The sequence below is a fragment of the Aptenodytes patagonicus genome, chromosome 1 (assembly GCF_965638725.1).
Source record: "Aptenodytes patagonicus chromosome 1, bAptPat1.pri.cur, whole genome shotgun sequence".
Classification (NCBI taxonomy): Eukaryota; Metazoa; Chordata; class Aves; order Sphenisciformes; family Spheniscidae; genus Aptenodytes; species Aptenodytes patagonicus.
The window spans coordinates 67,251,369-67,312,316 of record NC_134949.1 but is presented as its reverse complement, the minus strand read 5'-3'; the positions used below and the strand labels follow the sequence as shown (position 1 = coordinate 67,312,316).

Sequence of the window (60,948 nt, the reverse complement as noted above, 5' to 3'; positions counted from 1 at the left end):
AAGACTCCAAGCAGACTTTATCCTGTGAAATCTCTATAGTGGATGCAGTTATCAGTCAGGTGCAAAGAACTAGGTACTGCACAGCACAGGTGTGAGAAAGCTGTTGTATCTCCTCCCCTGCAAATTACAAGGGTCAGAGCTATACAGGGAAGGGTTCACAGGTTTGAAGAAGTCATAGTGGGAAGAAGAAAATGGCAAGTGATGCAATATGGAGATGGTCTGCAAAATTCAGCTGTGGGTGAAAGCCAGTGACAGTTAAATGAGCTGGCATCAAGAGGGAACATGAGCATGCAGGGCTTTTAAATACCACTTTACACAGAACTGCTGGGATATTCCCACAAACCGTCACCTCAGACTTTATGGTATGTTTCTGAGAAGTATGTTTGGGGAAATACAGGACTCCAACAACTAGAACAATATTACTGAAGATGCTTCCCATCAAAGCTCTTCAGGGAGTATTAAATAGGCATAAGATGTTTGCCATGGCTCTCTTGTCCATTCAGAAATTATCTTGCATGTGAACAAAGTTTCAGTGAGCTAAGCTGCATCTCCTGATATATCCCTTTCCAGTGAAATGGCAGGTTGGAAAGCAATCCTGAGAGCCTCTGAAACCTCTTATCACCGACAATGAGCTATGCCTTATTTTAGGGGTATCCCTTACAGGACCCATGTTCTTAAATTCCCTCTCACCATCCTGGAGGATTCAGTTCTTCGTACATAGAGGTACTGCAAAACACCAGTGTGTGCGTCTGTGTGTATGCGCATGGGGATTTCCTGCACTGTTATAACCTTAACCCTCCCCACCTGGGGAGAGCTTGTAGACCCGTGAGTAACCATCGTACTAACACAACTACTGTTGTAAAGAAGAAGGACCCAAACAGATGTATCTCACTTTGTTTTGGCAAGAAAATCCTCAAGCCACACTTGCAACATCCTTTGTTTTGGGAACCTCCCTTCCCTCCACCCTGTCCTGACTTTTCTGTGTCTGGGAATGTATTTTGGGTTATATGGAGGTAAGCAATATGTTACCCTGACTTCACTGCTAAATCTACAGGAGGTGGAACTGACTTTGATGTGGGAGCGGAGATGGGACTGCTGGATTATTCCTGATCTCAACTTTGTCAGTGAGATGTCACCTTCAGAGATTGTCCGCTAAGCCAAAGCAAAAATGATTTGTACTTTATAGCATGTTTGCAGTTGTACATGCAAGCCTGTTGTACAAAGAGGTTCCCCCAGAAAATTAATTGATTTATCTTGGAGAGGGGTGGGGGAATAATAATATTTTGCTTAGTTTAGGAGGAGAGTTAATGTTATAGCCCAGAACGAGAAAAAATGTTGGGAAGATCTTCACAGAAACCCTTCTTTTCTTCCTCGCCTTCATCTTCTTACCCTGAAAAAACTATTGTTAAATGGCATGAATGCAACAATTACACTGTTCCCCTTCAATAAAGATGCCTCTGCTTAATGGACAGCAGCACAAGTCAGTGTAAACTATGAGTTATTTGCTGTCCTTTTTGTGAAGACAGCAGGTCATACTGGGGCTTCGCTTGCAGCCAGAGCTAAACATCCTGGGGACTGCCCAGGATGAAGGAAAGGAACCTTGCCAGTGATACTATTGGCAGTCAGGAGAGCGTCTTCTTGCCCAAACCTCAGGGTCATGAGCATTTAACAAGAATTTCATGTTTAACAAGAATTTTGTTAAAAGATTTCTCTGGCTTGAGATGTTACACTGATTTTTAATTTGTTTTTTAGCTACGTGTCTAAGAGAAAAAAATCCAAGGCCCTACAACCAGACTGCATGAGTGGGAACAGTGGCAGAGTAAAATATACAGTTGCTGCAGGTGGATGGTATAAACTCATGAGAGATCAGGGACCATTGTCCAGGGCTACACCTTATTTACCTTTGTTTTCTTTTCTGGCTGGGAATCAACCAACTGCTGTTTGCTGACTTTAATGGAGAACCTGAGAGTAGACATGCACTTTCCAAGGGTTTTGCCAATGGCAGTTAACATGACTGTTTGGTCGATGCTGCTAAGTGCATTTTCCCAAGGAGTGAGTGCCCACAGGACGGGTAGAAAGCAGCCGTTCGCCTTTGTGCTGCTCAACGCCCTCCCAGGCTGTGGTGTTGTGCCCACCCCAGATTTGTTCAAGCAATCCTTGCCAAAGCATCTGTCCCACAGGCCATGTGTCTGTTCCATAAAGCCCCTCCGTGGGCATCCCCGCTGCGTGGCATCCTGCCCTGCACTGTTACAGCAGGGGCTGGAGGGCAGCCAGCCCGACGTGCAGCATCTGGCTAGCTGAGAGCATCGCTTTTGCTGTGGCAGCAGGGGGAAAAAAGGCGCCGATTCACGACCATATGCAGATGGGTAGAGCCTCACAGGGCTCAGGGATGGGCCGGGGTGGTTGCCACGAGCTGGGCTGCTCTCTGGCCCTGCTCTGTGGTGACAGAGCAGACGACGTGCCTGACATTTTGTCGTTGAAGTCACACAGCGAAACTTGCACGTGGACCAGTAAATGTTCTTCCAAAGCTGCTCCAGTACTGTGCTGCGGTGGATCAGGCTGGGGGTGCTGGGCTTTTTTTTGTCTCTGTCTGAGTCAGAACAGTAGGATTTGAAAGCACTTTTCCATTGAAAAATACACAAAATGGCAACAGTGGGGCCCAACTTTTAAATCTACATATAAATACCTTCTTAGAACATGCCATCTCAGGTTCTTATGCTTTTTCTCTTTTTTTTAATGCCAATGTAACAAATCTACATCTGTAGCCACTGCGGTAGATGTGAAGAACACGAGGTTGCCTGTAAAACACAGGTCCATGTCTTTCAGGTGTACTAAATACCTCTTCTTTTATAGGTGAGCATATTATAGACTACAGAATTCATTGTGCCCTATTTACTATCCATAATTACCCCCACAATAACTTAATTATAACCCTAAGCCCAGCTAATGGTGAATCTGTCCGTCTTCATAACAGCAGAAAATAACTGATCTAATTAGGAAAAAAGTCCTTGGTGGATGGGTAATCCATGCTGTGTATTCAGAAGGCACAGCACTGGTCAGGCTGCCGGCCCGCAGATGTGGCTGTACAAGAGGTAAGCGCCAGACCAGTGCTGGCTTCCCCCAGCTCAGTGTGCAGGACTTCAGAAACCTGTGAAACAAAATCCCTTAGCAACGCCCAGCCCTTAAACCTTGGCAATATCCACTCCAGCTTCTTGTTTGCTCCACGTACAAGTTGGGAAGGGAGCTGTGTGCAACCCTGTCAGGGTTCCCAGTGAGGGTCTCCTGAGATAAGTCCTCCTTGCTGGAGGCACTGGAAGTGCCTCTGACCCAGCATCCAGATGGTCTTGCTTTCTGCCAAGTGAATTTCAGAGCTTCTGAAATTTATCCTTTCTTTTCCACACCGCTCGCTTGGCCCTTCTCACTTTCACAGTTTACCCACCTCATACTTTTTTGCCAAGGTAGCATTTGCTGCCTGACCCTGTCCAGAAACACTTCTCACCAGAGGTTTGGCATCCCTCCCCTCACACCACAGAGAAGCCAGCTCCCTTCCCTCCTCCCCACGCTCCGGCTTTCCTGCCCCTTCCTCGATGAACCGCTCTGGCACTCACACCTCTTTCAAACGCCTCTGCTCCAGTCTTCCACACCAGAAGACAATTTTTTCTCCATCTCTTTGTGTCATTTAAGCTGTGCCAAAACTTTTGTAGTAACACCTGCAGGAGCATTACTGCTATGCAAAGAATCAGTTATTGACTTCCAGGTTTTAAGTATTTTCAAGTTGAGTAGTAGCACCATTAAAAAAAAAAAAAGACTGCAACAGTGCTGCTTGCAAATATTACTTTGTAGATTCTCCTTTTCATCAGCATGTATATCATCAGGCCTGGGTTTCTCATCACAGCCTCCCTTTATTTTAAAAACTCTAATCTTTGTCCATATGCTTTTAAAACAACACATATGATCCTATTAATAAAATGTTATTTCAAGGCTATATGTCTTACACGTTTAGAGCAGCTTTTTTCCTAGCATCATGAACGAAGAAACTTCTTAAGGATCCTTATTTTAATTTTCAAAAAGACATGCTAAAATTCCTGTAATCCCAGCCTTCATTTTAAGCATGAAGCAGGAGCTGGATAACACACCTAATCCAATGTGCTAGCAGAGAGCTGACAGCCCCCATGGCCGCCCTGTCCCTCCTCAAGGATAAAGGTTGTCTTTGAAAGCCTCCATTGTTCTCTCTGCAGTATCTTGCAGGTTACCCTGTTGTAACTGCAATGCAAATGCAAAGGTAACCACAGCACAAACGCACCATACAGCCCGCCCCAACTATGTGGCCAAGCAACATTTTTATTACAAAGGGGAAGTTTTATGAAGGAAAAGCATATTTCCTCTTTACACTATTTCCTCACTTTTCGTTAATAGCATTTTTTCTACAAAGTCTGTTTTAATCTCAGTTACAGATCATTCATCCTGCATGCCACATCCACGGTTCTCCAGCCCTAAAAAGTTGCGTGGAGTTTAAGCTCGTGCACAGTTTTCAACTGGGCTATGCCCAAGGTCCAGTGTTTTGAGTTAAACTCAAGTGTGCTAATGTATCCTGAGGTGCAGTGTGCTTTCCAGGCAGAGTTCAACACTGATACTACAACATTACTGATTTATTTTGTTATTCCAAGCCAAACACAGCTATTCTGGCTGGGGCCCATTATCTTATGACCTTCATGGGCTTCAGAAAGTTTTTGAACTTTCTGAAATATATTACCCTCTTAGGCAGCAGCTAAAAAAGCCCCTTTCACTCTTCATTTTTCTGTGTTCACCCAGTGGCTCAGGCTTGGCTATTTCAATTCCTGGTGAACACATAGTGAGACATATTTTTGAGGGTCAAACAATGCCCTTAAATCTCTCTAGAACTGAGGGAGACCTGAAATCTCTTATTTAAGTTACAGGGGTTCCCCGATGTCTAAATACATTTGAGGCACTAGTGGTGTCCTTCTGAGCCCCAGAAAGCAAGAGCAGGCTGGAGACTTTTGAGGCCAACACCTGTCAAGGTGTGAGTGATGGCAGCTTGGCTCATAGTCCCACAGCTGATTACAGCTTAGAGACTGCAAAACGCAGGCATAGGTAAGAGAAGGCCTTGTGCAATTTCGGAGTGAATATGTGGTCATCATGGAAAAAAGAGCCTAACGACGAGCACTGTATTTGCAGCTGGTGTCCCCGTTCCTTTTCATGGTCACGGTGCTGCCTGCCCGGTGACCGAGGGCATGTGCATGTGCAGAAGGCCCTGATACCTTGGGGGGATTTGCAGTCTTGGCTCTAAACTGCAGCTGCTAAGGACGTGTAAAGCAAATGCCTGCTTCCCCTTTTTTATGTGTGTGGATATTTAGACTGGTCTGAGAGATCACAAAGAATAACAGGATACAAATAAGGGAATGGGAGCTTAGGCTGAATAATGGAAAAATTTGTAACAAATGTTAAGCTCCTAAACTTGAATTATTTACAGTTACACTGGACACAGCACTGGAAGATACAGCTGAAGAGAGGATGCAAGCAAACTCTAATTTCTGATCCTGAGCTGACAATACCTCTACTGTGTATAATAAAATGTTTTTGGCTCTGAACATGTGAAATAAGATAAAATGGGGCTTATTTCCTCATCATATGCAAACCTATTAAAATGTCCAAAGTATGACTGTAGAGAATGGCAAAACCCTGCTCTATGTATACTATCTGCTATAAACCCCTTTTTGTCTTTGGCATATTTGAGCGAATCTCCCTGCTGGGTTTTCAGTGGGCAGATGCTGTGCAACATCTGAAACAATATACTAGGTGTAGACTCACAGGGTTATATTAACACCTGATTCTTCAAGCCTTGTCCTTGACGCACTGTGACATTGAGCTCAAATGCGCATTTTCTCCAGTGTGGTTTCTGCTGCTATTTCCAGATCTTTGTCTCGTATCAGATGATGCCTTAAGGTCATGTTATCTTCTCCATGGGCTGGGTCTAGAGTGTAAGTCAGGAATGCAAACTGAGGTTTTAATCCGTAGCAATGACAGTAACAGAATGGAAGAGCAGCTGCTGGAGTTGAAATAACTTAGGAAACATCAGTCTTATCACTTTGCATAGCTTGTGAGTGATTCACACTGTGACTGTGCGCATTAGGCTACCTCCTGAACCACCCCTCCAAGAGGGCTGTGAAGTGATACTGTTGGGCTCTTTGGACCTGAACCCTAAAGACGGGAAAAGGTAACACTTCTGGCAAGCTGGAGCCTAAGGGCTAAACACGGTAACAAGCAAACGGGCAGCCTGAGATACAATCCCTCAGCTTTAATGAGTTGCCTTTTGAGGATGTACTGCCAGGCTAAGCAGTAGCTGGTGAAAGGGCTGGGATTCTTCTATCATGGCTCATGGTGGTGCCAGTTCATCTCACCTGCAGTTTTGTATGGGCCCGGAAGGGAGGATTGAACCTTTCTTAATATATAGCATGTTCCTACTCAAAAGACACCCCTCCTCCGCCCGCCAAAAAAAAGCCAAGTAACCTAAACGCCGTGTCTGTGCACAATATAATGCAATATTTTACATAGTTTAATTCTATTTAGCAAGGGAGGGAGGAGAAAAAGCATTAATATTTAGAAGCAAAGACAGTAGAAAAAAGGTAGGAGGATGAAATGGGGAAAGGAATGACTGATTCTCTGGCAATGAATTAACGTCTATATTCTGTGGTATCTACCACAAGATTATCCATACTAATTAAGAGTTTCTACTAAAACAATTCAGTGAAAGGTGGTTGTACTGGGTTGTGGTTAAGTCCTGTCTCAAGATAGGAGAACCTGGGGTCAGTTCCTGGTTCAGCCAAAGACTTTTTGGACACTACCCAGTATGTTTAAATTCAGGGTCTCAAATCTCCTCTGTAAAAAAGCAAGTGAGGAGGTTTTATTCCTCAAGTCCAAGACTATGGTGAGGATGATCCTAATTATGTTTGAGATCTCCAGTGGTGATATGGCCCATGGTAAAGTTTACTGGTAAAGACCAGTTAAAGAGGGGTGAAGAAAGAGGATGCCAGGTGCTTTGATAGGTCAGCAATACTGGACAGAGAGAGCTGTAACAGATGTTGTAAGTAAAAATAAATTATTTGCAGGAGCACTCTGATGCCAAGAGGAGCATGACACAGCTTGCCTTCAGTAACACTCTTCTGTTGTAGAAAACTCTAAGTCTCTGTACCTAGATTTAATTTAAAAATTAATTTGTCCTAATAAAGAAAGAAAGGGCTAAGGCTTGAAAATACATTTGCTGCATCCCAGCAAGTGGGTTCACTAATAACAACAAAGACCAAAGACAGATTTTTTGCATTAGAGAGAACACTTTATTATTTCTCTGACTAACATTCTTTGCTTTCTTTGGAGTCCTGCTGAAATGTTTTTGATTGCATACAAGCAGGAGATCAGTTGTAATAAGGTGTGTCATTGTTTCTCATCCCTGTTTATAGCTTTCAGTTGTTGCTAGGTCTGATACTCTTCTTCGTGACTTCTGAACACCGGTTTGATTTTAAAGGGACACTATCAATAGAAACAATCCAAAAAGTTTGCACCCCATTCTTAAGGACATCTTACTGGGAGTTAGATATACTAAGCAGGGCATTTGAAAATGCCCAGCATTGGTCTTTTTTTTTTTTTTAAATAGCGTGTGAGTTTCATAGAACTAAACCAATACTTGAGTATCTCTAAAAGCCCCCTTCCTAATGTTTAGACTGCAGTTCTTCATGCCCGTGCTACTCTGTATTTAGGTTTACCCTTTGTATATTAATTTTGCCTACCACTACTTTTTGGGCAGTAAAAGTGAACTTGTCCAGGTTTCCCGGTGTTTATTCATTCATGGCACGTGCAGTGTTACTTGGGTTAACAAGTTATAAGAAAAAATTAGATTTTAATTGTCTGTTTTCTATCATATTTAAAAAAAATTATAAAAACAATTTCCTCAACATGCAGTGCTGTAAGTTCCCTTCCCCTGTGTTGTTTTTGGACCTGGAGTATTTTGAAAATGACCTCTTAAAAAAACAATAGTATTTTTAAAACCTCTTACTGGAATGCATTTGAGTTGAGTTATTCAAAGCAAATGCGGAGGACTAACAGACCTATGAAAATGATCTGTAACGGGAAAGCAGGGTTGTTTGCTTAACTCCCCAGGACACGTTCTGTTCTGCATGCACGTGTGGGACTTCCTGGGAAGCCTATGAGAACTATGTGCACCTACCAGCAGAATTCAGCTCCCCAATATCCAGAAATATGTTTGGACACAGTGCAATGTCACAACCCGCTGGTTGCAAATTTCTGGTAGGAGCTAGACCTTTGGCCAGGAGTGTTGAAATGAAGAGGCCTGATGATCTCCTCTGTGAGGTTCCTACTCAAAGGATCACGCATCCCCTTCTGGATAAGAACAGCTGTAATAGCTCCTGTGCCAGCAGTTCAGCGTAGGGGTATAGGATGGGCTCCATTCGTGCAGGAAGGCTTGAAAATACATATGCCAAAGTCTTCGTTGCCATAAATGTAGCTTAGCTCCCCTGATTCCAGAAGAGTAATGCCAGATCATGTCAGCTGATAATCCAGTCCACAGAGTTTTATATATTTATATATGAATGTTCTATTGCTTTAATGGACAATTTAACTACTGGTTTGTTGAGATAAATCTTGCTTACTAAAGGTATCAGATGGGGTTTTTTAGTGCTTCTTTTCCCTCTCTGAGGATCATATCATGGGAACAGCCTTTAGGTGCTTAGGAATTTTTCTCCTCCTGTTACCTATTCCCACACGTGCAGACATAGTCCTTCAGTTATCACATTGCATGTAATTGCCGTAGGGAGGATGATGACTTCAAGTAAGAGAATATGAAGCAGGATCAGATGAATTCCTTAAGCAGCATGGAGCCTTATCTCTTGTGTGTGTGTATCTATTTCTTCAAAAATAAAGGCAAGACTCCACTCCCTTTACTATATATAGATTAAGAACAGAATCATTTTGAAAATGCAATTTTCTTAAAATAATCACTGCATCACCAGCAACTAACTCTTCCACCAATTAGCAAAGAATGATGGATCTAAGTTCAGCCCAAAGTGTCTGAAACATATTGGTTCTAGTTAAAACCCTTTCTGGACACAGTTATAAATTCCAACAGCCATGTGAGGGAGTATGAGAGGAGCAAGACATGATGAGACCTATGTAAAATCAGTTTTGTTGCTGTTGCTGATGAAATCTCAAAGGAAAGAGGCTTAAGAACCAGTGAGCACATGAATACAAGCAATACAAAACAATCATTTTAACTTCATTGGTGCTTTTATAATGCAGGTAGCGAAACAGCTTCTTGTGTGTACTCACAGAGTTTGGAGATTCTTATTTAGCATGTGGGAGGAAGCAAAAGGGTGAAAAATTACTGTGTCCCGAGCAGTGCACTTGATGCTTACCCACTGTAGAAAACTATCTGTATAAAACAGTCTGAAAAGAATTTGCTGCCAATCAGCATTTCAAACCTCTCTGTATAAATGCCTGTTAGACTAAAGGCAGTCATCTGAAGCTCTGACTAGTGGTAAACCTGGATGAAACTTCACCTCAGACATCCTGAAGAATCCATCTTTGGTTATTCTTATATTGATATATACAGTGACAACAAGGTGATTAGGATTAAAAACACAAAACAGCTATCCTCTGATCACTCAAGTTTTATATAAAATCAGCCTCTTTTTTCTGAGATACTTCCTGGTTCATGATGGCAACACCAACTGGGTGAAGTTACGTTAATTGACGTATGATCTCATTTGTCTTCAGTGGTGTTATGATGTGATTCAATCTTTTAGTGAGTTATAGGCTTTTGTGGTCCGGCTGTTGATGAAATCCGCCTTCTTAAAGTCAGCCTTTGGAATGAAAGAAACAGAATAATCGCTTATCTTCAGTACCAATTCTGCAAGGGAAGGGTGGGTTCAGCTGTCTAAAAGCTAGGTATGGAGCCATGGTAGGGGTACAGGCAGAGTCCTCTACAGTCAACAGAGATAGAACAGGCGTCTCCCAGGAGTGACTCCATTCAGTCTCAGATAGGTGAGATGAATCATTGGAGTTGCTTAACTCTCTCCACTGACTGTATGGGAAGCCTCTTCTAGCTCAGCTGTACAGACTCCTAACTCTTAGGTGACTAATGTCAGCTGAGATTAACCCTATCTGAACAAAGAGTACAGGGCAAAAACAAAATGACTCAGGATTTTATCAGTCTCATTTGATCAAGTGATTTCTGTTGCTTATTAGACTGACTTTTCAAAAATGTAATTAGAAAATGCATTAGAAGCCTGCAGTTTTCAGTGCTGTACCCGATATCGCTAGGGGACCCGATTTGCACAGGAACAGCAAGTAATCAGCATTTTTTGAAACTCGGATCCAACAATGTGTCCTATAGGCATACCCAAAGTACCAGTGACTTCGGAAAATTCATGCCATCAGGGATATTGCTGTACAGTAAAGTCAGGAATTTAGTTGCAAAAAATCAGACACAACAAAATCCAGTTAGAGTTTATATGGCTACAGCACCCTTGTTCTTGAACGCAGATTTCTGGTTGTGGGGCAGTATACTGCTGAGTGTGATGCCAGACTGTTAAAGGATACTACACTAAGAAACTTTTTTTGAGCAAATTTCAACAAAAAATCTACAAGAAGAAACAAGCTGACTAATAAATGCTAAAGGCTAGAGCTTGAAAAAATGGAATAGTTTCAGGTTATAGGGAATTTTAGGTGACAGAAATTCTGAACAGCAAGGAAACAAGGCATGAAAACAGTTTGAAATGCAGGTTGAAGGTAGGTAGGTTGAAGTCAGCCCAGCTGTGTGTTGAAAAGGCAGTCATAGAGCTTCAAAACACCTTTCCCGGGCCCTACCTTTTTGTCTGAATATAACAAACACCTGGGCTCGCAGACCATACGAACAACAAGGAGAACAAAACTGCTGTGGTTTTAAAGCAGGAAGCTGCCTCACTCTGCCTTTGCTTTTGCTGGCACGTTAGGCCCTCTGTGTCAGGTTGGTTCAGTCAGTGGTGGACGGACACCGACTGTGCATCACTTCTCACCATCTGAGACTTCTGGCAGGCAGCAGCAACGTTTTTCATAAACTTTGCCAGCAGATACAAAACCACAGAGGGAGAGAATATGAACACAGATGAGCAAAAATTAAGGGCTTGCACTACTTGTGCAGGATTACGTACAAGTAATATAAACACCAAATTCAGAGACCACTTGGAATCCTATCATAGGTTGTTTCTTAACAGTGCAGAAGTGCTAAGGGCCCCAGAGGACAAATGAGAGGGTTCTAGGTCTGGAAGGACAGATTACATATCTTTGCTCTAGCCCAGATCTTACCTTTTTGTAAGCACTGTGGAGATCGGTATGTGACCACAAGGCGTAGAGGAGGACTGAAGCAGCCCTACTAGCTTTGCTGAACATATTACTGCAATTTTGTGAAAAGAATGATAAAACATGTTTAAAGTCCCACTTCATAATCACAGTGCATATGCAGACTTCAGCAAACGTAATCTTGTAGCATTTTTTCTGTCTTTCCCTCTCTCTCTCCTCCTAAATGCTGGTTTACTGCTCTTTAGGTATTCTAGCACATTTCATGCTGTCCTGACTACTGAAACAAATGCAACATACCTCCCTGCTTCACTCATTCTTCAAAATTAGAGACAAATGAAGTACTCTATAGCCTTCATCTTAGAGCAGCTATCATACTGTTCATATTCCGTTGAGGAAAATACACCTCAACATAACAAGCATTCGAAAGGATCTTTCCAGCAGGTAAAATCTCTGGTTAGTTAGATAGGATTTAAACTATTCAGAGCCTCATGAGGCCTCCTTTACTGAGATGAATTTCCTCTTTCATTTTGTAAAAAGAGAGGAAGGCAAACAGAGTAATTACTGATATTCACAAAGCATTAATTATTCTCTTTTGAGTAAACATTGGTTGCATGTGATTACATATTAAATAATGATTTAAGGAAATTCAACATCTATTATCTAGAATGCCCCTTTATAAATATTTTTTAAGTTCTATCAGCTCTATAAAATGTATCTCTGCACTTTTCTCCTGACATTTATCAGGGCTGTGTTACAAAGAACAGGAAATACAGAAATTTTCCGGGCACAGATAAGATCTGATGGTCAGCCACTATATATATATTAGAATATAGACAATATTGTGCCATCACCTTCTGAGGAACCATTTAAAATGCTGGAACATCGCAAATTTAGCTGTGGATGGAACAGTTGTTGTAAGAGATTTTTCCATATTTCCCAATATGTGCAATTCTATTCACAACACAGTCACTTCTTTAAGCTGTCCTGGACCTTAAGACACAATGTTTCCCCCCGCCCAGGTGGCAGAGGTTGCAGTTTCTTTTTTCCCCAGGGAAAGGAAGAGTGGGAGGGAAGGCTTCTCAACCATCTTACCTGTCATTCATGCTGATGGTAATAATCTTTGGTAGGCCATCAGCACTCAGGAGAAGCCGTGCATTGTGAGAACTGCTCTGTGTCAAGTTGTACAAGGTGTAGCAGATGGACACTGTGGTTTCACAGACAATATCAGACCCCGGGACAGACTCGGGAAGTATCAAGACCAAATCAGGCAAAACTTCTCTAGCTACAAGTTGGAAGAGAGACAAGCAACTCCATTACTAACAGGTGCAGATTTATCTAGGGGTCCTACGAGACCTTACTCCTCCCATTATCACCAGTCAGGGTGCTGTGTGCTCCCACAACAGAGTTCATGGTTTCGAACCTGCATTACATCCCCACAATTTAGGTTAAGCTGCATCCGCACTAAATCGGACGGTATATATTTTGTCTCTTATACACAATACATTAATACCTAGTGTAGCGTAGTGAGGTGCCTAGGCATGTGCTAGCAGCAGGCTGCCGCTTCCTGAGGAACCCTGTGTGTCCTACAGGTAATCATGGGTACAGTGATATACAACAAACTGAGAAAGGGTGACTACAGCACAATTTTTACTGCTGAACTTGTCAATGGTTGGCTATAAGGGGATGCACACACTCAACCTTCTGAGCCGGTGTGTAAGCTATCTATTTAAGAAGAATGTCCTATTCTGAAGTCTGTCCCTACTCAAGACCACACTGGATGGGACCCTACCAGCCAACCAAACAGCAAACAGCAGCTCTGGACAGCAACTGAGTCCTACTGTGTACTGTGAGGTCTGTGCTGTGTGGACCAGAGTTGATGGAGAAAATTAAAGCTATAGGACGTAGCCAGCGGCTCCCACTGTAAGAAGGAGCACTGGGCAATAGTTTGGGGCATTTGGGGCCATTCTCCCCTCCGTAACCAGTGCCTTACTCGGACAGAGCGCTTTGCTCTCTGTGAGTTCTGTTCATTCCCCCAGATGGGTATGTGACAAGGTCATGTATATTGAGGTTAAATTACATGCAATTTAGAAAAGGACCTTTAAAACTGGATGAACCACCTGCTATGCTAAGTATCAGTCAAAGCGATTATGTCAGACATGATAGCCCATTTTTGCTCCCATTGGTAAATCAAGGAAGGTGATTTTTAGAAAGTATACATTTGGCAGTGTCTTGAAAACATCTGTTCAGAACACGTTATTTTTTCAAGTAAAATAGGAAATTTTCTTATGTTTTAAAATCATTTAACTTTTAGAGATGTTTTATATTAAATTAATCTCAATTTCATATCAAGGATTCATTTTGCTTGATAAATATAGACACTTTATCTAGGAAACAGTATGCCCTTCCAAATGTTTTCCTTTGGCCAAAATTATTTGGAGAATTTGACCTGAATTCACACATGCTTTTAGTCAACCAAAAAGAACACCTTTTCACAGAGAAAAGGTTCACCTGAAATTCCCCCAGTTCTTCCTACAGTTTTTCTTGCAGTAAAGCAAGAAAATGACTGTGAACATGCAAGATGAAGCACCTTTCTCCAAAGCTTCATGCTATTCTGTCTTTCCCACATTCTTTCATAAATTATTTTCCTAATGAAATCCCAATTTCTTCTTCTCAGGTTAATTCCTACTCTTTCTGGGGGATTCACCACTTGTAATTTTTAACACTATACAGATTATCCCTTTGAAATCAGCCCAGCAACATATTATAATATTTTCATTAATAGGGAATGTTCTCTAAGGATTAAACAGTGCCCAGGAGACTGTTCTGCAGAATTCTGGAGGTTAATCTGCCCCATAAACCAGCTGTATGCATCTAATTTCCCCTTCCCGCTCTGGTGCGAACACAGAAAAGGACAGCAAATGATGTGAATTTATTTTATCCTATCAGTAGGAAAAAAATTCGAATATACATTAAGTTGAAATAAAAATACTCAGAATAGAAATGGCTTCTGATGTGAAAATAATTATAACATTTTAGGAATAAGGTCCTCCAAAAAGTTTGAACTATTTTCTCTATAGCATCTTCTAGCTTCCAGTCTGAAGAAACTTATGCAGGAAAACTGTGTGAGCTGCAAGCTTTGTGTCTAAAAGAAGAAAATATTATTTTTGCCAGAAGAATTGGAGATGTTCTATGATTTCTCCCAAAGGATTACAAAGCTGTGGCAGCACAGAACTCAGCACTCACCTTCCTTTACCCTATTTTAAGCAGAAGAAAAACTCCCTCTCCAAATCTGTGTAGATACTACTTCCATTATGTATTTTCTGAAAGTAACATCAATGGAAGTATCTGATGAGGAATACACAATTTAGAGAAAACTTGAGGTTGCAGTCTTTCTTAGGCAAAACTCTTTATTTTCAACCCTATATAATGACTGCAAGTATTTGACCTGAAAACCCACTTTTTTTTTTTCACTTTTTTTATTTAAAGAAAGCAAGCTTAACATAAAGAGAACAGAGAAAGAAAGCCCAAGAGACAATGTTAGTCTTTGCTCACCTATATCACTTTGCAGAGAGGTGTTGCGAGACAAGTTCCTGAGCAGTGAGACTGCTGTCTTCTTTACTGTTGGGTGGCTTACATGCAGCATAGTTCGAATACTTGGAAGGCCATTTGCCTTCTGAACAACAGTCTGGGCCACCGCAAACGGCATCTGTTATAAGGCATGTGGCAATAGTGTGTCATTACCATGAATGTACAGGCTCATAAACAACCACAGCAGCTTCTCTATATCAATTTAAGCACGTTTAAAATAGTTTAAATCCAGAGCTACATGTGAGCTGCAACAGAAAAGGAAGGTAATATAAAAGAAGTTTCGAGCCCTCTTTCTCCCATGTGTTCTTTGGCCAGTTCCTCAGCCAAAACATGACAGAGGTCATTAGTTTCTTCACCATGAAAGTGATCTGTGGTTGTGTCAGAGCCTTCCTCTCCCCACAGGAATGATTATGTTCCACAAAACCACTTTTTTTTGTGTGCTTTTAACATCTACTTATCCCTCATTGTGCAATGAATAGGCAAAGTTCCACACGTGGAGATGTACAAAGACTGAGAAGAAGCAGTCCCCATATTTGCCACACAAGAAATAGCTGTACTGCCAGTTACGATTTTCCCTTCAATGTTCCTTGATTTCCTTGATCACATCTGTGAGACAGTGACTTGTCAGTGGTTACCTGATCTCAGTGCTGTGGGCGTGTTGCACTCCAGTCCTAAACTCTATGCATTCACATTAAGAACTGAATGACAAGAAAAAGAAAAAAGCTGACTTACTGGTCCAGTGCCAGCTGTGAGGTTCTGAAGAGCTCCCAGGGATGCCTCCTGGGTATAGTTTCTGGTACTCTTTGCTATTAAGGAGAGGTATATCCTAATCAGTGTGGAATGCCAGAGCGATTCAACACCTCTGGGATTGCTCTTTTCCTCAGGTAGCGGGGTGTCCTGCTGCTTCTAAACATGTAAACAGATCAAGCTTTTAGAAACAGGGACCTTACATGACTTAATGCATCACAAGCTAAACTAGCCATTTTGTAACTCTCTATGACTAGATTATTTGCAGATTATCAAGTTGTGAACTCAAAAGACAACGTGTAACATTTCAATATTTAATTATACTGGCCACTCTGTCCAAAACGAGGAGATAGGTATGGTGGAAGCTGCTTCTCACCTCTCAGCAACTGACACTAGGGGCTGAGGCCAAGGAGAAACAAACGGCCAGCTAGAATTGTACTGTGGATGGAATGGGAGAAGGCAGAATACACTCCAGCAAAACTAATAGATGGGGAAGGGTCATCAATCCTTTTCTTTCGCTTTCCTCCTCCCCTGATACCTGTTTTCTCTCCAATAATTCCAAGTTGCCAAAATATTTGTGATCTGTACCACATGGCATCAAAAGAAGAGGTCTTGACATAGCCTAAAAGCCAGCAAGTCATGGAATTGGCAAGTCACCTTGCGTTGGTTTCACCGATGAAACCATCACAACACCCACTCATTGGTAGGGCACTTGCACAATTGTTGTACATGGTACAGGTACCACTTAGATCCATCAAGAGGGGATGAAACTGAGTGGCAGTATTCCTCAACTAATGAAACAGTGAATTGCTATGTCATTTTTGCCATCAGCAGCTGAACAAGATAATGGGTGTTAGGAAAGGCTATCAATAAATTTGGGGCAAGTAAGTGTCACGCTACCAGATACATCAATAACAGATTGTTAAGTAGATTACAGCCTTATTCTCCAGAAGTTGCTAAAACTGATTAACAAAATGAGTTGTAACTAAACATGTGCTTTACCTCTTTCACTTTTCTGCTCCGTGTTCCAAAACAGCCCGCTGTTTTATCATTGCTAGAAATATTTCTTCTTTGCATATATATGCTCTGGGCATAGCTCTCAGGGAGCTCTATCTCTAGCTGGTAGGAAAGATTGTGAAGAATGCACACACAGTTCTCTGTGGCCTAAAATAACAAAAGAATAGAAATCTTGAAAGCTTTGGCATGAGTTGAAGGGACGTGTATAGACATGGGAAGAGCTTTCATTTTTGGATCTTCAACAACTAACTGCAGAGCTTCTAATGGCTTACAGAAGAGCTAGTCTTCGTGCCAGTGATCCACAAGACTGCATTTACCCTGATAAATTAAACATGCCCTGGGATGTTCCTGAGCACTGAGGCCAACTGGCACACAGGGCTTGCATTTGGAGCGGGGTGCATGCCTGTTGGAAATGGTCCTGGGACATTATAATTCCTGAATTGTGCCTGGGAATTGTTTGAGCGAGTGCTATTTGCTACAGACCAGAAGCGTGCCAAGGAATGTTTAAGAGCTTAAGAGTAAAGATGATCACGTACACACCTTGCCGTAGCGTCAGCAAAAAGGAAGCTTTGTATCTTTCCTAAGGAGGAAGCACTTTTCTGTGCTAGAATGCTTTTTTAAATTAGATGTGCCTTTCTGGGCATGGCTAAAGTCAGGTCTACAATTTCTGAGCGATGAGTCTAGTGGTAAATAGCTTTACTACCAGTTCCTCCTTTTTTGAAAGTAAAAAACGAATGAGTGATTTTAAGACAAAATGCAGCAGGGAGCTATTGGCACAAGTGTAATGTGTTGGATTCTCCCTGAAGCTAATGGCACTGAATACAGGGAGATGGAGAAGCTCAAGTAACTAATCCTAGGATAGAGCTATAAATGTGCAGTAATTACCACTACACAGCACAAGTTATAGCAGGCACGCTAGAAGTGCCTCACAGGCTACAGCTAACCTTCTCATAAGTGACAGCTGGTCTTCTCACCCAACTTCACCCAGCTAAAAGGCAAGCATCTAGTCTAAGCAATGTTCAGGGTTCATCTGCAGTCAATGGTGGGAGGAAGAGAATGAGAGGAACTGGCTTCTGGAGGTGTCCACGTCCTTGTAGTTACTGGCTTAGGCAGAATGTATAACTTCTAAAAAACTTAGGAAAAACAATCTCATTCTAAATGATGCAAGCTCCTTAATTACACTGCCACCCAAAGAGATTTATGTTCTTCTTTTCCTAAGGGGTATATAGCACTAAATATACAGGAAAGTAACCAGATTAATTTATTAAGCTTCTAGCTAGCTAGCTCCCTGAGACAACTAAAAAGGTAATATCCGACTCTTTAGGTGTTTCAGTATTTCTGAAAGCTGTGACTTTATGTCACATTTAAAAAAAAAACCAACAGACGTTTCTAGCTCTTTCTGGTGATTCTGAAAGTGTTTTCCCAAAGCTAAGGTATGTTATTATTTTAGATTGCAGGATAAAAAGACACTTCAGAAAGCTTCTTACTGGACTTTCATCTTTGGTGACAGTTCTAAAAGCCCTGGAAATAAGTTTGGCAATTAGATCACAACTGTTTCTGAACATTCGTTTCTAAACAAAAAAATGTTCTCCTAGCAATTTCCCCTAGGAAAAGACCTTTCATCTCAAAGAATACCTTGTCATTGGGCTCGTGGTCTGCAATAGCTCCTTGAATATAATACACAAGAGAATCAATCAAGCCGTCGCATTCTCTCATCTTCTTCCTTCCTTCTGGGCCGGCAGAGCTCATGTTTCTGTGCAGGAAGGAATATGTTGGTGAGAAGAGACTTAGTCAAAGATATTTCCTTGTGCTCCTCTGACAAACTTTTCCAGCTAAATCTTAAAGATACTGAAGTTAAGGTTTACTGCTTCCTTTCTTCAGAGCTGTAAGATAATCTGAGCCTCTGCTAAGTAAAACTTTCACTTCCGTGCACTCCCAGACAAAAACAAATACTCCAGAAAAAGAAACTGTTGTTTTTGGATGGATAAGGTAAGACCTGACTCAAATCTCCATCTCAAAGTTGAATTAATCCTTTTTAAACAGTCAAACAAACTGGACTTTTTTTCCATTATTCCATTTGTAGTTGTATTTTTAATATTTGGGACAGTAGCTATGTCAAAATATCAGAGGAAAGATACCTGTAAAAATTTCCATGCACACAAATGTCCTTTAGCATTTACCTACACCAAACCAGCTCTTGATCCAACATGACCTATCAACAGACACGTTCTGAGAGTTTTAGCAACATTTGTACATTAACACGTAAAGATAACCGATGTCAGTTACGGGGCCAAATTCAGGTGGCAGTTCATGTGCTCATGGAAATGCTCTGAGGGGTACTAGCAGGCAGGAGGGTACGTGAACGCAGACCAGCTGGTAGGTCGGAGCAGCAGCCCGGCCCCACCGCTGGGCAAGAGGCTGAGGGGATGAATCGTGACGTGGCTGCCACTGCCATCACTGCCAGACCAGCAGTGTGAGAATTATGAAATGTGCGGGGACAAGGAAGAGGAAAATATACACTGTGCTCAGCCGATTCCCAGCTTCCCAGAGAAACTGCTGGCATCTAAGCAGAAAAAAGCTGAAGCCACCAGAAGCTGCTCAGTCAGAGAAGGAAATGCCAGATGCCTTCTGCTGTTCTACCATGGTGGCTTGGACACAGCTCCGCACGCTTTCTGCTTCTTCCAGACCCAAAGGAAGCCACTGTTTGCCTGACTTTCAAGTAACTTTTTCTGTACTTTGTGGTAACCCAAGTACAACTTGAAAATGAATTATGAAAGTAACTTAAAAACTCTTGAAAAGCCAAACACACACTTGCTGCTTGAAGTTTGGCTCTAAATAAGCTACTGATTTCCAGGGAAGTAACAACACTTACAATTTTGGGGTACAATTATTTTTACAACTGAACAAACAACTATAAACCTAGGCCTCATTATTTTGGACTCCTGCAGCTCTGCTGGCCAAAAGGCTGCATGCAGTATCACATTCCAGCTTCTTTGTTTGAAATAACATTAAATATAAACCAATCTTAGCATCCCTCAAAAACAGAGAGGGACATGTTCCTTTAGATAGTTTCAGGGTGTTTATTTTGCATGCTTACTTTACCCACTGGAAATTACAATGGTTTAAAATTTTATTAACAACAAAGCCAGTAAGGTACAGCTTTAAACTTTCCTGTGGCTTTTGACTGTAAAATGAATGTAACGTTTTATATACTGTCAATGCAGTTCTTCTGTTTTTTTCCCCCGGGAAGTACATATTCAGATTAAATACTAATGCATTGTAATTATAGTTTTACTTTAGGTCATGCTGTTAACAATATCCCTATTTATGAGTTCATTTATCCTCTCATGGAATTATATATCACAGAATCAATATTCAGATTCCTCAATATGGCTTACTATAGACACCACTTTGAAATTTAATTTTACCTATGTATGTCACATTCGAGGCATGTCACCCTTTCATGTGTTTACGGTTATACTGACAGAAATGTACATGCTACAGCCCTTCTATTGCATAGCAAAAATAGTTTCTGAGGCACACAGACTAAAAATACTATTAAAAGATAAGTGTGGAATTTCCCTCACCAAAGACACTTCAGCTGATACAGTATTTCGTTTTGTCACAGTACGTTATTCTAAAAATCCCTGAACTTTTGACAACTAAGATCATGCTGAATGGCTGTGCAAGGAGGGGCCATCACCTGGCCTTGCTGCCTAGCATGAATATGGTGGGGCACATAGCTTTATAGCTCAGGAGGCAGAGAAGAGCCTGAATCAGAGGCACTGTCCTGTTCTGCAAAGGAAATGAATTACAGAACTCTGTTTCATTAAGAAGCTGATGCTCAACTGTTCATCCAGTCAGAGATATCAGTGTGTGTCTGTGTGCGCGTCTCTACACATATGGCCACTCCGTTCCCCACCTTTCCCTGTTTCCTTATCTGGGAAAGGGAAAGGGAAGAGCTCCTGCACTCCCACTCGCCCAATTACAGTTGTAACCACCTTGCTCTGCATAGGGTCAGAGTTGGTTTGAAGGCAGAGAAGAGCATTTCAGGCAAAACCTCAGTTGACAGTTTGAGTTTGTTTGCTAATTGAAGCTTGAGAAATTCCAGGAAACAAAAATATTATTTGACTGGGAAAAAATAAACATTTCTGATAAGTGTCACAGAAACATAAATAAATTAAAAAAAAATACTAGTTTTGAAAAAATGGCAACATTTTGCTTAGAAAATTGCAAAACTGACTTCATCTTGGCTTCCCAAGATTTGAGGTTCCTGACAGCTGGAACGCCTCCCTCTGAGCTCAGGAGTTGGACTCTCTTGTAGTGGAGCTCCTGGAGGCCTTGAAAGACTCAGTGTTTGGGCAATTGCCATGGTTGGGCTGGCCCAGTATTGTGGCTCGTGGCAACCCCCATGGTGAGACTTCAGGGCTACCTAGAAATCTTCAAGTCTGCCGTGCAAGTTTGTTTTGCTTGCATTTCATCAGAAGTACACTGAGACAAATACATCCGTGGAAAAAAGGATCAGCTTGAGTCAAGATCAAGAGTCTTCTCATAGAAAAACTCTTTTGCTACCCAATTTCTGATATCTCTACCCTGCGTCGGTATTGAATGGTTGGAAGAATGCAGCATGGGGAGAACGCAGCCTGAGGGAGATTGCTGCTTGTAGGGATGCTCTCCTTTGAATGACTCAGAACTTACTTACATTTTGGCATCATCTAACTATTAAAAATCTCTGACTTCTGGCATGCTTAAATATGGTAATCCTGGTGAGATGCCCAAACTATTCCACATGCTAATGTGGATGCATCGTATCGATCTATGTGCCTCATTTACCTCATCTCGTATTTGCTGCTTCTGTTTTCTCTTGCACATATGCATGGTGTAACTATATCTGTAACCGAAGCAGCCATTTGCCCATGTTCCTGTGGCATTTGTGGAGGATCAGCTAATTCCCTATTGGGAAATATTGTTTTGATCCAGAGATGTGAGGTAAATACAAAGAAATGTAACATAGTAAAATCAAGTGTGATTTTGAAAGAAACGGAATGATAATACATGTTCAGTTAGATTGCAAATGGCACCAAATGAAAGGGATACTCCCTTTAAGCCAGCACTGAGTCACACACTGGCCGACTATGTTGGAAAAGGTTTTTTGCACTGCTGTAAATGATCCACATGACTGATAAGAAGAGGGCTATTGCTCCTGGGACTCATTCTGCTAAAACTGGTAATTTAACTCAATTACGTGATAATAATTTCCTGAAGTAGTTCGGAAAATTCTATTCCCTTCATGCCCTACACAGTTCAAAAATGCAACAGGGCGGGAATGGTATCTGGGGATCTACTTAGTAATGACAGACACCAGGCTGCAAGCTGCTTGCTGGAAATAAAATCCCTTTCACGAATTGGGGGAGCAGATAAATTGAAGAGGAGGCAAGAGAAGATAAGAATGGATGGAAATAAACTTAAAGGAATGGCAATGCTATGCAAGAGGCCTTGGTTCAAAGACTTGCTATCATCAGTCATTTGTTTTACGTTCTCTCTTAGAAGCTTCCATTATGAAATTGAGCTGCCATTATGCTTTTCAACACACGGTGAGAGCTTTGGCTTCACTTCTCTCCAGAGCAAATGTAAGTAGATGTTTACGCAGCCTTCTGGTCTGAAGTGCAATGATACTACTTCCTCCAACTACAGCTTTCCACCGTCCTTGTGGGTCACTCTGTAATTCACAAAGAACTTAAAAGGAAGCTGGGACAGACAAAGCGTGAAAAATAATAATGAAAAAGGAAGCGTTACTTCTATTTTACTGGCTGGGGAACCAGGAACAGAGAGGTTAGCTGACTTTTCTGGAGATAGTTGTCTAGAAAGTTTTGAAGAATTAGGATAGATAGGGCCACGGGACGCTCCAGTTACAGAGCAATTAAAAAGGAGTATTCTGTAATGAAACACAACAGTTGTGATCACTAGCTCCAACACTTAACTGAAATGTTTTGCAAGAGGAAATGTGACAACTAAACATAAATTTTGGAAAGTTCAGCGTTGCAGAACTTTTGGGAACAGGTATTTCAAGGTAAAAATGGAACAAGATCATCAGCTTTCAAGGTATAACACAGACAGCCTTCTACTAAGCCTTCCTTTTAATCAGAGGAAGAGTCATGCCATAAATTCACTTATGTATATAAATAATATTCAAAACCGTATGTTCTGCATGCTGTTGGCATCTTACCCTTTCGGACTCAGAGAAGGAGTATGGAGGAGGAGGCTAAGTATCTTGAAGATTTCTACCCATTTGTATTGGAACTGGAGACAGAACTATTATGTGTAGGACTTTTAGGCCAAGAAAAAGTTACTTTACTTTTAAAATCCGACAAGACTTGTCTGCAAAAGTCTGCAGTACTCCTCTAGATAGTTTAATACACCAATTTTACTTGTTCAGCTTGTTGTCAGGCAACCAGTAAAGTCTTTTGATTTGGCTTACTCTGCCTATTCAGAGCACAGTGCTTTTTATCATATTTCAGGACTGAACAATACCATTGCTTATTCTAACTGCTAATGCAGAATCGTGTGGTGTACGCAGCTTCTTTTTATTGTGTTAAGTTTTGTGACCTGCAATTCCTGTAAAACTGCCAGAAGCAAAGCTTTAAGACAAATTACAGACCTAGAGAATGGGATTAACAAATCCTTCTAACGTCAGACTTCCTTATCAGTGACTGCATACACTGACACAGGCAGCCGAGATTCAGGACCCCACAATACTTCTGGCAATAACTGGTTAGCAGAACGGGGCGTGTTCTGGTCATTCACTCCTTCCAGTGTTAGTATCTGCAATATCATCTGCTAGGCGTGGATTCACTTCTCCTCCTGAAATTCTATCAAAGAGGATGAAGAGAGCTTTAATTTATTAGTTGGTAACTCTGTGGCACAGTGCATATGCCCATGTCAGATGATAGCGTTAGATTTGGACTGTGGGTGTCCCTTTCAGTCAATAGGTGCGTGTAAATTTTTGAAAAGATGTTTTGGCATTCTCCTATAAATAACTATTGTGCTATGCATAATGTATTGCACTTCAAAGTACTATTTTTGCCCTGTAATAGAAGCTGCAGGCTATAGACTTTATCAACATGCACAACAAACATATTACAAAAGGTTAGACTAATTACAGACTTATATTCTGGCAAATATATATACTCTTTAAACATCTTCATTAGTAACATCATTCCCTCAGTGCACAGTTTTTTTAGTTTGTGGTGTGCTCTTCTTTTAGTTTTCAGCATTTCTTTGTGCAGAGATTTTTTTTTTTTTAGATTAATACATAAGGAAGGAGTACTTCTAGTGACCTAATTTGGGAGGTGTGTTAATTTCCAATAAAGAGATGCAAACTGATTAATCTTAAAAATCTCGCATATTTGGTCTGTACAAGTATGGTAAGCCTCATTAAAAACTATTCTCTGCTAGAAAGTATGTTGGCAATCCTGCGGATCAACTTTACCTGTGAATTTTCAAGCCCTTCTTGTTCTAATCATAATTTTCAGTGTTCAAACTCTTCAAAATGAGGACTAGTATATGGACATCATATTTTTAAAATAGGTAATGTATCCTTGAGCATCTAGATAAGGGCAGTTTGAAAGACTTTTCATTAAGGCTTGCAGAGCTAACTGCAGCTCTGGAGCAGCCCCACTCACTGACTTTTTGTACAGAGTAAGGTACGTTCAGAATCTACTTTTATTTAATTTAAAACAACTCGGCTACTGTTATGTCTTATTGGTCACATATCAAGTTGTGTCAAGTTGCTGCAACAAGCTCAGAAAGGGTAATACCACACTAAAACTGAGAATGATCCTGTGCCCCCATCGGCTGGCTCACAGGGAAGAGACGGTTCCAGAGTCCAAACGCAGGAGAGGAGCAGGTCATGCCATCACAAAGCGGCACACCTAACAGCCAGACTGGTTTCTGTACAAATACAGCTTGGGCTAATTAATACAAAAAAAGACAACCTGCTTCATTTCATAGACACCACCACTAGCGTTAGCTAGAGAGATTTTATTATGGGTAGTTAATGTTTCTCTGTATTTGCTTTTGAGCCATCAGAGTAAATAAAAGTTAATTATTACTTAGAGATTAAATTAATTAGTGGTTAGTGGGCTGACAGTAGTTTCTGCAGAAAAAGGTGCTTTATTGTTGAGTATTTTGTATAGATAAGAACTCATTTGTCTTCTGAAACCACGAGTCAGATACAGAGCTGTTTACACAGTAAAAATTCATGCCATACAGTTACAACTACTCTGCTATAGGACATATTAGCAAAGCAGGTATGTGTAAGGCAAAACTGGGCAGCTTCCCAGCCTCTAAATTTCAAACTTAATTCCTTGTACTTTACTAAGAAGCGTTTAAAACTCAGGCCATGCCTTTGCGCTCATACATTACTCACTAAATATTTCAAACTATGTCCCTTCATGCATTTTTGAATGTGTAGCCAAAAGACGTGCATCTCTGATACTCGTATTTGCATTTACTTAACGTGCAATGACTTTGAACTCACAAACACAAAGGGCCACAGTTTTATGGACTGTTATTTTTAAAGTTGTTTTTATTAAAGATGTGATTTTTATACTTCAGTCATTTAGGGGTGTGTTTACTGAGGCCTTTGGTGTTTCTCTGTAGTAGCTGCTACTGTGTTCATGAGGCTATTAGCTGATGGGAGTAGTAAATCCACAACTGTAAATCTATTCATCCACCCCATGGCTACAGCCTGGCCTCAATTTACTTGAACTTGTGCAAGAAGTTGGACAGGGCTTACTTTGGTTTAAAAAATGGCTTTTTCCTAATTTAGGTTAAGTAATTTTCTAATCAGTTTAGCTATAGGTTATGATACATCAAAGTAAGTGTCTTTGGCAGCAGCTGAAAACTGAACACTTCTCTGTGCTTGTAGGTACCATGGCCCCTTTCCAAGTCATCTGTTTAGATGAGTAGTGATTATGGCTTGAGATTAACTCCATGTATTTATCCAAAGGGTCCTTGGAGATGCTACTGAATGTAACTATTAGTTGTGCTTTACACGCCGATTAGAAAAAAAAGAGTGACTTGGCCACTGCTGAGCATGTTCTACTTACTACCCAAAGGACTGCTCCCGTGCCTGGTAAAGCTGGTAGAACTCAGCAGGTATTACAGCAGGTGAGCAGAACTTACCCAGCACAAATGGCAGAAAACACTATGGTCCCATTAATACCTAATATTGCTGTAGATGAAGATGACTTGCTGTCTCTTGAAAGAAAATTCCAGGTACATGAGCACTTCAGTTGTCCCACTGATGGACCTATGACACCAGAACTAATCCTTCAAGTATGTTAGTCTTTCGGTAGCCCAAACGGCACTTACAGGGCTATACAACAGTAAAGTGCAAAGGGAAGAAATTGTAAGAGAAAGCTGCCAACTTTGTGGTTCTTATGGGAAATGCTAACACTCCTGGGTGTCTGAACCTGAGACTGCTCTAAGGAACTGCCCCTGATGAGTTATCCACTGTAAACAGCATTACCACTGCTTGAATAAAACAAACATGACAACAAATTTCTGTTGAGACTACCCTGAAACGAATTTTCTTTACTCTTCATAGAAGACTAGTTTCTTGTTTACATAAAATCAAATTCTCTAAATGGAGGCATGTGATGATGTCGTGGTTTAACCCCAGCCAGCAACTAAGCACCACACAGCCACTCGCTCACCCTCCCCCCAGGTGGGATGGGGGAGAGAATCAGAAGAGCAATATAAGAAAACTCGTGGGTTGAGATAAGAACAGTGTAATACTTGAAATAATAAAATAACAACAACAACAACAATAATAAATTGTAAGGGCGGGGTGGGGGGGAGAGAGAGAGGAACAAAACCCAGGAAGGGAAAAGGGAAAAAAAAAAAAACAACCAAGAGGTGATGCAACCGCTCACCGCCCGCCGACTGACACCCAGTCAGTCCCTAAGCAGTGATCGCTGCCCCTGGCCAACTCCCCCCAGCTTATATACTGAGCATGACATCATACAGTATGGAATATCCCTTTGGCCAGTTTGGGTCAGCTGTCCTGGCTGTGCTCCCTCCCAGCTTCTTGTGCACCTCCTTGCTGGCAGAGTATGGGGAGCTGAAAAGTCCTTGAGTTAGTATAAACACTGCTTAACAACAACTAAAACATCAGTGTGTTATCAACATTATTCTCATGCTAAATCCAACACACAGCACTATACTGGTTTTCTTCCAGCTACTAGGAAGAAAATTATCCCAGCTGAAACCAGGACAGATGATAAAAATCCTATTACTGCCTATGACTGTGTTTTGCTCCAGCACAACTAAGAAATTGTGTTTCAAAGAAATAAACCTCACTGCTTTACCTGCTACAGTCTAGGACTCTTCATGGGGTTTTGCGCTGTTACTTTTCAACAAACGCAATCGTAAATCTGTTCTGCCAGTCAGAATTACAGACATATACTCAAGCTATGTATAAGGGTCTTAATTATTTTGAGTTTGCATGCGACTCCAGTGGATAGTCACTTCTTGTGCTTCATAAATTTTAGAAATTAAAATGAAGCAGGAATTGTTTATGAAAAAGGTATTAACAAAGTGGTTATAAACGATACTATGTGCATCAAAGAACTTGACATCCTACAAAGGTGTCACTCTTGTATTTGTATCAATAGATCATACAACTTCAGACCTAGGCTTTAAAGGCCACCGTGCTATACATCCACTAGAGCACTGGTCTCCCCAGGGGGTGCACAAGACAGTCCATTGGGGTGTGGGAAGGAAATAGTTTTGTACCATTAATAAATAAAATTTAAAAAAATTAAAATAGTGTTTATTTCATCTTTATATAATCCTTTTTATTTTCTGTTTTTATGTACGTTTTATAATTTACATAATATATTAGTACAGTAGTACATGTATATAATTTATAAATAAATAACTATACATATACTGAGGGAGTGTTCTCAAAATTTTTTTACTGATAGGGGTGTATGATCAAAAAAGTTTGGAGACCACTGCACTAGAGTCTTAAAATAACTTTAAAAGGCTTGCACAGGTTTAAAGTTTCTTTTAAGTTACTGTTAGCTTTTCTCCAGTGCTAATTTGTAATACCACTCCTACAACCATTTAAAACAGCTTTGTTTTTACTACTATCATTATCAGTCAGGGGCTAATACTATACATCATACCAACAACTGTTATTCAGTGAAGGATCTCTTTGACTTCAATGCAACTATGCACTGCAACCAGGCCTCTGATTACTATCTTCTGTTATGGATGTATTTAGTCTGTGGAGCGCCCATCAAATGAACATATAGGAGCCTTATAAAGAAAGCTGTTTTCATTGCATTGAGCAGTAATTCTTCTGGTCTGATACACATGAGGCATTTCAAAATATGATCTGTATGCAAACTCTTCTCTTGGAGCCATCAAAGGTCAAAGCAAGAAAGAAAATAAGTGTGCAGGCCTGTTTTATCATCACTAATGTTTTGGGTACCTGTGGACTGAGTGCTCACCTCAAGCATCCTGTGGCATTGTAGAAGATATCAGGGTCAGGTAAAACACTTGACTTTGGGTAATCACGATCTGGCCAGCCCGAGTAAGGGATGAGAACAGCTTCGGTCAGTGTCTGCAGGGCTTCTATAATCAACAGGTGCTTCAGCTGGTCATTGGAGGACAAATTCCACAACAAACCTGCAATATCCCAAATAAAATCAGAGTGGCAAAAAGACTCCCCAACAGTTTGAAAGACCTAATCTCAAACTCCTTGAAGCTAATGAATGAAGGAGCCTACCTGGCACTTGATATCCTGAAGAGGAGCAAAAGAGGGTGATAAGAGTTCACCAGCCCTGATCTGAGGACATAGAAATGGGGCAAAAAAGGGGCACAATTATCCACGTAATTAAAGTCAGATCTCCATATAGTCAGTCTAATGCCTGACCAAGAAGCGCAGTTTTCCATGGCTCTGCATGTGCATTGCCCACCTGTAGCAATCATCTTCTCTGTCACCAAAGTAACACAAGCTAAACAGAGCTAACAACACCGACACCAGCGATCATTCTCCACACTTCCAGGGAGGAATTCGTCCCTTCCGATGCCTGGCAGGACTAGTTGCACTTCCAAGTACCAAGTAAAGACCAATGAACAGGAGAATAAACTCGCATGCAAAGGGGGTAGATGGGAGGTACAGAGAGTGAGTTTACAGGTCTTTGGAAATCTGCTGGACGACAGGAGATACCCATTACGAAGTTTCTCTAACACTTGATAGCAAAATTCCTCATAGGAGGGAAAGCTGTTAAACACGGGTTGGCCGTTACTGTCCAGACATTGGTCACTAAACAAATCATAAGTAACGCTACACACCTTGTCTACTCACAATCTCCAAACACCAAAACAAATCTCAAATATAATCTTGTATAATTGATTAGCTTTGCTTATGTTCTATTCCAACAGATGACAATTCTTTTTAAAGTACTCTTCCCCTGGAAAAAGACAAGTATTTCTGCTTTTCTCTACAAAGGCATTCATTGTTTCTCCAGCTTGCTGCTCTAAGTTTCACAGACCTCCTCCTCCAAACACTGGCAGAGTATTAGTGAATGTTCCTTTCATCAGTTCACAACAAAAAAATGTTTCTTTTGTATCTCCTTACGCTTTGAATTTAATTTCAGCTATTGTGAGCAATAGTAAAATCAAAACAAAGGCCAGCCAGAAGCAGCCCATTCCTTCTTCTGGGATCTGCTCTTCAACCTCTGAATTAGGAAATAAAAGGAAGAATGTACTTTCCTGAAGAATAAGTAAGGCTTATAGGAAATCAGACGTGCAGTCCAAAGGGCATTGGTAAGGGAAGCAGGTTAAGACAGAATGGCACAAATGCAAGGGCACAAAGACAGAATATAACCTTAAAAGGAACAAGTGCATTTTGAATTATAGACAGATACCTAGAATAGAATTGTCAGAACAGAATGAGATGTTGCTCACCCTGTAAATTTTCCAACAAAAATCCTACCTTTACCCACAGGCACTGTCTCACCCGGCTCAGAAGGATTCTCTCAGTGGCATTCTGGGTGTGGATGAATTTGTTCACATCAGAAAATGTCTTTAGGAGTGGGCTCTTTCCTTGCAGCTATACTATAATCTATTCATCGGGGCATAGTTTTCCCTTAGATGGTTATTTGGGAAAATGGGTGGGGTTTCCTTTTAAATTTATATTTCTTTTAATGACAGTTCTGTTTGTGCTGTAGTCTTCCCTGCAGGAAAAATTTTCTTTCATTTCTTAGATTTGTGCTGCATGATAACAAGATCAAGAGGTTAGATACTCCCTGGAGGCTCATCTGGCTTATCTTCAAAAGCTAATCTTTTTTGTTTTTTTTCACGCCACAGCCATTTTACTTTCTGTTCCTCAGTATGCTCTCCAAATACTACAAAATGCCGTTCCTGTCTTGGCTCCTGCATTGTCTCCAAGTGACATCCTCTCCTACTATTCAGGAGTAACCTCATTCCTTTCCTAAGAGATTTGCAAGGCGTTTGTTTGTATGTCAAACAAAGGACAAAGCCTATGGTTCCCTTACTTGTATCAATGATTTTATGAAGCTAGCAAATTCAGTCAATGTGATCTTGAGGAGGTCTCATTCCCCCTAAGAAGAGGTCATATAAGCACAGAAATTGCACAGAGAAACCGGGCAGCTATTTTCTGCACAGGGGCATTAGGTAAACTGGTCTACGGCAGCTTTCAAACCACTGTCATAAGCACAAAGCCACTTTGGTGGGAGTACTGGTTTGGTGCTTTTTGTGTGTTCTCCTGGGATGCACAGACTGTGTGGCAGGACACAGCACTTGCTATAATCAGCATTTACCTCCATACACTTTCATTGCTTTCAGTCTTTTCATAGGACAATACAAGGCACACTGCATGACTATACTCAGACTGTATTCCTCAGTCTAGGTCTTGAAGAAAATACAGGCCATCAAAACATTCTTTGAGAAGATATGATATGATATGATATGGCTTAATATTAGGCAAGTGTTTGTCTGTATTAACACTGCTGGTACTAATAAGCCAGCGACCTTAAAGATAAGCTTCTAAGGCTGAGATGTACTTATCTCATGTGCACAAGTATTAGATCATATTTCTGACAGGTAATGAAGTACAGTATGAGACAACTTCTGTGTCTCGGAGTTTTAACTTCCTTCTCTCCAAAAACTTCCTCATCTTCATGTATTTTTGTTAGGTGGAGTGCTTTCGTACCATGCTTCCTACACAGCAGTAGAAACAAAAAGCTTTCCTCTGCTGAGCTTAGGTGTCTTTATTAATGAGTATCACATGCTTTCGATCCTTGGCCAGGAGTCTTTCACCAGAGTTCAGTGTGGTATTATCAGGTACCAAGACTATTTTACTAATCTCTTAAAGGGGAAGACATTCAGCTAATTATCATATCACACATTTGGAAGTCTCTAATTTACAGTCAGAGTAGGCAAGTAATAAGTATGATGTGGAAAGTCAGATGGGCTTCTCATGCTGACCAGGTGGAAGCCCAAAGGTTCTGCATTAATCTTTTCCTGGAAGTGTTACAACACTGCAGTGCGATTGCATGCATAGCTATGGTATTCCACTATTCCTGTAGGAAGCCAAAGGCAATGCAAGAGGAGAAACAAAACTTGCAGGTGAGCCATCAGTCAGCCAGGGAAACTGTTGCTCAGCGGGGCAACCAACCATTTTGGTAGAAAGGCACTCAGAGGTTTGCACTGTGCTTGGAAAAGCCTTATGTTGCAGCCCTTCTTGGGCTACGTAGTCAATCTGTACAGGACAGTAATTCCAGTGTTTTCTAGATATCACTGTACATGCCAAGATCAACGGGAAGCACTGACCTTAACCTAAGCACTGTTAAGCACATGCTTAACAGTGACTGTCTACCTCCTGTCTGCAGCCCACTCCTTGCCTGCCTTTGAAGCGTGGGCTGGCAAAGAAAGTGGCTGGAAGCAAAGTTAAAATTCTCATAGAAATTCATTCAACCAGGCTGCCCTTTGCCCCGTAGGCTCCTTGCAGCTTGCTAGGGAGCTGGCAGAATTGCTCAAGTGATGGCAAAAAGTATGCCCTAGTGCCATTTTCACCAAGGGACCCAGTGTACTTCCTCCTGACTGCAATTTGGTCTTGAACAAAGCGAGAAATACTTCTCTTGGTGTATTTTTAAAGCCATCCCTTGCAACTGATAGGCATGAAGGTATATCAGAATATTTTGCTTTACGCAAACTACAACATCCTGCTTGATATCGCTTAAGTATTTTGTTGGTGTCTTGTATGTTTCATAAGTAAATATTCATGTTCAATGACAGCAGTAATTGCAGAAAGAAGGTGCGCCTTCATCCATTTTCACACTGGTGAAGAGGAAGACAGTAATATTCACAATATCCGTATGAGTTATCCTGCACAAACAGTCAAAGCTTTTGTCAGAAATGATAAAATTGCTAGCAAGAAAAGAGCATTAGCTTTCTGGCCACTGTACCACCATTTTCACTGCTTCCCTCACTGGTGTGTAACAGCACCGAAAGACAATACACTATACAATAAGTTACTAAGTGACCCAATTCTGCATCTGATGAATGTGAAAAACTTTAAAAAATTTTAATGTTGTAGAGCTGTAGAACCGAGCCAAAAGACAACAATACAAAGCTTTGTTCTCCAGCTTAGGGAGCACAGTATTTCAAATACATAAAAGAATGCAGAATTACAGAAGGTCTCAACATGCCTTTGCTTCAAGGCAGGGCTGCTTGACACCTTCTGTATCTTTTCAAGCACTGTTATTTTAATAGCTTGTATTCCTGGTATCTTTAAAGACCACTTGAAATAAATCTCTATTCATTTATTCATAATGTTTTCTTCCATTTATAAGATATAAGCCTGCTCTTCCTTTGCATGCTAACTAGAATGAACGTGGGTCACAAGCAGCTGACTTCTAGAGACACACTATGGTCAAACAGGAGTGCAGGGATGAAGTGGTGGGCATTTCTTAACTGGCTGCTGCAAAGCCAACAGGGCAGTAACCACAGGTTTCTTTGTGAGTAATGGTGGACATTTCCTCCCACCATTCCTTCTGCTACACTGATGTACAACAAGAGGTGTAATATGGGGTTTCTGATCCAAAGGGCTCTTCCTTCAAAATTGCAATGGGCCCTACTAATTTTTAACAGTTCTTCCTCAACGACATTGGAAATAAAAGAGTGAGAACATAAGCCCTGCAAAGACTGAATCCAGAATGCAGGTCACTCCACTGATGGTGCCGTATGATCTTTACGGCCAAATGGATGTCCTGCAGGAATTCTCTCCCCTGCACACAGAAAGGAAGCACGCTGTTGCTGTGGCAGTCTTCTGCTTGTCACAGATGTGAGAAAACAGACTCGGGTGTAAACAGCTAGGAGTGAGAGAGCTCAGAGTAGAAATTTGGGGCAGTAGGGTCTGCAGGGAGTAGGACAACCACCTTCTATCCACAGCACCTGACAGTTCTGGGGGACAGTCTTCAACAAGGAGCTCCCAGTATGCACCGGCAGCATACTGTCAAAAAGTGAGGGCTGAGCTGCTGTGTAAGTAGTGGGCATTAATTATGGTCCCAGGCACCTCTGGGACTGCTCACCAAAATGGTTCTACAGAATTTGCTATTTGGAGCCTTACTTTCTTTTCTGGAATATCTAGGACTTTAAGCTTCCTGCAAACAAATAGACTCATGTAATTTCTGAAGAAGCTTTCAGAGGGGAAGTTGAAGTTCCTAGTCTCTTCTTACTGTCTTAAAGTCTGGTCTTGAATAAGGACCTTGGAATTTCACCCTAAGGGAAGAGCTTAGAATAGGTGGCAATGTTCTTGTACTTAGTCACTAAACATTGGCCTAAATAAACAATCATGTACCTCACACGAAAGCTTGTGCGCTACTTAAAGCACTTCATGTTTGACTGCACAGAAAACACTACCTGTTATTTGCTTTTTAGTCTCTACATCCCTGGTGTGTCGGAGTAGGCGGAGCAAGAGTGGGATCCCTTTCTGCTCTGACAGTTCCAGTTTGTTGTCGTTGTCCTCAAACACCAAGTTTCTCAGAGCACCACACGCTGCCCGCTGAATGTCCTCGTTCTGAACATCAAGAAACTGTAGAAGTTTGGGGATACCACCAAGTGAGAAAACCTGTGAGGAAAACAAAACACAGCAGAGAATAGTTAGATACTGTAAATGACAAACTCCACCCTCCCTCCCCAGCAAAACTTTAAATAGTCATAGGGACTTTTTTCATTTGCTCCTGTTTGAAAGACTTGAAGCACAGATCACTAATCATTTGGACATGACTGTTAAATTCTGGGCTTTCGTATGAGTCATAGTTAAAATCCACAACTAAGGGAGGCATCATATTTTAATAATTAATATAAGAGAATGAAACTAAATCTCTTCCAGCTTTGCTGCAGATTTGTACTCTCTGACAAGACATTTAACTGCTCTGTATTTTAGCTTCCATGTTGGTGAAATGGATATTTGAGATTTAACTCTGGAACATTTATAAACTGCTTTGAGATTTCTGGTTGTAAAATGTTCCTGATGTGCCAAGTTTGGGTTTTTTTCTCAGCAGCCAGCCTGATGGAAAGACAATATTTTTCTCTGTTAACTTCTGTGCATGTATTGAAAGTGTATTTAAATAAGAATACATTATACTTAGTGCTTCTTATCTGTGGCATACTGAGAAAAAAAAAGTAAACTAGTAAACTTTAAAATGTAGACCATTAAACATTGTAAGCTAGTTAACTACTGAACCACCCACATTTAACAAAGGCTACTCTTCAGTGTCTAAATCTTTAGAAAATGAGGTTTTGGCCCCAAATGAGTGAAGAATTAAGAAGATGTTACTTTACAGCAGCTGTATGAAAACAGATAGTTTCCAAATTCTACATGTTGTGGCAAATGATGAATCCCATATGAGCTGTGATGTGACATAAGCAAGCCTTGGCTCATTTTATGAGCTCAGAATGAGTTTACTATGGAAAACACCTTACATTCATGTACAATTGAGGACGGTTTCCTCTGGCATCTCAAAATGCCATATGGTTTTGTGGACAAACTCGTCCTTGTGTAGAATCAACAGCATGTGAAAGACTTAGAAATCTGATACAACTGTTTTGAGTAGTCCAGAGTTTAATGATAGAAAGAATTCAATATGACTGACAGGTGTTGGCAACACGAAGAAATGAAATGTAACAAAGCCTTTTGCCCTTCATGCCCTGGCAAACTACACTGCCTGCCTGCCTTTCCTCTGATTCTGTTGTACAAAAGGCACAGTTTCTTGCTGCTGCACTGCTGACCTGATTCCCCCTGATTCAACAATCATCTAGATGCTAACAGAATGAAATACGGAAATGTATGTCTTGAGGTAAGTGGAGCATAGAACACGCTTAAGGCACCTACTTTATTACAGCAGATAAGCCCTTTTGACACCAATACCGTAGCTGGTTGGTTTTTTTAAACACTTATGCAGGCTTTCTGTTGGTAATTTTAAGTGATTTATAAACTCTTGTAAAAGAAGTGGTGCTGTTTTGACCTAATGTGCAGAGGAGAATTTACAAAAGCTATTGATTGGTCTGTCTAAATTTTCATCGGTAGACAAAATTCACCAAAACACTGTAAGACCACAAGTTCACGAGAAAAAGAAAAGCCACTAGACCCACAGACTATCAGGTATCGGGGAACAAAGCATCGGGAGACAAAGAAAAGGAATGCAGGCTGAAAGGCTAAAAAGGGGAAACAGGACAATGCCAGTGTGAACAAGTCTGATGGGCACCAAACAGAAAAACTCATCTAGTTTATGTGGGATAGACAGGAAAATAGAAGGCGGCTTCAGGCTGACTGCTCCAATTTGAACTCTGTTACTCATCCACTTGTTTTTCAGGGAAGCTGCCTGAGAGAGGTTTGAATAATAAACCACCTTCAAACATTCAATTCTGAAGCTCTGTCCTCAGACTGAAGTTAAGGCTGCTAATTGTACTTGTGTTTTTTTCGAAAATGGACTTTGATCTACCGTGAAGCAAGTTAAAACTACCAAAGGACCGAGTGATGTTTGCCTGTCACTGAACTGGACTGCATATACACGAATACGGAGTTAAGGCTGAGATTACATATGAATAATACTAAGCAAATTATGAAACAAAGCATGTGTAAGAAATTTTTTTTTAAATTATTGAAATAAACAACCACTTTACACATTAATGTACAGAACTGTTCAGCAAGAGAGCCATGATTGTGTTCGATAGTGAAATTTAAAGAAAAGGAAGAAGAGAATATTTTTAATATGCCCTTTCAAAAAACTTGTAAGAGACTTAACAAGTCTCTTGTAAGAGACTTAACAAATTTGGCTAATCCAAACAACGTATTAATGCAGTTGTGCAGTCCCAGCAAGCCCTTACCAGTTTGGCTAATCCAAACACTGTATTAACTCATGCGTGCCGTCCTAGCAAACCCTGAAGCTTGGATAAGTTTGCACTGTACTCCAGAGTTTCTATTTCTGGGATATTTCTGTACCAACGGTGTAAGCATGCCAGTCAAAAATGAGAGACAGGAGCAATTATATTGACAAAAAGTTCAGACTTTACAACTTACTCATAAAGGCTGAAAGAACTATCTTCATTTGGCCTGAAAAAGAGCAGACTAAGTGGGTATACACTTAGCAGCCTTAACATACATGAAAAAACACTATAAAAGGGACAGAAAAATAGACATTTTTCTCCATATCCATCAGGATAGGATAGAAACTAACCAACTTAGTTTGCAAAAGGGAGATTTAAGTTATACTTTAGGAATAACTAGTAAGAGTTGTAAAGCTCTTTGTCTGTAGGAGCTTGTGGGATCCTAACTGATGTGACTTTTCAAAAGTTGGTCATAACCATCTGTAATTACAGATGGTTTGGGTGAATTCTTGATGTCCCTTCTTACCCTACATTTCTGTGTTTCCTATCACAAAATCCTAAAGACCAAACTTTAGCTAGCATAGACCAGTACCATTCCACTGATTTAAAAGAATCTGCAGCAAAAAGCATCAACATATATTAGGGAAAATATTCAACATCAGTATCCTACAAGGTTTCTTGGAATGCCTTTTCTTCATGTTGGCACACAGTGCCATACAGTATAGAAAGTTATTTGCTCTACCTGATTGTAACTCACGTAAAAATAATTACTTACTTTTCTTCTGGCATCTGCTTTCTGGAAGCACTCATGCTGTATGAAAGTCACTGCAGCAAGAATCCTAGGTGTGGACTGTGTATTTTCACTCTTCAGTATGCTCACTGCACGCTCCAGAGTCATTTCCCCTTCTGGGCTCCTTAAAAGTACAGGCAGAGGAAATACAGTGAAGCAAGACTGCAGAAAAATCATCATTTAGCCTGTGAAATTTCTTGTAATACCAAGATTTTCATATTTTTCAAGTAACTTCAGCTTTTCTTTGAAAATTATTCCCTTTCCAGTAGCAGAAAATATTATAAAAGCTTTAAGAGATACTAATATTCTGGGGGAAGAGAAAATCATAAATGGAAGTGTTGCAACAATAAGAGGCTCTGGACAAAGCAAGTCATGCTTCAAATTATAAAAATAAAATGGAAACATCAGTGGATAGAGGACTAAGATCCAAAGAAGGCCATAATCAAATTAGAGTGTCTTTTACTGATCATGAAGATACCTTGATGTTTTTCTTAGTAATGTGGTGATTGCTTTTTTATATCTGTTTTCATGCCTTTCTTCAGTTTCTCAGCCCCCGGACTACACATATGCAAGGCTCAGTACCTGCTTTTTTCAAGCTTATAGAAGTTGTTCTGGTTTGAAATAGATTAGCAAAGCCTTTTTTCAGGTGGGACAAAATAAAAACACCACTCATTAAATCGATTATGTACATCGCCTGTGGTAGGATTAAAAATATATGTGGTCATTTTCCTCCCAACTTCCAGCATGTTTGCTTGAATAATAATTGTGTTAGACAACCATATAAAAAACTGGAAAAAGAGGTCACCAGACCCATTTTTTCCCCGGTAAATGGAACATAAAACAATTCACAGCACAATCAGGTGCATTAGCTCTGGGACAGGTGGTAATGTTCCCCAGCCTTTTTACTTTCTGTTTCAAATACTCTCCACCCAGAGAGAAAAAAAAGGAAAAAACAAGCAAACAAAAAAACCAAAACAAAACAAGAAAAAGTGGACAAAACCATGAGAATTCTATTTTTTTTTAAACCAAATAATTTTGTAGAACCAGATCCCAAGCTGGCCAGACAGGGATCAGAGAGCAGTCTGTGAACCACAGTCAAACAAGTAGTCATTGGCAATAATTCCTTGCTTCAGAGCTACCAGAATCAGAATGGTTTACTTGATAATAATCTCAGTAAGTGCATTTAAAATTAAAAACTTTGACAGCTCTGAGAGTGTCTCAATAAAGCACTGGCAGGAGTGAAAGAGCCTGGAAGTCCAGGCTTGCCCAGAATGGGCTGCAGAGGAGCAAGGTAGACAAACCAGGCAGATTTCTCACAGGGAATCTTGCTACAAATGCATTGAAATCTCTTTTCCCCAAAATATTTATGATGAACTCATGAGCTCTGAGACAAAAATGGATTTTGTTGGAATTTTTCCTGCCAGCTACACTGTAAATCAACATCTGCTGCTTGCTTTTGCTAAGGTAAAAGACAATTAGTATGGCTGCAAGGACAGCAAAAAAATGAAGAACAATTTCAATGCACCTGTTGCAAATGGAATTATACTCCCATACCCTGAGGTTTCCACCTGCCTTTGTATTTCCCTTTGGTATAAATCATGTTATTTCTTGTCTTCTCCCTGCCTCTGAGTTAGTGTTTTGAGCAAATACGCTGCATCTATAGGTGCTGCAGCATGCTTGTGCACGACAAAGATGAAATGAAGGAGACAGTGTGTTGAGGATGTCAATGGAGAGGTTAAATCAAAGTGAAATTAGACAGAACTATGGTTAGTATCTCTAGTGCCCTGGGCTCTGGTCTGGCAATGCTTACAGCTTCCAGGTTTTCAGAATTTACTGCAGCCCCGATATAAAACAAAGTAGCTACTAAGTTACTCTAAGTTGCAAGTCGGATGTACTGATCAGAAACCTACTTGAAGATCTTGAACAATGAGTAATGGAAAAAAGCCAGATCATATTTCTTCTTCTTACTCTCTTCTAAGTGGAACAGAAAAACAGGCTTTTCAAGCTTGGGTTTTAGTCAGGTTTCTTAAATCAACAAGGGTTTTGTGACCATGTTATATATATGCACATGTGAGCACGCTGACTCATTAATGCCTGTTAGTCATTGCAATAAGTTTGGAGCCCTTTAACCAAACTCAGTCACCTTCTACAGAGCGGCAGACATCTCCAATATAATAAATTGTGAGTCATTTCAGTGACTAACAGCAGAGAAGGACTCTATCCACGCACTTTCCAAGGTCAAGATTGCTGCATGAGCTGATCCCTCATGGGACACCAGAGAATCTACATGGGAACTCAGCCTCAGGATGCCAGGGATGTCCCAGAGTAGTAAAGGTCCATCAGCAGTCACTGCCAGGCTGAGACAGACGCATGTACAGCCAGAGATGAAAGGTCTAAGCGCTGGGTGTGGAGATCTGCACTGAGACTGAGAGCAGCCCACTGTTCACCAGTTATCCCTTCATGGCTGATACTCCTTCACATACAGTAGCCAAATTCTTTCTCTCCTGTTGTGCACTGCCATACTAGGATTGCTCCTCACTGGATAAAAAGAACATTCACTAATGTTTTATCTGACAGTAGTAAAGGGTGCAATATAATCCTTGACCCTCAATGGTATTCAAAAAGTTGCACCATCCTAACTTTTGTCAAAATAGAATTTGATGCAATGATTCCATCCTACCCTCAAAACATTTACAGGCAAACTTAATAGCCATGTGGCTGGTTAGCATGTGTAATGACAACAAACAAATGGACGTTCAGGCAACGGTTGTTAAACAGAACAATGATTTGACAAGTTCTGACTTCACCTTAATTGCCAGAATATAACATTTTTGAGATATATACACTGTGTTGTCTAACCATTTTGTGACAGCTCTCAGCACATTTAGAGGTGAGATTCTGTAAGTAGCTGCTTCTCAGGCAGCTTCAGGTTGAATCTCTCTCTCTCCTAAGCCCTTGATATGAGGATGCTTTTAACTGCTTCACTTTACCAGAAGATACAGAGATAGCATCTCTATACTCTGATTTTTCTACTTTGATTTCATAGCATGAGCAAATTTTTCTACAGGAAGTTTGAAAACTCTTTTATATACATTTCAAATACTATACACAGTTAGTCCACTACTTCTCTTTTACCTCACACAACTATTTTACACCCTCTTAATTAACCTTGGAAAGACTTACAGTGTGATTCACATAAAAAAGTACAAATTTCTGGAAAAATCAAATTACTCAGAAAATAGGCTTATCTTTTTTTTTGCCCCCTTCCATTATTAAGGGAGCAACAGGTAAGGGAGCAATACATCAGATAATGCAACCTTAAAATCAAAGAGAATGGGAAATGACAAGAAATGTGAAAGTCTCTACTAACTTCTTAAACTGAGAAGTCTTGTCAGAAGAAATTACTGTACTACTGGTGGAATGATGGACTTAAGTGAAATATCTCTGATTTGACAGCAGTGTATACCCCAAAGCAAAATGTCATCTATGACATTTTAAATACTTAATTCTACTTCAAACTGTGCAGTAGCTAGATGTGGATGAACCAGAATGTAATGCAACCAAAATAGGACTTCTGCATCAAGCCCTTCCAATGACAAGAATTACAAGGGGAGTTATTAAATCTGTATTTTAGATGTCTGAAAACAGTAATAATGTATGTGGATATCATACTCATGTTAGTACATAAGCATATGTAACAAATACTGACTTCAGTCAGCTAAAATGGCTATAGTTTCTTCATCATCATTTAAGACTCTAGTGGTGCAAATCTCTTACGGAATTGTATCTTAAATGCTGCCTTTCACCATCCTCTTCACTAATATATTTTACAGAGACTTTTTTAAACTTTGGATAGAGTAAAGAGCCCCTCACTCCCCCAAAAACCTAGCTATGAAACTAAAATAGAACCTAGGATATTTGAAAATCTAAACAAGATATGTACAAGTAAATTAAATAGTCAGAAGTACTGAGATAAATGAAATCTGTAAACATCTGCAAAAGGAACTTTAGAAGCTTTCACAGCACTTCCAATTGTTTTCCTCTGTAATTTCCAGCAAAAGCTGAGCTTAAAAACTGGCATTTAAGGAATTAAGCTGTCAAAAAGATTTCCATCAGGTCACAAATCTTCCACCTGGAGTTCAGCATGGTCTCAAGCAAGCCACTTGCACAATGACTGAAGACAGATGTTTACATCTGCAGGTATGAAAAACACTTTGGTTGATGTTTATGCAGGCAGACAACCAGACTCCAGTGTCTGCACCTGCAAAAGAAGAACCAAAATTGCTCCTACACAAAATTAAATATCAAAATTGCTGGTTGTGGCTCAGAAACACACTCAAGAATGTGCTTAAAGTTAAGTAAATGATTAAGTCAATGGGATATATGCCTGTTTGTAAATTGTATTCCTGAGAAACAAAGTCCTCCCAGGTACCTACTTTCAACATCACTACTCCCAATTCCTTAGCTGTTGTGAGCTCTCAGCTGTTTTTTCTGGACTTACTTGCTGTAAAGACTGAATACTTAAGAGTCACATCATTAATATCAGATCTCTTAACTCCTGCATCACCCAGAGGTGAAAATTTCAATCCAGATCAGATGTGGGCACAAGACCATATATCTTTGTAAATCTAGTCATAACACACAACATGTAGCTGACGACAGAAAATACCTGACCTGTACATAGCAGTGACATCAGATGATGCCTCATCTCACACAGTAGCAAATTTAGAAAAAGAAGAAAGGTAGCCTTCGGAAAAATGAACTTAACAGCTACACAGTTATGGAAAAAGAGACATTTCTTAATAACACTGTTACAAATTACACCATGATTAACTTACATAATAAACCTTGGGATCCTATTTGGATTATGAAACAACAACAGAAACCACAGTAGACAGTGCAAGTAACCATCTCCTGTTTACCAAGTGGTTTGTTCTGTCCATTGAACCTTAAGAACTCTGGAAACAAGCGGAATTGTTCTAAAATGAAAAAAATATTCACTCCTGAGGGGAATTTCAGAACTGATAAATTTTCTCTTTTGAAAATGGAACCAATTTTAGACATTCTGAAATCTCTGGAAAGGAATTTCAGGGGGAAAAAAAAAGTAATTCTGGAAAAAAAAAAAGAATGCTTCTAAGATTTTAAACAATTTTTCTGAAGTCTGGGGGCAGCTTTGGGAACTTATGCCATGGAGCTAACAGGGCTTCATAATAAGATAGCATCCTCAGAGCACGTAGGATCTCATGGTAGTGAGAAGCTCTGGGGTCCTGAGATTCAGAGCAGTTTATATTTGTTCTAGGGATGGATGATGCTACAGAGCTAAGAGAAATTTCTGCCTGTGTTTTAACTGAAGTTTACCAAAACTAAAAAGTTTCCTTGAAACGATGAAGGATTTTTAACTGGAAATTGTCAGTCTGCCAAAAGCTGCTTCACTGGTTGATTTCTGACCTATTCTCGTGAGAACCAGTGCTGAAATCATCCGGTCTCTTATGAGCACAAAATTTGCCAATGCGTTACTGTGTATTGTGACTTAGGTTGTAAATTACTCCGTGACTACTTCATGTCTCCTTATAAAATTGATTTAACTCTTGGCAAAAGGGGGGTCCCAAACCTGAGCAGGAGGTGTGGACCCTGCAGTATGTACATACTCATACATTTTTTCTCCCTTTCCTGTTGCACTGGAAGTGGACTTTTAAAAGCAAACCTACTTTCTGCATCCTCTGCACTGACATTTCATACGCTGTGTTGGCTGCTGAACCATAAGCTGCCAGTTTACTTTCTCTTTTTAAACAAACAGGTTCCTTTCAGCTCTGACTGAAGCTGAACCAGAACCAAAGCAAGTCCTGCATTGTGCTTACCCTAGCTGAGATCCATTGATGGTGACTTGTTCGCTCTGCAGGAAACCATTTCTCCCTGCTGCTGCCATAGCAGCTGTCAATGGCAACCTCTTCCCATCTGTTTCTGCAGCCACACTGGTTATTGAAGTTGGCTGGGAAGCTTCCCTCCTGGTCTGTGTGCTTTTGAAAGTAGTTTGGTACCAGCTGGACCTTAAAGATTGCCTGTTTTGAGACCCCAAACAGGAAGCAATTGGTGATCTCGCTTGTCCTGTCGCACTGCCTGAGGTCAGGTAGTTCTCTTTCTCCAAAAGGTGGGTCATACTGTGACTGTTGCCTGCTTGATGGTACAGAGGTACAGTGGGGCTGGGGTAGACACCATCAAGGACGGCATCATTAATAGCCCCCATGTTGGAGTGTCTCTTAAAAGAGCGTCCCCTGTTCACTGAATCACGAAGAGTGTAACCAACAATTTCAGACCGAGCATATCTTGGTGGGACAGTCCCACTGGATCTCCTGCTATCTCCATGCCTCATGGAGAATCCAGTTGAAATCCCTCCGTCGTAGTGAAAATCACTGGACACATACACCAATCTTTCAGGACCTCGTTGGGGTGAAACCTCTAGTCTCTTCAGAGGCTGTCTTTGCGCTCTCTCTTCCACTGTCTTGTAAGTAATCCTCGTCCCCCAGCCATTTGTATAAGAGGATGGTGAGGCCACCTGTTCAAGGGTGCATAAAAGAACAGGAGTCACAGTAAGATCACAGCATTTAGGATTAATAGCAAAGAAACCAAACCAAAAAAGTAAAGATAAAAATTCTAAGGTCTGCTATCAGAATCAGAAAACAAAATGTGAACATCACCAATATTGTGTATTAAATGGGATTCTGCAACACTTCTTTGTATCTGCCTAATGAAGGCAGGAAGAAGCACGGTCTACACATTAGGAGACAAAGTCTAAACATCTAGTCTTCTGTCATTAACTCAAAATAGGTGCGTAAGTCAATTATGCCTGGTAGCGAACAGTCTGCTTATTAATGGAGATTTTAGTTTCAGTTTGAAAATCCTTGGGGATTAACACCCACATCTGCTACTAAAATTAAATTCAAGGCTGTCCAATAGACAGAAGAAAATTAACCAGTCAGATATCAAAATATTATACTAAAGTGTCTGCATATTGCTATAAACGTTATTAATATAAGGTTATTTAGCCCTCCTGTTCACTTTGTGGTAGGATTTAGTAAAAAGAGATAGTCCCTTCCCTGTTTGCCTAGCCTCTTAAAAATGAAGGAGATTACATAACATTCCAAGGAAACCAAAATGACCATTTCACCATCTCAATGGTTTCCCTAATTCTACAGTTGCAATTTAAGATTATTTTTCTTTTCCTGTCCCTAATGGGCATGGACAGTAATGGATCATCATCTTGTTTTGTAAGTTTCTCTTTTCTAAACTCAACAAACCCACTTCCTGCAACCTTTCTTTGTAGGATGTGTCTTCAAGATTCTTACTGTTTAGGTGCCATTTGGGGCCTCTCCAATTTTTCTACCTTTTTCTTATGCTCTAAATTGGACATCATACTCTACTCAAGACTATCTGGCCTTGAAATAAAGGAGTCATGACCCAATTTTTTAAAAATCAGTAAGCATAGTGTCATCCAGCCATAAATCAAAGCCCCATATATTCTATTTCCATGCTGTATTAGAGTTTTGTAATATTAAAGACATTTTTTATGGTAAACTGAGAAGCTTACACAAGTTATTAATTGAAGGGACAGCACTTAGCAGACAGTGGCCAGACTGAAATCCCTTAATTTCACTGTTGAGTTACTGAGGGTGATAACTGACTCATAAAAGGAGTAAAGGTTGCTGAATCTAGTAGGCTGAGGCAAGGATCATTGGATGTATCTGTTTATTCTACAGAAGCTATGCAAGGATATCTTTATCTTTTGTTTGGGGATAAGGAAATGAATGCTTTTCTGAAATACTAGACCTTGTGGCTTTTTCTGGCTTTCACACAGGACAAATAGTCTCTCTCTTTTTTTTTTTTTAATTCTGTTTTTTTTCCCCCCTTGCCTGGAAAACTGTAGTATTTTCCTGTGGTTCCTATGTCACCTCCAGTTTTCCTCTTGTCACCCTCTTCTAGAAAGAAGAGATTCACATCAAATATTATGGTCTGGATGATAGGTGAGAACAGAGGATAGGAGGACAGAGAAGGAAATGTATTTAAGTAAATGGTTCTACCTCTACGCATACAGAGCTGGACCTGCTTCATTAACTGGCCAGAAGCTGGGCTATTTCCTTTAATGAGAATAAGCAGTTCTTGAGTAATCTAAAATTAAGAAAGGATTGGCCCCTACGTATACAGCTATTTATTAAATAAGTATTTTTGTTCCCAAGCTGAATTGGTTTCAGTTTACTAATGTTGATCATGCAGCAGCATTGCTATTGAGCTATGTGTTGATTTCCCAGTCATATGGTTGCTCCCTCAAATAGGTTCATACCAGTTATGAGCTGTGTCACAAACCCTGCAGAAAACCAATTATTTATCTCAGCATTCAGGCCATGAACCCAAGAAAAGCTGGTCAAAATAACAAGTGAATTTATGATTAGACAGTTTAGAAACACCATTGTATTCCAAGGACTGTACTGCTGAAATTCTTGTAATGCTAAAACAGGTTATAATAGGATTATTTTAAATGATAAAGATCACTCTACCTGCCATCATGAAACTAAAGCAATCTGTTTTCCTGTGGTTTTGGATGCTTAATTCCCTAACCTCTTTCACCACTCCTACCTATGTCATTTGTTACCCTGCGGGATCGCTGGACTTCCTCTAGCAACCTCCAACTGTTCAGCTGGGTGAGTGGCAGCACAGCCTCCGGCCGCTTTGAGCTACCGATGTGCTGACCGACCTGCTGCCTGGTGGGACGGATAAAGATCTGACTTGTCACAGCCTTTGCCTTAGTGGAGTGCTAATACGGTTTTTAATTTTCTACCCTGATGCCAATCCTCACCAAACCAACAGGATTGCAGAAAGCTTGTCTGTACAACTGAGCTGAATTTAGCCATTGGGCTCAGAAGTCACCAGAAGGGGGAAAAATGTTAACAAATCTCAGTTGTAAAAACCTCCTTTTCTAGAAATCAGGCTTTAAAAAGCAAACAAGCGAGCAAGCAAACCTTGAAACACCATCTACATGCTATTATTTGTGGAAACAAAATGGATAAACTCTGCATGTGATATTATATTTATTTCTATTCATTGTCTTCTTTTCCTCACCTGGTTTGACTGATAATATGAGAAACCATAGGGAGTTCTTGGTGCAAAATCATTTTCGGTAATCCCCATGTTATAGACGCGCTCTGGAACACTGGATGCACGGTGCAAACTGCCTGTAACCAAAGACTAATATTAGTAAGATTTTAACAAAACATGATACTGTTATAAAGGATGATTTACAGTACTAGGGAAATGTCCCAGTCTGCGCTGCCATTAATATATATAAGCTGAGAATCAGACAGGTAAATGATGGAAAGAGGTTTGCATTCAAAGTGTTTCCCATTCAAAACCGGGCTAAGCAAAGCTTTTTGAGGACACAAGCTATTTTTTCAGCTTCCTATTTATTTTACTTAAGACATCTTTTTAACTTTTAGAAGTCTTGTTGTTCATGTGGCTATTTAATGAAAAATGTTTTAACATAAGCAAGCTGATATTTTAAATATCCCAGATAATGAGAGATTATTAAGTACTGAGAAATGGTATCACTGAACAGCTACTAAGAACACTTTTTTTCCACTGTAACCACTTTGAATATATATGCATGGTTTACATTAGAGGCTGACAATAACATGCACAGTACACAAGAAATTAAAATATTGCAGCTGTAGATTGTAGATGAGAAACATGGGTTGATGTGTATACCTCTGTTACTGTGCACCCTAGAGATACAATTTTCACGATGTACCACTGTAAATAAATAGCATACACTGAGTATAGACTGTTTATTTCATAGTTGTCTACCTTAACCGCTGGTGTTTCTTCTCCCTTAGGTGCTAGTTTAATGACAATATATTGGAGCAAGTAACGCTTCGCTAGTCTTCTCAGTGCTTCACCCAAAGACCATGAAAAGTCCATGAACAAATTCCATGGCTTATGGAGGCACGTGGCATATGATGCTGTAACGTAGGGTTGTTTAATGACACTTGAAATCTGCACCTGAAAGGTTCACTAATCCTACAAATAATGTAGAAGATCCACAGTGTATCTGCTCTGATTCTTTTTTTCCGTGACCCAGCTTTGAAAATAGAACAGTGCATTGTGATTATTTCTTTCATTAAAACGGCATTCTTTTAATTAAAAACAAACAAACCAAAAACATCAGGCTATTTCTCTTTCACTGATACCATGCATTTTCAAAGAAAAAGTGTTTCTATTAATAGTTTTTTTTAAAGCAACAGATACTGCTGAAATAATTGTTCACGAGATTCCCATGTTACTATGAGAATCTGCATATAGGAATATAAATAACACAGGTTATAATACCGACAGGTTTAAAGAGGTGAAACAGAAGTTGAAAGCAAGATATGCCTCAAATCAGTCATAAATGGGGCCCGTGTGTGCTGCAGAAGTTTAGGCTGAACAGATAATGGTGGTCAATAAAGAAGTTAATTGGCCATGAATTTTCAAAATAGCAGGTATTACCTGAGATACTACAGAAAAAAAATCTAAAGAACAAGTCATTAACCTGGTCAAACTGATGAAGTCTCCACTTGTAAAAATAGTAGGAGTGATATGCCCATGGGAATTCAGGTGCCAAAAACATGCAGGCAAGTGCCTGCTGGGATTTTTGAAGCACCTAGTGTATGTGTGCTAAATAGCTGAGGCTTTCACTTTGTGCAGTTAGACTCTGGGCTACATTAGGTGCACATGGGTATCCCTAGGAACTTCAGTACACCTGTATCTTTAATCCTTAGTGTCTCTAGTTAGTAAAGGGCTCGACAAGGATGAAAATAAACAAGAGACTGATGTAACAATAATAATTTATGAATGATTCTCACTAGCACGTAGCTACCTGGATAAGTCCAAATTTGTGTATAATATAATATAGTACAATACAATACAATATAATAGCAGACTGCAATAATTTGAGGCCTAATTCAATCATACTTCGCAGTTATTTTTCTTATTTAATCATACTTTCCAATTCTTTCATTTTGGCCATTCAAGACAGATTTAAACATGTATTAGGTGATTTGTTAAGACACATTCACGTTAACTTTGCATCATGAGAGTGGAATGATGCCGTTTGGTCAAACTCATGATTTGGATTGTAATAATTCCTTTGAGACATTACAAGGTTACCATAGCCCAAAGGTTACCCAAGCACATGAGAAAGCAGTAAGAGGAAACTATTGTTTTATACTGCAAAAAATTCCTGCCAATGTATGCCGACATCCAAAATCTACAAATTCATATAAATCTCTCATTTGTGTGATATAATTCCCATATCAATGTACTATTTCACGTGCCCAATACGACTCCATGTTAGTCTATCGCCTGTGCCTGCTTTCTAAAGATTCACTTTATTAATTGCTGCATATTAAAGTACTTTCATATATTAAGTCTCTAAATACAAATACATATACATTTCTGTTTCTTTATAGTTAGTATTTTTTGTCCAGTTTACTTTACTTAGTGAGAAATTACTCTCAGTTATTTATTTACTTAGAGCACAAAGATCCTTTGAGCAAGTAATTTGTGCATGTTTTAGGTAAGTCTAAACTCCGTCTTTACTAAACAAATTTAAAAAAATGAGGATAAGTTAAAAATAACAAGGCTGTCCATGAACTAGTTGAGGATAAACTACATATCTAACAGGTCCCTCTTTGCAAAAGCACAATACAGTCAATCAGAAATTGTAACACTCAGTTATCTTCTAGTCCTCTTTTTTTAACCTTCAGTCTCCCTGCAAAACTATCCATCAGTAAACATTTTTCTCTTTCAGAGATAAACACAGTATATGTCAGCTTATGGAATTTCACTTTGCATTTACAGTATCTCTTGCTTGCTCTTACCACATCAGTAAATTATTTTGCCAGCATTTTACCTGTAGATTTATTAGGTAGACATAAAATGTATGTCTTTTTACTGTGTGCTGTTTACTTGTGCCAGAAGCCAGCGTGTTAAAGGAAAAAGTGGTAACTGAAATGCTGTGTCTTTCTGTTAGTTATGAGATGCAGAACAGGTGATCTCATCAAAACTTGCCTCTGCCAGCAAGGCTTCCTTCAGCTTATTTTCACCATACTACAATAACCTACATGTCTCTCCCACCTCTCAGATTTGCTCAGTATTACATATATTCAGAAATCATTAGGCACTCCTTATAGAGTCAGTGCACCGGTTTAAAAAAAAAAAAAGCAAAAAAAGCGCCATGAATGATTTAAAAAAAAAAAATGTATATTATGGGTTCATTTACTATTAGGATTAATATTTTCTAACTGTGAGACTCAGTGTTTTAAGTCGCACAAAACCTCTCTCTTCAGAAAATATGCACATGATTCAGTTACTCATCCATAGGGGACAAATGCTATTTGAGAGGCCATTGGCTACCACACTTGATTTCCAGCAGCCAGTCAAGAAAAGGATGGGCCCTGCGTCATGTCTGTCAACCCATGAGGATATTTTGGAAAACGCAGGCATCTCAGACAGCAGCAGACACCCATGTGTGGGCAATTGAGTGGAACCGTTTATCACAGTCTCCCCTCTCCCCCTGTCAGTATGAACTAAAGCAGCTCAGGAACGCTTTGGATGTGGTCGGTGGAGGATGAAAACTAAACCCCTTTGCTCTTCTCTACGCTTAAAATAAAAGCTGTACAAAAATCACCTGATATCGCAGCAGTTATGACAAAATTTTCAGACCTGAAAAAATAATTACACTATCAGGAGGGAGACTGTACAGATGACTGAGCAAAAATCCCATCTGTCTTCACAGAGGCTCTTCTCGAGGCCCCTTTGTTCCCCTGGACGTCACAGGTCCAACATCTCCAAAGGTCTTGGAAGTTCCTCCCCAGCAGTCACTGCCTCTGGCTGCAGGCAGATCAATCTCCTGTTTGCTTGGCTTTCAAAAACAACAACGACAAGAGGCATCTCTAAGACACACGATGTATGAAAAAGACAATTATCCTCCTCTATCCTTAGATACACCTAAGGAATTAGGTGTATCAAATTCCCCTTAAATCATGTACAGTGTTAACTCTCAGTTGTGAGTCTTTTTCAGCGCTTTTGTATTTGAATGGTTATCATGAAAGCCAAGTTTTGGCTTTAAACCCTCCACTGCAGGCATCAATGTAGCTGTACACAGAAGGCTATTAAGGGCTGCGATATTTTCATGCATCCTGAGTGCCCACCTGCTGAGTATCCATTGTCTGCTCTTGCTCAGGGCAGGTGGGTGATTATATCCTCAACAGAGACTCCTAAGTGTTCCTGGACTGTCATCTTTTAATCCTTTTTTATACTCCACCACTCGCGATGGACTGAGATGGTGACATTTAAGAATGGCATATCAAAAACTTCATTGAATCATTTCATCTAGAGATCAAAGACCCTTCTTTTTGATCATGCTCCTTCATCACTGCCAGTACACGCCTGGTCTCAAAGGAGTTTTTCTAGCATTTTTCACTTTGTGCTGGTCAGTACATTTACACAAGTGCTCAAATTTAAGAAAAAGATTTCTTCTGGCTCAGGAAGCAGAGATGAGGAATTTAATGAAACCAACAAAAAGTCACCAACAAGGAATTTTTTCTACTTCCTTTTCCCACAAAGGTATAAACAGAAAATCACTACGAAGCAGTTAACATGGTCAGAATTCTGCAACATAGAAGGCTGAGGATAGAAAACTCCCCCAAACCCCTAAAAGCAAGTTTAACAAAAAATACTACTAAGAATTTTAGAAATGAAGAAATGTGAAGAATAAATAAGGCTCTGATTGTAACTGTCTTGTGTCTGATGCTGTTGATTTGGAAATCACGTAAGTTTTAATTCTGTTTTCTATAAACACACTATGTTTATAAAACCCTGTGTTAGAGAAAGAATCTCTACACAGACAGCAGTTCATCAGGCCATTTGGTTTTTTATGATATATTACTCAGTTCTGCCCTCATTTTTTACAATGGAACTGATAATGATGTACAGGATGTACAGGAAAGTAGACTTTAGTCCAGGGATTATACTAAAGAAACAGAAATACCACAGATGAATTTAAAAAGCTTATCAAAATCCAAATGGAACAAGATCAGAGGCAAGTGGACTCATAAACAGAATAAAGTTTAATAGACTCCTAAAGTGTAGATAAAATAACAAATACTGTTGCATCATATGCGAGCTGAAAAACACCGGTCATTAAGATATATGATTCTGAATGCCATTTTTCTTTGATAAGGCTGAACTATCCATTTCCACCTTTAAATAGCATTCAGAAATTTGATATGGCTGCTTTAGTTGTTCAAAATCTTTCAGGGCAGCGTAATCTTTAATTTATAAAGGTTCAGCAACTGATGAACTGGAAAAGTTGCAGCTGTTGTTAAACTACTGCTTGAAAAACTATTAACAACGTTTGACAAAGACTTGAAAAGAGTTCGGGCAGTACCTGACTTCAGTGATCTGGCAGCTGCTGGAATCCTCAAATCTGAGGATGACCTGAACTTCTATTATAAAAAAGAAGAAATACACCCTCAAAAAGGGGGGAAAAGGGCATAAACCAGCAAACAATATGGGGGTAGGAGGCAAAAAGATGTTGTTCCATTTAAAGGTAATGCTGAAGACTAGGCAAACACTTTTGAAACTTTAAGGAGAAATTATGCTGTCTGACAGAGTACTTCTTGCAGCTTCAAAGCTTCCCGTTCCAGTGGAAAATGGGTGTGCACAGATGATACTGGGTAAGACCTTTACTACCACTGATTTTTCATACCCAGTGGTTATGTGCTTGGCTAATTTTAGGCATGTGCGTGAATACTCTGGCTAGGTATGTGCTAAGTACCTTGCTGAACAGAGCCTGAAATACTCCTACAGATAGAACAGTTATATCACGGGGGCCTGCTCCTGCTCCTTCTAAATCTTTGTATCGTTTTCCCTGCAACTGCAAACAATATGGGATCCTTGGTGAATGTATCTAGAAAACTGTTATAATTCAGAGAAAGTGAGGTTTCTGCATGTAAAAGAGTGCATATTTTTAAGAAGTACCCTACATAAAAGAATTCAAATGTTTTTCAAGGCATAGTCAAATTTTGAGCAAGTCTACATAGAAAGCACATTGGGATACACATGCTTATATACGTATATTTTTCAGGAAAGTCAACACGTTAAAGGCATGATAGGCATTTGATTCGCATTATATATATTTAAGATATAGATAGATAGATATACATATACATCTATTTTTTTTATATATATATATGCACGTATAAATACATGGAATACATTCCAGTTCTGTTTTTTTTTTCTGAGTTTTGCAGTGGGACTAAAAATTGTACGGTGAGTTGGGCACAAGAATACATTTGAAAGAAGAAAAGTTCATTTTATGCATGAACGATACATGTAACAGACATGTCATTTGCCACTCCTGATCCTGAAGCTTAAAAGTTTTGGTGTCTCAGAAATGCAAAGGGCTCGAATACTTGACCTTTAGAAAAACAAAGCAAACCAAGACAACTATCCCCAAATCCATCAGGCCTGTTAATGTATTCCAGAGAAGTTAAGATGAGTTAGGAGGACGGGAACTTTGTCTTCATCGTGTTTTATGCATGGTTTAGAGACATGATCTCAGGTTCATGACACGATATAATTTATTAACTATTGCTTAAAAAGCTTTTCCCAGGCTCTCTGCTGGGAGAAAAAGAAATTAAGTTACTCTAAAAGTGTTTAGAAGCCTTATTTAAATGAGAGCAGCCAAGCTAAGAACTTGCCCGTGTAGCTGCACATTGCACAGCTGTGTGTACCTGTTTATGCAGTGTGTGTACCTGATTTTTCTGAGCAGAGTATGTCCGTGTCTGCATAGTATGCATTTTTTGCCATGAGGCATTTTTTAGATAGAAGCCAGATGAAGTACAAGGAAACATTCCTCTGCCTGACAAGATAGATGGGTGAAGTATAGTCATAAATTTAAAGACCTTCGGCTCACAGATTTTTGCAAATGAAAAGTGACAGCTTATTTAATGACAACCGAGCAACAGTGTTTATAGCCTGTAAGTCAGTCGTATCTTCCTATTTAAAAACAGCATTGAAGTTTCCGTGGTAAGGGTTGTTTTTTTTTTTTTTTTTTTTTTTTTTAATTTACTTTGAAAACAACACATCTCTTCGCCATTAATAGTTAAGACTAAACCCCTCGAGCAGCTTGTCTTTAACCCTCAGCACCTGACAAAGTCACCCTGTGGGTGCCTGATGCTGCAGTCGGACCCTGGCTGGGGCAAAAGGCACGACTGTGCGGACCTTACCGACGGATCTGGCCTTCTGGCTATAAGAACTTAGAAGCAAGGATTGATTGACTTCAATTTGTATCATGCACGTCAAATGACGAGGTAAATACAGGTCTGGCAGCGTTATCGTTCCACGTTTGCCATTCACGCCTTTCCTAGAGTTACTTTTCCAAACCTCCTTTTAGTTAATTTTTTTTTTATTTCCAGGTGAAACAAGGAAAGACATTTCCTACGTTTCTTCCCATTTTACTTCGCAAATAGGGCCAGTGGGTAAAGCTAAGGCATTAAAATAAGCACAGCAAGCGGTTGCTGGATTAGGAGAATTTCGGCTCGATTCTTCCCTCGGGCAGCGGTGAACCGAGAGCAGCCCCCGCCACTCACCCAAGTTATGGCGGTTGGGAGGGAGAAACTTCTGACTCACTTGGGTGGGAAAAAAGAAAGAGGAGACGCGACAGAGCCACGATTTTCTGTCAAACCTGGTAAAGGCCAGCGACCCGTACTGCGGCTGCCCCGAGCAGCCCGCGCCTCCCAGGGCCGGGGAAGCCGCGGAGACGGCTGCGGCCGCCCGGGGCCAGCTCGGGTCTCACCCCGGGGCCGCCGCCCCGGACCCCCTTCCCGTGCTCCCGCCGCCGCCGAAACCGCCACCGACAGCCACCAGACAGCACCGAGCGGCGCGGGGCCCGGGCCGGGGCCGGGGCCGGTACTCACCGTTGTGCAGCGGGACCCGGCTCTTCCTGGCCAGCGTCTGCTGGACCTGCCGGTGGATCCGCAGCGCCTTCTCCTCCCCGGCCCGGCCGCCCGAGAGCTTGAGCCTGGCCTCGGAGGGCAGCGCCAGGCTGGAGCTGTCCAGCTCCCCCAGGATCTGCTGGCCCAGCACGGTGCGGATGTAGCCCTGCTCGGCGGCGGGGCCGCGGACGGCCATGGGCGCAGCCGGGAGCCGCTCCGCTCCGCGCCGCTAACCTGTTGCGCCGTCGCCTCCGCCGCCTCCCCAGCGCCGCGGCTCAGCCGCCGAGGGACGGGACGGGACGGGCCGCGCCCAGCGCCCAGCGCCGCCCCGGGCTCTGCCCCGCCCGCCGCGCAGGTGCCAGGCACGGCCCGCGTCCCCGCCCCGCCCGCCGCGGCCGCCCGGGGCAGGGCAGGGCCGGGCCGGGCCGGGCCGCGCCGCCACCTCCCTTCCCCGACTCCCCCCTTCCCTTCCCGCCGGGGTGAAGGAAGGGTCCGGCGCAGCGGCCCTGCCCGGCCCGGCCCAGCCCTCGCCAGCGGGGCGCGGCGGGGCCGGCAGCCCGCCGGGGCGCCCCGGGGCAGCAGGGGCTGAGCAGCCGGGGTGGGACGCCCGGGGGGAAGCTGTGCCGCCTTGTCCCGCACCCGCCGGGAGACCGGGTTCCTGTGGCACACGTACCCCCCCCGCGGGAACAAACACACGCACACGTTTTAAACGTGTGTGTACACCGTCCTCGTGCATCGTCCCTTATGGATCCTTTGCATTACGTTATAGATTTAAGATACTTCTATATTTTACACATGGCTGCATTTTGTGCACATGTACGTAAGTTTCAACCTAAAATATATAAGATGTGAAACTGCTTTAAATATAGTGGTCCCTGTCTGTGAAGATCACAGTTTCAGGCGGGATTGTGTTAGGGGGCTGTAGGGCTGCTGCTCTGGGAGGTTTTCCTGCTCTCTGGTTTTTTTCAGGCTGTCCTGAGGCTTTGCGGGGAGATGAATTGAAGCCGCCTTCTCTCCGTTTCGTTGTAAAGGGGTGGTGAGGGAATTGCGCAATTAAAGGCTGAAAAAAACCCCCGAGCGGCTCTGCCCCTGCAAAAGTCTGTGCCTGCCTGCGCGATCGTAGGTGGCTTCTTACGTACTGTGAACTACGGCTCAGTGAATGTGAGCCGGAGGAAGGCTGAAGTTCTCACACTATCTCAGGACACAGCCTGCAATTACTGTTTAAACAAACGCTCTGCTCACGGTGGGTTGAAAGGAGGAGGAAAAAAGCAACGTGTAATATCTTGAGGATGGAAAAGTGCAGGCATTAGAAAAAGTAGATGATCCAGGGTTGCATGAGTTTAAAAAAAAATCCCCAGCAAACTAAATGTAGGTATTTTAACAGAAAAGCTAATGTTTCTTAAAAACAAATGAAAATTAATGTGGCTTTTAACTTCACGTGTTGCTATTTCAGAGACACACCGGGGCTCAAAATGAGCTGGTGTAGCTTGTTTTTTACCAGAACTTCAGACAGCGCTGAGGGTACAGGGTGGCTGGGGAGAAACTGGGGGGATCCTTGTCTTAGGGTATACCATGACGTAAGAAACCGGGGGCACCTTCTTTATTCTCAGAAAAACTCTGGATAAGGGGAAGAGCTAGCTCCATGCTGAGGAGTCCAGAATCCTTTTGCCCCTGATTTACTCTTCGTCTCTCTTCCATTTTTTTCTTTAAGAGGGGGAGGGACCTCTGGCCTTTCTCGTCACTTGGTCTGGCTAATGTCATCCCCTTTTGTTCTAACGTGGCATATGACAGGACAGGTCACATTAACGATACATGAGAATAATTTCACTGGTTAAGAGAAATGGAGTGACACACTCCTTCCTTATAAATGGGGAAAGGTTATGTATGGGAGCAGAAAAGTTGGAGGTAAGTGTGGGGGTACCAGCTGGGAAAGAGGAGCAGGAATTTGTGGAGAGGAGGAAGTTGGAGGTAGGTGGCAGAACTATGATGGGCAGGGGAAAAATGTAACAGAAAAGTGGAAGGATAAAAAAATGAAAGAATGGACAGGATAAGGCAGGAAAAACAATGGGGAAGACACATCACAGCTAGGAAGGAATGTAAATGATGTTAGAAACTATGTTAGACCCTTTTGCTGACACACAGACAGTCACAAAAGCATTTCCAGTAAACAATAGATACTACATTCTCTGCACGTATGAGTGAGGACTACTGAGGAGATTAGAGAATAGTCTAAAAAATGTGAAACATTTCCTCCCCTCCTCCTTTTCCCTGCTCTCTTCTCCATTCCCGAACTCCAGCACAAACATGAATTCTGGATCGTTTTTTGTAGTTGAAACCAATCTGGTTTCACGCACAAAATACACCTGAAATGGATTCAGGATTTAGAAAATACTCTCATAGAGGATGTGCTCAGATGCCACTGACACTACATATAGGTTTACAAGCTCTTGGCGCCTTGGCATTGCCTCTGTTGGAAGAACTGTTGAATTGTTATTAACTTTATTTTGCAAGTATGTACATTTATTTGTGCTTGTAAGATCCGTGGCAAAAGACATGGCAGTTTGCTCTGGGCTTTAAAATCTTCAGTGAGATTTCTGAGATAGATTTCTCTCCTTGTAACTAGGAATGCTGACTGGAAAGTTTGGGGGGGTGGGGGAAGGGGAGAGAGAAAGAATTTTGCCTGCACAGCAATTCAGACAATGCTTAGCCAAGATCTGAAACAGAAATGAATTAAGGCTTTTTCTTACTTGAAGAAAATAAGAAAATATCATGTAACCGATTGACTCATCAATAGCAATTCCTTGGAGTTGACTTATGTTGGATTAACACCTCTTCTCGACTGAATTGCAAAAAAAACCCCCGAGTCTTTTGAGAGGGAAGTACTTTACCAGTGCCATTTGCAGATGCAAAGCAACATAGCTGGGATTATCCCTGAAAGGATCGCAACTTGTGATGGATGATTGCTTATTAGACTTTTGAAAAAGAGATTTAATTATGATGCATATAGTGACTAAGGGATGAGGAATCACATACAAAACCATTTGCTTTCTGTCCAGTGTCTGATGGAGAAAAACAGATCAGAAACCCAGATATTTCTTTATAAGACTCATTTCTTATTCTGACCAGATGTTCTTTGCCTAAACCATGCAACCTTTCTCCATCAGAAGTTCCCCACAAATAATATTGACATTAAAGTTGTGGTAGTTGGTCCTTTCACCCTTCTTTCCCTTCCCCCCGCCCCTCTCTCTTGTGTTAGGACTTGTGGAACAAGCTGGGTTTGTACCCTGGAAACAGATTATTTTCAGCTGCAGGAACCTTAGAGGAAATGGGTGTGAGCATGAACATTGAGGTGTTCAGTTTAAATGTGAAACAGCTCGACAACAAGGGCTTCATCTTAAATACACGCAACTTTATTCCTATGTGTATCTCTAGGACCACATGGAAAATGAAATGCCGTTCACTTGGGGTTTTTTGTTGTTTTTTTTTTCTCCTTTTTTATTTTGGATCCCATGGTTGAAGGTGTTATATGCAAGTGCAGGTTAGTCAGGAATAGCCGGACTGTTTCTACATCTGTCCTCTTCCTTCTGGTTTCATTTGAGTCACCCCGCAGAGGGAAAGGGAACCAATCCTTCCCCGTCGGTAAAACCCCTGCGAGGAGCGAGAGGCCACACTGCCACCGCGTGTTCCCTTGCTGGAACGGCACGACCAAGGCTGCCCCCCGTCGCTGCTCCTAGGAAGGTAAAACTTTGAAAGCAGACTTGGAGAGCACCCAGGAAGGAATTAACTCCATGCTTAAAAATCTGACATCGGTATTTTATTGCAATTTTGTTTGTCATAGGAGATAGAACTGAAATTCAATCCATCTGTCTTTTGCACCAAGCACTGGTATCCTGCATTTTCTCACAGTAACGTACACATTTCTTTCATCCTAGCATCATTTTTGGAAGCAGAGAAACAGAAGATCATCTACTTTGTCCTGTAAGATAATTTAAAGTAAAGATTTTTTTCAGAGGTGCCTAGGGAAAAAGTGCTACTTTTGCATTGGTAAAATGAGTGTGATAGCAGTTCTCTGCCTGACAGAGGTGTGGCAATAAAAGCAGTAAGAGCCATGACTGGGACTCTCTGCCTGACCTAGACAGAGTTCAAGGGAGCGGCAAATTGCCTGAAGAAAGAAAACACGCACACCAGATGACAATGATCCTCATTGGAACACTGGAAACCTTCATTCACTTTGATGAGGTGAGTATGCAACTGCTGGTTTTGGAAATCCAGGCCATAGCCTACAGCTGACTAAACGTCCTGACTTGAGAAATGTCATATCAGAACTGACATATGGCCATGAGCTTTGCTTTATGTCTCAAGAGAGCCAAGGGCTGCAGGAATTCAGGGTGGTCCTGAAGCCGCAGATAGCAGTGGCTCCTCAGGCATACGGCTTTTTTGTTGTGTAGTAGGACAGGACTAACTTGCATCCTGACTTGGGTGTTAAAGCAATGTTCATTTCATCAGTCTTGCCTCAATTTGTTTCTTCCTGCAGCTGGGGGTGTTGGTTATCTAACCCACCTATACCAGGGTGGCAGCTGATTTTGGCCGATGTCATAGCCCTCAGGTAAAATCTCCGCTTGAGCCGCAGATGGTTGAGCAGTTTTGCATGCTGTCACTGCCACATGGAGCTTGATCTGATGGGAATGGGATGCTGCTGCTGCTAGAGATCTGCTAGAGATCTACATTGGGTTGCATTCAACCAGGGGATATTTTTGGATGCTATGTCCAGGACAAGTTGTGGGGTTAGATCATACTCTGATACATGAAATAGAGCAGTCTCCAGGAGAAAGGGTGTGTGTGTGTCTGTGGCTGCCCTTGTGTACGATGACATCCGTCCTTCTTTGTGATGCTGTAAAAAGGTTTTGACGCAGCGGACGAGACAGCAGGAACAGAGAGAACTGAGATAAGGTTTTTAACAAGCCTGACTATGAATCACTTCTGTGGAGATTCCCCAGCGGGGTCCAGGCCTGTTTTACTTATTAGTGAGCTCCTCTTCGCACTGTGGGTAGGGGGGAGCCTGGCTGCACAGCTCCATTGGGAAGATATTTTTCAGTGAGCAAGAGCGGAGGAGACAGGGTTAGTCTAGATTCTCAATCTCCCTACAGATCCCTTGTGTTCGGCAGGACCAGCTGCACACTGAACTGGAGGTGGGGGGCAGCAAGTTCTGGGGGAAGGTGGTAAAGCCCATTCTGTCCTAGCCAGTCAATATCTCGTGAATAACATTCACTTGACTGCTCTCTTCTTACACATTTTATCACTGCTGGCTCAAGGCTCGCTAGCAAAGCAGGCAAAACTGAGCAGCAGGGAAGCATGGGCAAAGTTGGTAATGCTGCATTTAAGCACTGATAAAATAACAGCACGGCCTGTCCATGTATTGGACTGTTTGCTGCCTGAGTACCTGCTGCCCTAGGCAATTGCCTGTGCCTAAGGCTTGCTCTCTTGTCCTCATTTCTTCTCTTTCCAGGTCCCTGTGCTCTGTTTTATCCTACCATTTCTAGTCTCTCTAGTAATCGTGTAATACTTTAAAAGTGTGATTCTTTTTTTCTTTCTTCTTCTTTTTATGCTCGGAGATGCACATAAGCAGTTATTGGAACAAAGGTTGTACTCTGCATCTGTCAGTTCTTGAGTCATCTCGGCACTGGGGAGACAGCCAGGAAAGATCTAGGAAGACATATTCAAATGGTCTTATCAGATGCTATGTTAAAAAGAGCAACAATGTAATGGGACTTGTTTGCAAGGTTTGGAATGAAAGGAATGAAGCAGAGCTAATTTCAGTAAGCTGCGATCACTGCTTTGAGTAACACACTTATTCAGTTGCCTCAGGTGTGGTTGTTTTTCCATGCAATTAGCATTTTTGTCACTGTAGTAAAAGAACATGTCGTATATGTAGGTGGAGGTACAAATACCCTTCAACTGTTGACACAGGAGCACAGTGTTTACACCTCCAGTAAACACTGGTGGTGTTATTGCATGCAGTATCATCTAGGGGCTCTGAATTTTATCAGGGCCCTCTTTCGTTAGGGGCCGCACGTGGGAGATTTTTGTCTTCACCTTATGGTACAAGTAAACAATACATCCAAATGACTGATGTCTCATCTTTATATACAAGTCAGGGATGGAGGAATTAAATGCTATTCCCAAAGAAATGTGGTAACCCAGAAATTGAAACCCATTCTTTATTTTTTTGGCTCCTAATTTTGAGATGCATGAGATGTGGTTATTGAGGACAATGATAGAGCAACATTTTAAAACTCTTTTTTCTAGTGTTAGCGGAAAGATTTTTATTGGTCATATTTCTCCCATCAAAGCATCTTTTGAGATAAAACTAACATTTTGTGATTTTTTTTTTTAAATAAGAACTGTCAACACCCCTCCTGCAGGCAAAGATAAAATTATTAGTTTCATGAAAATATCCTAATTTCTTTTCCTATTATATTTAGTGAAGTTGTAGAAAACAGGGCTAAAGGGACTCGAAGAGGACATCTACGAATTTCCTCCTGTAAAGTAGGATTAACTATATCTAAAATATCACAGATATCTACCTAATCTGCTTCTAATATATTATTTAATGCATGATGGGATGCTATTTCTATATCAGACTGTTTTTCCACAACCTGAGGATGCACACGTGAAAGATGTTATAATAGACACTCATTGGCATAATGCCAGATTAATGCATCCAAACCAGTCACCATAAGAAAATGACAGAATGCACTAAAACATACGGGAGATTAAGTTGGAAGAAAACTAAAATGTACATGCATATTCATTTCGGGTTGGATCCTTAACTCTTCTTCAGCAGCTTTGTGCACGAGGCAGTTACAAAGCTGGCTGGCCTGTTTCTTTGGGAAAGGAAAATCTCAGATAGGTGCCGGTTGCCAGAATAGTTTATAAGCAATCTGTGTGTAAGACCAGCAGGTCCAGCTGGCCAGCAAGAAC

General features: G+C 41.0%; 1 protein-coding gene across 1 annotated transcript; it reads right to left on the bottom strand.

Moving 5' to 3' along the window:
* Nucleotides 1-7,337: 7,337 nt before the first annotated feature.
* PKP2 (plakophilin 2) lies at nucleotides 7,338-54,201 on the bottom strand. The gene is made up of 13 exons (XM_076340455.1): nucleotides 53,950-54,201; nucleotides 46,052-46,164; nucleotides 42,799-43,493; nucleotides 36,926-37,064; nucleotides 33,682-33,889; nucleotides 28,242-28,419; nucleotides 18,355-18,472; nucleotides 16,705-16,866; nucleotides 15,688-15,861; nucleotides 14,920-15,073; nucleotides 12,460-12,649; nucleotides 11,374-11,461; nucleotides 7,338-9,890 (listed from the first exon to the last, which is right to left on the bottom strand). The coding sequence occupies exons 1-13, from the start codon at nucleotides 54,161-54,163 to the stop codon at nucleotides 9,822-9,824; spliced, it is 2,502 nt and encodes an 833-aa protein (XP_076196570.1). The 5' UTR covers nucleotides 54,164-54,201; the 3' UTR covers nucleotides 7,338-9,821.
* Nucleotides 54,202-60,948: the final 6,747 nt, after the last annotated feature.

What these genes read in the sequence shown, in the direction of transcription:
- PKP2 (XM_076340455.1), bottom strand. Translation starts at nt 54,163, where the DNA reads ATGGCCGTCCGCGGCCCCGCCGCCGAGCAGGGCTACATCCGCACCGTG. An exon ending in TCACAGCTGGCACTGGACCA is followed by an intron (nt 15,074 to 15,687) that starts GTAAGTCAGCTT and finishes GCCTTATAACAG; the next exon opens with ATGCCGTTTGCGGTGGCCCA. An exon ending in ACCATCAGCATGAATGACAG is followed by an intron (nt 11,462 to 12,459) that starts GTAAGATGGTTG and finishes ACAAAATTGCAG; the next exon opens with TAATATGTTCAGCAAAGCTA.